The following is a 69,496-nucleotide window of genomic DNA, read 5'->3' as shown; positions in this document are numbered from 1 at the left end:
ACATTGTGTTTGTTTGCCCATGGCTTGGATTTACATGATTGTTTATGTTTAGAGGCACAGAAAAACTCACTGACCGGATGTGTCGGTTTTGATGTTCACAATGGAAGGTGATAGCTGATGGGCGATTCTACTACCAACAGTGAATTTCTATTCACAGATCCTGTGGACAGGTCCACAAAGGCTAAATTAAAAGAACAATGGATGCACATGTATCAAATGCCTACTGTGTCCCTGGATGTGCTCACGGCCTTTAGGATGCACAGCAATTCCTTAAATAAAATCTGATTCCCATTTAATATATGAGCAAACTGACCCTCTGAGATGGTTAATCAAATTTGTCCAGAGTTACCCACATTTTAAGTGATTATGGCAAGATTGAGAAACCCAGCATTCTTACTGGGAAGCCGATAAACATAAATAGAGGGAAAAAAATGTAAATCACAGCTGAATTGGATACTTGAAGTGCAAATCAGAACTAGGTACAGTCTTTAATTGTGTGGAAAATGCAAATTGCTACTAAAGATAGAACTTCCAAATTAAGGAAAGTGGAAATGGAGTCTGCCATGCATTCTTTTTTAAATGCTGTGTACAGCTTTTAACATGCACTGTTAAATGTCTCAGCAACATTCTCTCATGTTTGACAAATAATCTAAGAGGTTTTGTAGGTCTGCCAGGGTTTGCACCCACATAAGACAAAGTTTTCCATGCTGACCCCCGTCCACAGTTTGTTCTGAGCATATCCTTTTTTCTCAGATGGTTTGGCTGGGCTCTGTCAAAATACAATGAAAGCAACACAGTGTGCAAAACTGCATCCTACTTATGGAACAAATGATTTATGCAAAATCACTTAGTCACCATCACATGTGATCAAAAGATTGGACTGAAAATAGTCCGATACCTCAGGTCAAAATAGTCAAAATTACATAGCAGGACCAAGGACTTACAATAATGACAACCTACATTAGTATAATGGACTCTGAGGTTCAGGAAAGCTTATACTTATGTTAATCTCTCTTTTAAGTATGACCAAAGATCCATTAGGTAGGTGTTCTGTCCATCTGATTGTCAAGGAACAACCAGGTATGGTAACTAGTCTCCAAAGAGGGCCCCCTGAGGACCACACCCCCTATTCTTCAACTCCTTATGTAGTCCTTTCCCACACTGAATCTGGGCTGACTCTATTGAAACAATAGGATGTGACAATCGTTTAACATGGAACCCTTGCAACTTTGGCTATGGTCTTTTGCAACACTCACTCTCGGGACAGCCAAGTGCCATGTAAGAAGTCTCTTCAATGACCCTAAGTCTGCCATGCTGCAAGGAAGCCCAAGCTGGCCATGTGGAGAGAGAGAGAGACTGTGGTGCCTAGGCAGCCCCGGGGGCTGCAGTCATCCCAACGGAGACATCAAATGTGCAATGAAAGAAGCCTCTTGGACATACAAGCCTTCAGACAACGTCCATCCTAGCCACTGCCTGACTACAGCGGAGCACCCAAGCAAGACCTGCCCAGCTGTTCCCAGAGCACCCCCAGAACTAGGAGGAATAATAAATTGTTGCATCAAACTACTATATTTTGGGGCAGTTTGTTACACAGCCTTAGGTGACTGGAGCACCAGGTCCCTTTAGCTGTTGTTGCTTTTCCCACTGCACCAAACAAGTGACTAAATAAGGAATGTAGCTTCCCTAAACCACTATCAACTAGATATCTGCTTTATGCAAATGACCGTGTAAGGCACTATCTTCCACCTGGGGTGCAAACTGTCCGGTGGGGGGTTCGACAAATGATTGGACAGGCACCAGGAAGTTGTTCTGAGTGCTCATCTGTGTTTTGCTATTAACTATGTGAGTGTGACCAGTGACTACTTCTCCACATCTTCACAGTCTTCGTCCATAAAACAAGAAGATTGGCTTAAATGACTTCTAAGATCCCTTTGAACCGCATCAACAGATATCAACAGTTTGTTTTTTTTTCTCCAGTTTTTGGTTGAATTATCAAAAAGATGTAACTTGATTTTAATATACATGCACAGATACACACACACTCATGAGTTGGAAAAATCGAGCCATACACACCAAGATGTTGACAATGATTATCTCTGAATAGTCTTACTTGAAGGATCTGGTTGTCACACAATAGACATGCATTCCGTGGGTAACAACCCTGGGTTGGGTTTGTTTTCAAGAGAGATCATAAAAAAAAAACTGAGCTTAAGCCAAGATGAATGGCAAGAAAGTAGACTTGTCTTTGCATTAGTTATCTACACATAATAAATCGCTGCAAACTTAGCATTGTAAACCAACATACATGTAGCACCTCTCTTTCCATGGGGCAGGAGTTTGAATCAGCCCTAGCTAGCTTTGCTTCCATCTCACCAGGTAGCTCCTAATGTTTCAGCCAGGCTGCTTTGTCATCTGGAGCTTGGGGCCCTCCTCCAAGCTCACAGGCTGTTGGAATATGGAGTTTTTTGCAGAGGTGGGGCTGCAGGCTTTGTTTTCTTGCTGGACGTTGGCTGGTGGTGGGGGGAAGGGGGGGATGTGGGGTGGAGCACTCTCAGCATTACCGGCCCCTACAGTCCCTGGCTATACTGAACCCCCTCCTATGTCTCTCACAACATGGTAGGTGACTTCTTCAAAGCCAGTAGGAGACTCTCTCTCCAGTCCACTGTTAGTCTCATATATCATATATAGTCACACCCTGTTGCCTTTGCCATATAAAGTAACCTAATTAAGATGGTAGATATCCCATCTTATTTACAAGTCCTGTGAACTTACAAGGGGTGAGGACTAGACAGGGCGTGTTCAGCAAGGGCTGGGAGCACAGGGCAACTGTTCATGAATTCTGCCTACTATAGTGTTTTGCGGGTATTTGTCTTAAGTTCCTGATTTCCATTTTTGCTTTCTTTGTGCTCTAGCCCTTTCTATGGGCAGATATGTTGAAGAAGGTCTCTTTTGCATTGAAAGGGAAAGTAGCCTGGAGGTGAAGTATGCTAACCATGAAGACAGACTACCCAGGGAACAAATATGGCTCTACCATTTACTAGCCATATCCCATTTAATAGCTCTGTGCCTTGGACTTCCCATCCATAAAAGGTTAATAGTAGTACCTGTCTCTTAGGCTGATGTAAAGATTAAGTGAGATAATACCTGCCTAGCTTTTGGTAAACACTCAACTATTATCCCATTACTCTCTAGAAGGGATGACACCTATCATGAGAGCTGAGTTACTTTGCAATATTAAGAGTGTTTATAGAATAAGGATCTCTTTTATTTTCACATTGTCCACTAGCCATGTAACACTCATAGAATCTCTGCAAAGAAGGCATCATTTATCCTGTTTTACAGGTGAGTACCAGAAATGCAGAGAAGTTAAGGGAATTGTCCAACATCACATAGCTATGGAAAAAGCTGAGCCAAACCCCTAAGTTTAGGTCTTTCTAATCCAAGGCCAGTGTTCTTTCTTTCCAGTGTGTCAACATGAGAAAGTGGTATGAGACTTGTTCTTCATGATACCCTTTAGTAGAACTCATATCCATGGGAGAAAGCTAGGGAATAGAAGTTTAGGTACAGGAAGTGTGAATTTTAATAGCCAGTTTGGAAATGTGATGGGTTGCCTTGGAGGATACTAGGTTCTCCATTAGTGCAATATTCAGAGCATGTTGTGCAGTATGGCATAGTAGAAAGAGCCTGGGCACTTCTGTGAGTCATTTAGTTAGTAAATATTTGTACCTTCTATGTCAAGAATTGCCCTATTTGCTGGGGATATGGTGACCAGCAAAAACATAGAGCTTGGATTGATTCTTTGCTCAGAGATTTGTTAGGACCAAATGAGGCAGTGTATTGTGAAACGCTAGAGAAGGTGTTCCCAGGAGGCCAGCCAGGCCACGAAGCTGGGATATGGTGGAGGGAGTTTTCACATCAGATTGACTCCCGGGATGGAGTTACTATTTAATCCACAAACAAATATTTCCTATCTACCACGTGCCAAGCACTGTGTTAGGTGCCAGGATGTTGCAATCAAGAGGAAGGGACATTTATGCACAAGCTCCATATGAAATATTTGACGAACAGTAGAGACACAATGTCCTATATCATAAGTAAGATGAAGCAGTGTCTTCATATTTGTGAGAACAAGGAAGTTTTCAGGAAGGTGGAGTTTATGTTTGATATTGATGCATTAACATTATTTTGATAGTCCGGTAAGTCAAAAACAGAGACCTGTTACTTTGTAACGAATGCATCTACTATTATATTCAGCATTTTTATGTATCAGCCGATAAAATAGACTCATTCCCTCTCATCTCTCATTTAAGTGGAAGAATTATCATAATCCTGTGGGTTGGTCAGACTACCCACATGAAGTGCAGAGAGACTAAAACATTTCTGCAAGTTGACTATCTTAGATTGGATGCCCTAGAAACAAAGCCTAGGATGGGGATCCCCGTATTCTTGGGCAAGTCACCTACTGAGAATGGGATTACGAAAGAAATGGGTAAGGCAATGAAGGACACAGGACAAAGTAGGGAAAGAAGCTAAGCATAGTGTGGTGTCAGGAGAAGTCTGGTGTCGGAGTGATACTGCAAGGAGTTCTAGAGCATGAATTCTACCACAGGGGTCATTCTGCCCCAGGACCAGCAGGCTCCCTCAACCCTACTGCCTCCCCACATCTGTCAGTCATTAGTCACAGGCAACCCCCAAGAAAGCAAAGAAGCTGAGTGAGCTCAACTCCCCAGGCACATCCAGGTAAGGCAACTCCTTCAACTCAGGGAAATCCTCCAGAAAGCAGTAGAGGGTGAGCCCTGAGCAACCAACTCTTTTGGTAGCTGGAGGTGGGATACTTCCTAGTAATGGGATCTGGATGGGATGTTAACAGCAGTGGCTACAGTCCCGTAGCTGGAGGAGGATAGGGAGGCCAAGGCAGTCGGTGCCTACAGACTGGGTCAAAACCAGTTTCGGTTTGTTTCCTAAAATCCTAAATGCTTTTAACCACTATGCCATATCCCCACAGAGTTTGTAGTGTTTTACCTACTTTATCTCACTGAATTCCACCCCCCCAAAAAAATTAAGTAAATATCAACCCACTTATATTGAGAAGGATATTGAGTTTCTGAGAATTTGAACACAAGGCCACATGGCCAAGAACTAGCAAAGTTGGGATACACACGCAGGGCTCCTGGCTCTAAATGCTTTTTCTCTCAGGTGACCTAACAGAGGAATTTGGAGCAAAAGGAGTAAAGATATTGGTATGAGCATGAATTGAAGAACCAAAGCCATTTCCTACATCTACATATTTCAGCCAAGCAGCTCGAAGTTCTGCTGAAGTGTTTGTAGCTGTGGTCCTCACTCCTTGTTTGCCATTTGGAGAGTTCCGCCATGTTGCTCCGTGCGAACTCAAGTGCAGACTTCCTAAATGAAGGTCTGCCAGGAAGGAACCTGCTTTATCGTGTGTCTGATGTATCAAGTCCCCAGCCACTCTTTCACTTGAAGACCGTCTGGTATAACCCTATCCTCACATCCTGCGTGCCCATCATTTCACTACACACTCTGCTCTGCGTAATAGATGTTTATGCTTTACTTCTCCCTCCCCTCACTCAAGATTGCAGGGACCACAAAATAGCAGAGCAAGGGCACTGGGGACTAAGTTCCAGCTGTAACAGATCACTGTCTCTGGCAACCTGGGCAAGCCCTTTATGGTCTGAGTTTGAGTTTCCTCCTCTGTAAAATCAGCACCATGGCATTTCCTACTTCTCAGAATTGTCATGTGGATTAGAAGCAACATATTTAAAACACTAAGCATACAGCGGGTGTGCAATAAAGGATAGTTATTGTCTGTGACAGATACACCTGCGCAGGAGACAGAGACACACAGGGGCTTGCTAAGAAAGCTTCCACCACTTGGAAAGCAGATGCCAAGGCCACAAGTGTCTGTCGCATAGCGAGTTCTCAATGTGTTTTCAAGTCTGTTGCCCGCATCCCCTCCCTTCTTTCTCCTCCCCATCACCACTGTCTTGATTCCTCAAGCTGCCCTTGTCCAGAATGCCGATTTGCTTACATCCTTTGGCTTCCATTCCCCAGCATCATGGCAATTCCTCCAAGAAGCTTTTCTGTGGAAAGAACAGGGTCCTGTGGCCTGGGAGTTAAGTGATCATGCCCTTTGGGAAGATCCTTCTTCTCTTCCTACTCCTGAGTAGTGGCATTTTGAGAGACACCTCTGCCATCTCTCACCTTCTTTTGATGACTCTCAGTGCCACATTCCCCATCTTGGGGACAACTATCACCCTGGACCGAGTGATATCTCTCTATTTCTTCTCGAACAATGAGGGCAGGCCCATTTCTTCCATCTCCGTTTCCTTCTCTCCATAGCGGGGCTAGCAGACTCCTCCCAGGGACGTTCCCAAATGACACGACAAAGTATAGAACATACTGCACTGGCCAGTCCAAGCACAGCTAAGCGCCATCCCCTTGTCTTCATGGCCCCTCCATGCTTTTTATTTAAACCCAGAAGAGTTAGTGATTTTTAGTTCCTATTGTGTTTTCTTTTACACTCCTAAGGGCTTAACACCATACTAAGCACATAGTAGGGCTCAAAGGAAAAATACAATTATAGTGAACACCTGAACTCTCAGTGGTGATCTCGGATTCCACCTCTTTACGTAGCAGTCACCCTGCACATTGGACTCTTCTGCCCTGTGTCTCCCTTCAGCTAAGTAACAGTCTCCCAGGATTGAAAGAGCAATCCACCCTGTGCTCAGAGGTCCTCACATTTTTAGGCTGTGAGCTGATAACTAAATACTGTCAATGGGATTTCAGCACTACCTGATTCCTGGAGGAAGGGAGCAGGCAGGGGTTGTCCCAACTCAGAAACATCAAGTGCAGTGAATATTCCAAACACAATAGCTGAGGCTCTGTTCCCCGCCGCTCCCAGCTGCCTCTCTGGAACGTCCCACCTGGAGGCTCCCAGGCCACCCCTGCTCCTGGGCCAATCGGGACAGGAACGTCACTCCCTCTAGTTGGCATCTCTCTGTTAATAAAATTGAAATGGTGTTTGGAGAGAGATCAGGTGCCCATCTGGCTCCCAAGTCACTGCATCTGTGCCCCTAGGAAGGCAGGCCCAGGTCCCCTGTAGGGCCTTCTCCGAATTTGGGGGTGCACAGATGAGACTGAAATGCCTGGGATACTGCAGTACAAGTACGCCTTGTATTTTCCTAAGGACGGGCTGGACTTTTGCCATAAATGCAGTAACAGAGAACCACTAGGACCCCTGACCCATGTAGACCTCCATGAACACATCCTCCGTCAAGACCCCGCACCCCAAATCAGCAATTACTTAATTTATACCAACTGGTCGTTTTACCCTGGACCACCCATACCAGGAACTGTGCTAACGCCAGCCACTAGGTCATGTCCCCAGTGCTCGGTCCTTGCTTACTCCACTCCTGCCCACCACCTCTGACGCCAACACTGCATGCTTCAAGCATAGCATCCCCATTAGGGCACAGGCATCCATGGGTATTTTGCAAAAAAATTTTCTTTGGAAAGTCAGAAGACTCACATTGGAGTCTCCACACCAAATTCCTGGGCAATCCTGGAAACTCACTTTAACCTCTCTGGGCCTCTCCTCTCTTCAGCTCTTAATGACTGTGACGAAGCAAGGTCCAACGGTGTGCTGCGGAGGGAAGCACTCTCCAGATTGCAAAGTGCCATGTCAACGGGAAGCCTGCTATAAATATTTTGGCCACACCCTCTGGGGAGTTGGTTGTGTAATGACAACCTTAATGTGTTCAGAGGGGGGACGTGTTCTTCCTGCTGTGTTTGCAGGACCAGGGGTGGGGCCTGAGCCACGCCAAGGTCAGGCTAGGCTGCAGCTGCTGCCCCTAACCAAGGTGACTCACTTCCCTGATAGCATCGCTGAGAAAAGGGCAGGCTCTTTTCTTGCCCCTCTCCTTTTGCTCAGGCCCACCTCTTGAGGTGGAAGACATTTGGCACCAGGGAAGGAATCTGTCAGGTTAAGTCAGGAAAAACTGTGTCCAAGTCTGGGCCTTTCCTTTTGAGTTCAGAAAGAGTAGGGCAGGATCAAAACCAAACACCACAAATCTGTGCTTTGGCTCTAAGTGGACTCCCAGCCTTGGCTTGGAGTCCGTGTGACCTTGGCAAGTTCCTTATCTCCTCCATGCCGATTTCTTCCTCCTTGAACTCGCCATAATAATTACTACTTCCTGGGGTTGTTTGGGGGCATTTTCAATGAGTTCTTATATATAATGTCCATTTCACTTCGCTGCGTTAAATATAAACTCTGTCAGGAAACGGGTTTACTTTGCTTCTTTGTATTTCTTTTTTTGTTGTTGTTGTTTTACATAATGATTGTGTTTTGCTTTCATAATAAGAAAACATATCCAGTGTATTTAATTCTGTAAAAGGCTGACTGAATAAGAATGCCTGCGAAAACCAAGACTCGGGGGACTTGCGTGACCACCTCCAACAAGTCAGCTGCTCAGGAGTAGAAGTGAAATTGAAATCAGGCCTCTCTCCCCTAGGTGCAGGTACAAGGGCTGCCTTAGGCTCTACCTCCACTTTGTGCTTTTCTCTTTGCCATTTTGACCCCTGGGAGTTTAAATTTCCTTTCCATTTCAGGATTACACATTCAGAGTTGATTTTAAAACACACACATATTTATGTCTCAATGCATATGGAATTATGTGTCTATAAATGCATATCGATCTTTCAGGAAATAGATAAACAGACTCCCAACCTAAGCAAAAGTCTGTCTACACCATGAGTCGGCTTTCCACAAAATCTACAAGATGGGAACACATACAGTTTGCAATTTCTCTTTTCTAAGTGGGTTTCCAGAGACCCATTGCCACCTGGGGTGAAGTACACAGCCCTGAGACCATTCTGAAGGCCAATGGTTTCATCCCCTTTATTGTAGGTTTTGCCCATTGCTAAGATCAGAAATGTATGCAAGCACTCTTCGAGGCAAAGATGTGTGACAAGGGAGCTTCTTGTTAGTATTAACTACTTCTCCAGTCTTCATATTGCTTTGTCCACTCTGAGTTAACAGGGGGTTAAAATCCACGCTCAGGGACCTGCTGAAGTTGGGAGTCGGTGAACCTGCCACTTCCAGAGTAACAGGGGATCTCAGTGAAGACAAATCTCACAATGCAAGTAAAAAATAAATCTGATGACCACAGAGAGACATTAAAAATTAAAATGAACAATGAAGAAAGGAGAGGGCAAGAGAGAAGCATAATAGCCATGAAAAACATTTCTTTTTAAAGTAACAAAGGAATATAGATTCTGCAATAAGTACAACACAGACAGCTATTTTGAGTCTGGGGCAAGTTAATTATATTCAAAAAAGACAGGGTCTCCAGGACTTTTTTTTTTTTTTTTTGCAGTGAAATATTTTAGTTCCTTCATATAGAGACATATTACACAATGTTAACAACCATGAAAAACAATACAAAATGCCCTCAATTTACCAAGTAGAAAAATATAACTAGTATATATGGCAATTGTGAATCTAATACTGTACAGAAGTAATTTATGGATTTTACAAATAAATTATAGCTTAAATGCCCTTTTAAAATTCTTTTTTTTTTTTTCCTCCCCCGATATACACCAGAACTTACAATAGGAAAGGTTCCGAGCCTGGGTTATTGCAGATCAGTGCCAGTCAAATGTCCTGCCCACAAGCTCGAAGAATTTCTTATTTGGCTCGTGAAAATATTCGTGCAGTTTACTGAGGAGTCTGGGGTCAACTTGGGGGTGCGCCCGGCCTTTGGACTCGTGCAAGCAGCGGTCCCGTCCGCCGTCCCGCAGGCAGTAAAAGCCCTTGGTTTTGTTAAAGTAGAAGTTCGAGGCGTTGATCCGCGGCGACAGCTTCAGGAACCGCTCGACCTTCTGGATCTCCGGGAAAGGGTCCCTGATGAGGCGGTCGCCGTCGACTATGTGGATGCGGCGCAGCGGGAAGAAGCGCAGCCAGTTCTGCAAGTGCACGTGGTAGAGGCTGCGGTTGAGCGCCTTGTAGCCCACGTTGAGCCGGCCGTCGCGCACCAGGAACTCCTCGATGGACGGGTAGGGCTTGCGCTTCTGCACGTGGTTGTAGAACACTTGGGTGTAGTCGGACAGCACGCGCTCGGACGGGTCCCGCAGGATGAGCAGCAGCCGGATGCCCGGGTTCATGCTGTGGACGCGCTCAGGCACTTTGGGCGACGTGAAGTACGCGGGGGTCTTCTCCACCGTGAGCTGGTGCGGGGATGAGAAGGGCATCTGGCCCAGGTACCAGCCCAGGCCTTGGCTGTAGTGCTCCTCCCAGTCGAAGAAGTGGACCTCGTTCTCGGCGGCCGCCACGTCGGGGTGCAGGCTGAGCATCTCCAGCAGCGCGCGCGTGCCGCCCTTGCGCACGCCGATGATGATGGTCTGCGGCAGCTGCTGGGCCGAGCCGTTGGGGGCCGCGCCTTGTCGGCCCTCACCCTGGAGGCTGGCTGCTCTGCGCGCGAGCTCCGGCTGGCCCTGCGCGTCCCCGGGCGCTGCGGGGCGGGAAGGCACTAGCTGGAGCTGGGCCACCAGCAGCACCGCGCCCAGGAGCAGCGCGGCCGTGCTGGACACCATGGTGGCTTCACTGGGCCCGGCGTCGCTGGGTCATGAAGCGCTGCCGCGGGGAATGCCTCCTAATCAGTGACACATGGGTGTCGCAGGCCGCCAGTTACTAGGAAATAAAGGGGAAAGATATTAACCCCAAATACAGACAGGGCTTACTGGAGCTGACAACTCTGTAGTCTTGGGTACAGCAGTCACCTCTCTGGGGCTCTCTCCGTTTCTTTATCCTATCGTGCAGGGAGTGGCAAACACTTTTTCTACAGGGCCAGATAGGAAATGTTCTAGGTTTTGCAGGACACAGTCTCTATGGCAACTCCAAGTATGCTGTTTTGCTCAGGTGGCCTTGGACAGTACACAGAGGAATGGGTGTGGCTGTGTTCCAATAAAACTTTACTTATGGATATTGAAATCTGAATTTCATATAATGTTCATGCATCATTAAATATGATTTTCTTTTGATTTTTTTCAATAATTCATACGTTCAGCTCTCTGTGTTCACAAAATCATGGACAGATTTGGCCCGGCGGTCAGAGTTTGCCAATCTCTGCTGTAAAGGAAATGGTGGGAAAGGTCTTTTGGACCTCAGCAAACATCACTGAAATATCTACTACCTGCCAGTCCCAGGCAGAGGGGCTGGTGATAGAGAAGCAGACGTTGTTCCTGTCCCCAGCCACCCAGCGGGGGCTCCTGATCTAACAGGGCAGGCGAACCTGTTTGAAAGACTGAACAATTAGCTCCCATTCTTTACTCCTCCCTGCATCCAATCCTTACTATGGCCTCACTGTGGGGTGAGTGTGCTCCCCAGCGATTTCATTTGGGTTTGGCCAATGGCTTGTGAGTGGAAATGACAAGATGCCATTCCCCAGCCTCGGTCTCGAGAAGCTTTGTGTGTTTGCACTTGCCCTCTTGCGCTTCTGCCACGACCGTGAGCAGAACGTGCCCCGGCCAGCCACTGGGTTCCAGAGGAAGGTGAGAGACATGTACAGCAGAGTCACATGCAAGCCCACTGTGTGCAACACAGCCATCCTTGCTCGGGAGGGAGAATCCACCCTTGTGGCTAGAAGCCATTGCATTTTGGGGCGGTTGGTATTGCAGAATAAATGTGGCCAAGGTTAACTGATATCACCTGACTGCAGGCTTCAGTGCTATGCATGCTCTGATTATAGTTTAGGCAGGGTGGTATGAGGACACATGGGCACTCATTTTGCCTGGAACAACTTGGGATGGCCTCATGGTAGAGAAAGTGTTCGAAGGGAGCCTAGAGGGGTAAACACGGAGGGGGCTGGAAAGAGCAGAGCTCCTTCGCGTGTGCAAAGTTGTACCGCTCATGAAGTGGTTTTGCAGTCTCATCAGTTGACTGGCACCGTGACCCTACAGTGCAAGGTAGCAAGCAGGACAGGTATAGATAGGAATCTTGCCCAAGGACACGGGAATTTAGTCCACTTCAAAATTCAGAGCCCAAATTCAGAACTCTGAACGCAGGGCTCTTTCCACAAACAGCCCTCTTTATACTTTCTCCTCTTTATCAAGCTGAACTTTATAACATTTAGGCATTGAAGTCCCACAAGGACACAGCCACTGCTGGGCCAGATGGCAGCAGCTTCCCAAGGACAGAGGAGTCACGTCCGTGTTTCAGGGAACCGATAAACTACCATCATTAAGAGGTGTTTGACGGTCTCCCAGGAAGAGGGCATTGGAAGTTCTTGAAAGTAATCTGTCCTAACACAGTTAGGGAAGGGTGAGTGACAGGCCTGCCTTGGGGACTGTGGGCTTTAGAGAGCCAGTAAAAATGTTCTCCATCAAGAGAGCCCATCGTCTTCTTTATGCCAGGTTTAAAATTCACTTTATTAGTTTAAAACTTGTGTAGAATGTATAAACGAAGAATTTTTATGGTCTTCCATTTTTTATAATCAAACCAATTGCACTACCTCCCTCAGATATCAATTGTATTAGCTGCTTTGAAAAATGTGTATTAAAATGTCTTAACTTAAAAAAGCAATTAGAAACTGGACATTTTTAGAGAATCACAGAACTAGAGAAGGGACTTGCAAGATCAGCTGGCTTAATTATTTAGGGAAAAAAAGAAGGATGGGATGACTGATCAAGATGTGGTCCAAAGTTTTCTACGATTGAATGAGCTCAATTTAATGGAACTTTCCCTTACTCAGTTGAATGCTTTAGTACGTTTCAGTCAAATTTCATTTCCTTCTCAGTGTGGGTCTGACCCATATGGGTTGACCAAATGGATGCCACTGTGCTTGCCTTTTACATGTTTGGGGTGTGTATGTACACCTGTGCATAGGCATGCTTGTGTATGTCTGTGCATGTGTGTTTGCTCTTGTATGCGTATGCACATAGGCAGGGGGGAGGTGGGTGAAGTACAGGGGAGAGTAACCACTCCATACTAAATAGCTCTATTCTTTTTTTTTTTTTTTTAAGAGTGGGGAAGAGAGAGACCGAGGTGAGGGGGGCAGAGGGAAAGGGAGAGAGAGAATGTTAAGCTAGTGTGGAGCCTGACGTGGGGTTCGATCTAATGAACCTCAGATCATGACTTGAGCTGAATTAAGAGTCAGGTGCTTAACGGACTGAGCCCCTAGATCACACTACTGTCAGTGATGAGTATTGCTGACCCCATCTCCTAGCTCTGTATTCAGACTCAGAAAACAACCACAGATCCCAATCCTTCAACACCTAAGGGGACAGAATCGGAGGCCAGATCTGAAAGTCATCTTTTTTTACTCTATTATGAGGCATATTGATTAGTATAGTGCACATCTGAGTTTCTTTTTTTTCCTAAAAGGAAATTATCAACAGAGAAGAACCTAAATACATACATATGTATATATATGTATGTATACATATATACATATATATATGTACTTTTTACAAAAAACAAAACAAAACAAAAAAGGGCAGTTAGTAATTTCAAAGTTCCCCACTTCTGCTTTAATACTTTCTAAAAATGTATTAAATGTTTAAAGCCTTCTACATTCCAAAAATATTTGAGGTATATAGAAAAAAAACACTTAGCTAAAATCTCATGCACACACTATATATAGAGAGAGAGAAGTGTGTATATGTATGAGCTACACACACACACACATATGTACAGCGTGTATACGTACAGAACTCTAGTTAGGTTTTATATATATACACAGATAAGACATGCATATGTATATACACACACATATGTGGACATCTAAATACATATATAATACATATTACACACACGCAGTGGTCACTGAGAGCCAACTTCCTCCTGTGGTAGTTGGATAATTTGACCTCAGTGGCACGGCCAGAATTTCTGGGCCTTTTAGTAACACTCTCAGAAAAGAGAGGACCCTCAAGCTCAGGTGAACCTGTGAGCCAGGACCCCGGAGCCACACTGTTCCTGACGTCAGAGCACATGAGAGCCAGGAGGCCCAAGACGGCTTGTCTAAGGCCACATAGAAAACCCAGGCCTAGACCTCGTGGCTCCGGAATTCCAGTTCTATCTATCTGCCATTATTGCCTTCTCCCTAGCATGTGGCCTTCATAGACTAATAAGGGCAATATTTTGGGGGACCTAAAGAAGGAAGACCCTCAAAAACCTAGCGAGCCGTGACAAAGTCCCGGGCCACCGAGTCCACAATCCGCTGACACAAAGGATTGGGATAGAGCAGCATGGAGTCAGACTCACACATTTGTTCTATTCAGTAGGGGAGTCAACGGGAATTAGCCAGGCTCTGGGGTCAGGAACGTGGCTCTGGGTCTGACTTCAGTCAAAGCGGCTTAACCACTCTTAGCCTCAGTTTCCTCATCTGTAAAATGGTAATAAGTCCACCCACCTCAAATGGTTTCCTTGAGACTGAAATGAGGTGACATATATCTATAAGCACTCTTCAACAGAAATATTAACGTGAGCCACATATGCACTTTTTCACTTATCAGACAAATATCCAAATTTATTGAACTTAAGCTACCTATCCGACATTTTAACTAAGTTATAAGATTAACTTTCTGTTCTTACCAATACCTTCTCCCCTCCATAATGCCAAGCACAGCACCTTCCCCACGGTAGTTGTGCAGCAGATGAATTATATAAATAAAAGGATAACATACATTTTTACTATATTCCCAGGAAAATTCCATTATTCATAGGCAACCAAGAGATGCTCATGAAGGCAACAGTCCCCCCCCCCCAAAGGTGACAGTAACCACCATTTATTTCTATGTGTCTGACACTTAGTCACATCTCGCCCTATGACAAAGCATCTATTATTATGGCTTTTATTATAAATGTTCAAATGACCCAGGAGCCACATTAAAAAAAAAAAGAAATATTTTTATCTTAACCCAAAGATCCAAAACAATTATCACATAATCCCTATATAAACACATAATCCCTATATAAAATTAAGGGGATATTTTGCTTTTTTTTTTTTTTTTTTTTTTACCAAGTCTTCAGAATCCAGAATGTGAGTATCCGTTTACTCCTATAGCACATCTCAAGGCCCTGATGTGTGGCTGGTGGAAGCTGGAGGGGCAGCACAAAGGTACCCAGCACTGAGCAGAGTTGCAATTCTTAATTTAAGTGAAGAAAGGGCTCTCTGAATAATCAGATCCCCCACCCCACTCACAAATTAGGAGGAAGGCAAGTTTGAACTTAACAGGCAGCACAAAGGCAAACTGATCATCCTCCCTCCAGAAGTGAACCAGGTAATATTGACCAAATGGAACCTTCTGGAAGCTTGGAGCCCTGAGCTGGCATGGGCCGGGAGAGAATGCTCAACAGTACCTGGAACCCAGGCCACCTGCCTCACCAAAAGCAATGCTCCCATCTGCAGCACTTGTTACTGAGCAGACACTAGGCTGGCAACCTCGCACCAGGACCCCTGTGATGCTCACGGCAAGTCCTCAAGAGAACTGATTTCACTACAAGAAAGTGAGGCTCAGGGAAATTCAGAGATTTGTCCAGAAAGGTAGAGGCTGAACTAGGATCCAAACTCAGTCTGAGCAGACAAAGCCAGGGATGTCGCTGCCCCTTTTACTCCTTGGCGATGCCTGGAGTTAGGCTACAAGTAGTTCCTGTGCCTGACGGTGAGCTTCTCTGGTCCTGTTGAAATTCATGCCTGGTAATGGTCCTTTGATGAGGATTTCTTGGAAGGATGAGCAAAACAAACCCTCGCCTTCCCTTTGTGGATGGGTTAAAAGGTCCCAAAAAGAGATCTAGCTCCCTCTCCGTTCACTCCCCTTTATCAAAGATGCTATTTTCTTGGTCCTGCTGTGCTAAACCAAGCCCTGAGCTGCAAAAATTCAAAAGGCAAGAGTCTTCCCCGTCAGCAACACCAGGCTTCCTTGGGCCCCACCGTGAAGGTGTTGATCACATGCCAGGGACAACATTTGCTGCTCCCTCTTTCCAGGACGCTGGGTCCGAGGCTTTTTGGGGCTGGCTCTTTCCTGTCATTCCAGTTTTATTTCAAACACTGGCTTTCCCTACAACATGGGCCCACCACATTCTTTCCCATCATCCCGTTTTATATTCCTCATGTACTATCCAAAACTATATGTGCTTGTTTGCAGTCTGCCCCTCCGCCCGACAATGACAATGTCAGAGCCTCCCAACAGCGTCCTGACTCTCTCTCTGCTGCATCCCCCAGGGCCTGGCATGATTTCTGTGCACAGGAGGCGCTAGAGATCCTACTTGCTGAATGAACATGTCAAATGTAGAGGAAGTTCAAGCAAATGGCCCAAGGTACCGAGAAAGGCTTTTAATTCAATAGAAAGACATCCTGAACAGTTTGTCTACGAAAAACACTGCATCAAACGGTAGTGAGTTCTTCATCCTGAGAGAATCAGGCAGAAACCAGGTGTCAAGATTCCTATTGGTGACTGGACAAGATCACCTGAGAGTCTAGAAAATATTTTAATTAAAACAGGAGGGGAAACAGTGAAATAACCCTTCAAGATATTTTAATTTTCTCCTTAAGTCTTCTTATTGCATAATTCACATCATGACCTAGATTTCAAATGTAATTAACTACAATGTATTCCCTCAGTCCCACCACTGCAACATATTTGTGGAGAAAGTGAAATAACTAGAATATTCCACGAGTGGTAAATTCAATGCATCAGAAATGGCACTGCCTATGTAATCCCTCTGTCTGCAGGACACCCTTCCAGCCCCTCCACAAGAACTAGGCACAGAGCTGGCACAGACCAGAAGCTCCTCTAGGGTAACAGGGATGCTCGAAACACTCAACCACAAGTTGTTTAAGGGATTTAACGAAAGGGATGGAAAAGAGATTACTAACTGGGCGCCCGGTGTGTGCAGGGGGCGAGTCCGAGTGCATAAATGATCTCTTCTAATACTCGCAACAAAACCAAGAGGTAGGGCGCCTGGGTGGCTCAGATGGTTGGGCGTCTGCCTTCGGCTCAGGTCATGATCCCAGGGTCCTGGGATCGAGTCCCGCATCGGGCTCCCTGCTCCGCGGGAAGCCTGCTTCTCCCTCTGCCTCTCTCTCTCTCTCTCTCTGTCTCTCATGAATAAATAAATAAAAAATCTTTAAAAAAAAAAAAAAAAACCCAAGAGGTAGTTATTCCCATTTTATCTTCCTTTTTTGAAGCAACGAAAAGGTAACGTATAGTAGTGGAAAAGCAAAGGCACTTTTGCAATTGGGCAGAAGCGGGCTAGTGTTCTTCTAGCTCTCTGAACTCAGATAAGTGTCTTCCTTGTCTGGGGCTCAACATGCCATTCTGCAAAATGGGCAAAACCTACTTCCACGTGGATGCCATCAACATTAAGTAATATTACCCTTGCCAAACATATAGCACAGGGCTTGGCATCCAGCAGACTTTCAGCAAATGAGACTGCCCGGCCTTTCTCCCCATGACAGATATGCAAATATGCTATTAAGGTTCAATGACCTTCTCAAGGTCATAGACCTAAGAAGCGAGAGAAGGAACACTCTATGGGCCATCTCTAAAGCCCCCTGTGCTTCTTTTTCTTTGAATGGCGCTGCCCCCCTGTGGGCAGTGGGGCATGCATTCCAGGCAGAGGAGAGAGCTTCCCCAGGAAGATGAGAAGAGGAGAAAGGACTAGAGGTATTACACTGCCAGACAAAAACAAGCATCCAAGGGTGCTGAGTGATTTAATTTTCTGGAATGTACTGAAACCGCAGTAAGCACAACAGAACTGTCATTTCCATATCCAACCAAACTTCTGAGCAATCAACAGTGCTTTCGTTTTTGTTTTTGTTTTTTGGTGCATCTTTAGCAGTCAAAAACATCTTCACTTTCACCTTTAAACCACTACTTAAGGGCATGTTGCAGAAGTGTCAACTTTCCATCCTTGGCAGGTCATCTTGGAAACCGAGAAAGAGGAAACAGATTCAGCTTGTGCCTGTCAGTCTACGAAAGGACTGTGATATCTCAAGAATTCCATAAATATTTATTTTCTTGAAACTGCCTGCACATGAGACTCTTCAACAAATGTTGACACCCACCTTTGTCTGTGGATTTGCTTATGGTAATTGCTGTGAGGCCTACCTCACATGGGGTGGAAAGGGTGCAGGGCAGAAAAGACCCAAGGTCAGTCCACATCGTGTAAATAAGTTTCCCCGGGTCACACTTACTGTCTGGGGAAAGGAAGTGTAGTTGGCCCCATTTTCCCCTCAAGAAAGCAGAGGACTTTTTGAACACTGACTCCTCCATCCTTTCTATCCTGCCTAGCATCCACAGCAGTGCTGGGAGTTTCCATATTCACAAAAGGCTACCTGGATAATGAACAGAACTCCACAGGACTGAAGGAAGGAGGTACCTCGGCAAGCCAGCGAGGGCCGCATGCTGTGGCAGGGATTTGGGGCCAGAAAATTTCCATCGCACTGCTGTTTCTGAGCCTCTGAGAACTCCAGGATACCATGAGGATGATAAATGCAATCTGTCCCATAGGAGGTCTGAAGCCAATCCACATAACATTCTTCTCCAAATGAGAGGAGAGATTAGGGCTGAAGGACCTGGATGGGTAGTTGCAGGTGGGGGGTGAGTTCAGCTTCCTTTCCAGGAGCTCTGGATGCCGCACTGCCTAGCACAGTGCTTTCCAAACTCAGACATGCACATCAGTCCCTGGGAGATCTGGTTCAAAACGCAGTTTCTAATCCAAGAGGTCTGGAGAGAGGCCCTAGTGTCTGTGTTTCTAACAAGCTCCCCGGGGAACTGGGCTGCCCACCCTCAGCCCTTAGAATGGCAAGGACCCGGTGAGTTCCAAACGCCTGGGCCCATTCGGGTCCAAATTCTGATCGCCTTGGCCTGGGGCCGGGGGCGGCCAGTGTTCCTTTGGTTTTTGTTTCTTCCTATTGTTGGGGCAGTTTGTTTTTAATTCCAGGATCGGTAACCACTGTGGTAGACAAAATAGACAGGGATCGGCCTGGCCACAGAGGTGGAATTAGCTGCAGAGGGGGGTGGAGGGGACATACTGGAATGAACAGAGGATTTAGAGCCAAAAATGCCAGCTCAAATCTCAGCTCTATAATTTCACATCCACAAGATGGCATTGAAACTTGGAGCCTTAGATAGAACCCATTGGCTCTATATACTAATTGGGAGGATTAACTAAAACGGTCTATGTGGAAGCTGAGGATATTGCCATATTGCCTGGCCCATGGCAAGCCCTCAAATCAGGGTAGCTATTTTTGTCCCTTAAAAAAAAAAAAAAAAATTCAGGCTGTGCGGTATAAATGGGATCTGGGGATGATAATTAGTCAAACGCATTTGTTCATGATCCAAAGTACTGCAGTGACTCAACCAGACAGAGGCTCGAGGAAGAGAGGACAGTGACGTGGAGGAAGGATGCAGGCTCTCTGTCTGTGAAGGGCCACGCGGTGGGCCCCCCGTAAATGCCCCTCGCACCCAGGAGGAGCGGCCAGGTGTGCGGCCTCGGCGGGGCCCCGGGGAGGGAGGAGGAGGAGGAGCTCCTCAACATGTTTAATCTGCCTGGCTGTGCACAGAAGGCGGTGGTGACCTAAATAAATCCTTCATTAGAAGCAGAGACACACACAGGCAGCACAGCGGAGCTCTGGGACAGGAGGGCGGACGGGCCTCTCTTATTATTCGGTGCAGCTGATGGGAGAAGGGGCCCTGCTAGCACACGGAAGATCCGAGACCCGCCGCCTTAGGGTACCTGGGGACGTGCAGCTTCAGTCCCTGCTCCAGGTGCGACCCAGCCTCCCCACGGGGCGCCGCGTGACTGTGGGCGCTTCCACGGCTGGGCAGACAGTCATCATCACCCCGCAGGTGGCCGGCAGCCATGAATCCCTAGCATTTCCCCAGAAATAGCCAGCAAAAAGACCCACAGGCAATCAGAAGCCCAAGGGCCACGTGCCATCATCTTGTCCCATCCTTATCCCCCCGCAGGTAAGGTAGGAGGAGCGTGGGAACCCCAGGGTCAAGCACGCAGGGGCTAAACTGAATTGGAAATCCAGGTCACCTGATCCCCACCCCACTGGATGCGAGACACATGGAAATCTGTGCTTCTCTCATGGGAGGGCAGAGAACATTAGAATAATTTGCTGCTGAAAATAAATATGAGCAAACCAAAGGAAATTCTTCCCCTAGATGAGCAAAGTGGAGGGAGGATTTATCTCATTTCTTGAGCCTGCTTCTCTGGACTGAGTATCTGTGTTCCTTCAAAATTCGTATGTTAAAGCCTTAATCCACAATGGGATGGTATTTGGAGGTGCGGATTCTGGGAGATAATTAGATTTAGATGAGGTCATAAAGGAAGGACCCAGGACAGGATTAGTGATGGGGTAAGAAGAAGAGAGACCAGGGCTGTCTCTCTCTGCCATGTGAGGACACAGCCTGCAAGCCGGGAAGAGGGCTCTCGGCAGGAGCTGAACCTGGGGGCATCTTGATCTTGGACTTCCCAGACACCGCCACAACTGTGGGAAAGAATGTTTGTTGTTGATTTAGCCACGTGGTCTCTGGTATGTCGTTACGGCTGCCCGTGCCGACGAATACACAGCCCTTACCGGTAAAAGCAAAGACAAGGAGTTTTCCTGGGACTGCTGTGTATTTCCTGGAGTAACGGGTGACATCTAGGCACAAAGCTGGCTGGTCGGCGGGGACGGCAGCAGGCAGTCACGTATGGATCTGTCTTAAGGACAGAGCTGCTCTCAACCCCCCCCAACTCGTCTCGTTGGAGACAAAGGACCAGCGTGACCCGATTTTTGAAGCTTTCAAGATTCAACTGTGGATATTTATGTGAAAACTCCTGATTTTTATGAAGGTCCCAGACAGGTATTAGCTGCCAAGTAAGGTGAAGGTGGGGGGTGAGAAAGACTGATGGGTAAGCCTGCAGACACTGGTGATGCCTGAGGTCCAGACTCTACCCAGAGGTGATTGCTTTTGCAAGGCACCCACAATGTTCCTAAAATTGTTCTGAGTTACGGGGGATATCAAAAGAATCCAGCCGCTGTCCTCAAAGCACCCCGTAAAGTAGAAGACACACTTTTAAGGACAGTGATCACCATGTTCAGTGTCCGGCTGCAGATCTGGCCGCAGCTATGGGACAGACCAGCAGTGACGCTGAGCTGGAGGAAGAGCAGGGGAGCCCCTGTACGACCCCCCAGAAAAGGCAGCCGGTGTCCGGGCAGCCATCTGGGAGGAGACTTAGGGTCTGCTCCTGCGCTGGGGCTGGTTTGGAGGTGCCGTCAATGGGACACGGGGGCAGATGTAAGGCTGCTCCAGCCAGCAGGTGCGGTGTCTGGAGAGGCTTCGGGCTCAGGGATTTAGAAAGACAGGGAGGGAAAAGAGCCGTGGAGATGGAAGGAAGCGTCAGGTCCTGAGCCTGAATCCCAGTAACATCACTTACACGCTCCAAGTTGGGGTGACTTAATGGAAAATCTTGGAAACTACTGCTCATGTGTGGCCCAAGAGTTTGTCTTTCCTTTTGAATATGCCTGTTCTTGGTTTAACGGGATCACGTAAAAACAGACATTTAAGTGAGCACTTGGCGTTGACAGGGACCAGGAAACGCATCCGCAGATCAATGAGGAAGCCGGCCTTGCCTGGGAGAAGCTGAGGGGGAAACGGGCAGGGGGACAATTAAAGCAGGCTGCCGTAGCTAGTTTTGATTTTATATTGCCCATGTTTCATCCTGTCCTGAATTAAATCATTGCTGTCCACGTGATGGCACGGGATAAAGCGAGAGCACCTTTTTTTTTTTTTTTTCCTCTACTGCACACACATACACACACGCAACTATGATTTCTTTCTATCCCTCACTTGACAAACTTTAAAAACACCAATTAAGCTGAATATTCCTTTATTCTGAAGCTCTGGGTTCTATAAAATGAGCCAGTATCCCCTCTGCCTCTGGAGCTTTACCTTCTCTATAAGGAGTTTACTTAAACGGGGAGTACCGGTCTATCTCACTCTTGAAGGGCCATGTAATCTACCCAGAAGAACACCAAGACCTTGCACTTGACACAACCTTTTCTGTGATCTCTTGTTATCTTGTTCCAGTATCTTCAGATTCAATACCATACTACATGTTAAGTTAAATCATCACCAGCCTGATCATTTATTCTTTCTGAATGGTGATGCAAAATGATTTATATTTTATGCTTTTAAAATATTATTCATTTCTTATGACTTAAAGTACATAAAACAACCTGGCATTAGGGGAAGACGTTCAGGAATCGTCATGATGAATTATTAGAGCTCAGATGGGGGAGGCTGGTGGTTAAGAGGGTGGGTTTGAATTCTGGCTCATCCCTTACTGCCCCTGGGTGACCAAGAGCAAGTTATGTGACCCTGTGGGCCTCGTTTCATCACCTGAAATGTAGGGTTGGTAACAGCACCAACTTTGTAGATTGTCATGGGGATTAAAGGAAACAACACATGAAGTGCTAAGAAGAAAACCCTTACCAAATGTTATTATTGTCACTGATCTCCAGCTTCCATTGTTCTAGCTGAGAAAGGTCCTACTCAGGTAGTCTATATCGCTTTGCTAACACAGATCATTCCGGGAACATAAGATGCACCTCCACAAAGTCTTCTTTGCTTGAAAGGGCCGATGATACACACGAGTGAACAGGATGCTGAGCTGGGGCTTCAGGAGCTGAGATCTAGCCCCAAGTTCTGCCCTGACTTCTGTGTAACCTTGGTGAGGACGCAGAAATACTCGACGCCTTGTTTACAACAGGAAACAATCTGGTCATAAATCCGAAGATCCCCTGCCCTCTTATATCTACCTAAAATAAACTGCGAAGGCTTTAGAGAAATCAAGAAATACAAATGTTCGTCATTTGTATACTATCATACACAATTCCAAAGAAAAGGATTACTATGAAAAGTAAACCATATAGTTTTGTCACTTGTGCTAGCAATCAGTCTAACATTTCAGAGGTTAAAGGGAGTAACATGTATTAAATTTCTACACTGCTGAGGTCTTTTGGATAATGGGAAACAAGAGAGCTTCTAGCAGGAAAAGACTGTTCCCGTGGGTCAGATCCTCCTAACAGCACCTGCTGCCTTGCTTCTATTCAGATCATATTCAGCGTTCCTTCAATGAATATTAATCGAACCTAAGACCCGATTAAAAGGTGGATCAGCTAGATTTGGGGACAATCTATAAAGAATGCTGAGCCATTACTGGAAAAAAACAAGATGAAGAAATGAACATTATATGAAAAGTTTCTCAGTGACAATAAAATATACAATTAGAAGAAGCCCTTCAGCCTGGGGTGGGGGCAGAGGGCTTGCATGTAGATAGCTATGATTTCCTTTAACCCAACCCCAAAGGGTCAGCTTAATGACCTTAATGACCTTAATACCTTCCAGGCTGGATGGAGGCAGTTTACTCTAGGGTTTTGCTTGCTTAGGTGAGATATGGAAGTTTAGGAGTGAACAGAATTGCTTAGGACAACAGAGGAGAATGAGAGCTGCCACAGGGGTCTGGCTACTTGGTTCTTAACACATATAACACTCAGCCTCTCTCTAAATAAATGAAGAAGTAACCTTCGAAGAATGTTATGATGTGAGAAAACCAAAGCATCAGTCTGCCCAGAATACCCACAATTCAGAGTCAAGACCTAAATAGACTTGCTGTGTACCCGGCACTGGAAGTGGAGACAAAGTTGACATCCTGTCTCTTCCCTCAAATACCTCAGGTTCATGCCAGAGTCCAGGCATGAGGTGGAAATTGAGGGAAAGGAGGCACAAAGAGTGTGGCAAATGCACTGGGGATAGGTCTGGAAGGGAGCTATTGTTAGAAGGCTGCTTGTTAGAAGGGCAGAAAGACGCACAGCCAACAGAATAATGCACATACACGCATCATACATAAAATCATTTGGCCACATTCATGTGTCATATGAACCATAACAGACCTACAATTAGAAATAGTTTATGTTTGTGTTTCAAGATCAATGAAAAACGATGTGGGAATGCATGACCATGTCCCATTGACTGTACTTTTCTCCAACTCTCGGTGAACCAGAAAGAAAAAGCAGAGTCATCGGTGGGGGAGGGAGTGAAGGAGAAACAGGACTCTGCCTAGAGCTGTCAGTTGGATTTGCAGGGACCCGAGTAGGGTTCACTCATGGGGTACCCCAGGCAACTCCTCCCAAAAGGAATCCATTGCCCAAAATCTGTATGAGTGTGCATGAGTGTTTGCAAGTGCTTGTGTGTTCACGCTTGCACGCGTGTGTGATAACTCCAACGATGAACTGAGTTTTCAAGGCTCCCTGCTACTCGAACACCCCTTCAAGGCCATTAACGCATTAATGAAGCCAACACAGTCCTCGAGGCCCTGCAATCTGCCAGCCCATGGGATGCTTCTAAGACGATGAGTTTCCAGAGGTGTCGAAAGAACAAAACTGACTGAAGCCACGTTATTTTTCAACTCTGACAATCACCTTCACCTCCTGCACCCACTTGTCTGAACACACAGGCAGGTCTTTGTACTCCACGCTGGCACCAAACCCAAACCAGCAGGCTTATTAGTGTCCAACATGCCACGGAAAAGGAGTAGGTTTGACAAGGAACAATGGTTTAAGTTAAATAAGGCTTTGAAGATCATGCTGAGATTTCTGGTTTTGGCTTTCCATAATTTGTCTTCAGATGCTTAGTCGTTGAATAATGTGAGTCACCAAACTGGATTGAATAATATGAGTCACCAAACTGGATTCCAAGAGGATTTCCTTTTACTGTTGCTATCCTCCTTATTCCCTCAGACGCTACCCAGGAGTCTAGGTCATCCACTCAGGACACAGATACCAGGCCTCCTGCGTGCTCGCCCTCTCCCTGGCATTGTCCAGGGACACAGGAAGAAGACGGGTCCCCTCTAACCCCCCAGGGGACCCACTATGTAGGGGGAAACATACGGAGACAAATACTTCCAACCCACTGAGACACAGGCAGCTATGGGATAGACACTATTTTAGAACTTAAAAATCAGCCAAGAAGAGAGTAGTTTGGGACATGCTTCTTGGAAGAGACCCCTGAGAAACATTCTGAGGTCTGGTGAGGACAAAAACCAAGTTCAATGCTTTTAACCGAAGTCCAGTTTAAAGCATATGAACAGGGACATAGAGAAATGAATGAACGGTGAGGGAAGATCAAAGCAAGTGAGTTCAGATCTACTGGGATTTAGCCCCTGCCTTAGTTATTTGCCCGTGGAAAAGTTACTTTCCTCTCTGGGCCTCAGTTTCCCCAACCAAAGAAAGGGAATGCTTTCCCTACCATCTTGAGTGGCTATAAGAATTAAATATTACAGGAAAAAAAAAAAGAAAAAAGAAAACCTAGCCCACTGACACAGGGTAGGTTGACCCTTAATGCATAGGAGCTCAATAATATTTGCTCAACCAGCAGTAGTTTGATGACATTAGCTTGAAGAGAAGAACAGAAGGACACTAAGAGCAACGACTTAGGTTTTAGAACAACGAGGCTGCTTAAATAATTGTCATGAGAAAGAACTGCATCATTCCCCCAACTGGCAAATCAGAAAAAAAGAATTCCTCGGTGAAAGCAGAAAAGTCTGCCGTGAGGATAGCTATGCAGAGAGATGCAGATGATAAGAAAACGCCAGGATTCAAAGCATAAAGTGGCTCTTAGTGTAATGTTTTTAAAGGACAACTATTATGAGATAATTAGCCTTTGTGCCATCTTTAGGAGAGGACCATAAAGCACGATTCAAGCGAGAAAAGGCAGCAGGTGAAGGTACTTGTGAACACATGAGCTAGTTGAAATCAGCAGGGCCTGTGGCCTGTGTAACCAGGATCCTAACAGGAGGCCCAATGCCAACCCACAGCCCTTCTGCTAATTCAGCGGGAATCGGGAGGCGAAGGAAGGGTAGCTGGGGATCACAAGCCAGCAAGGCAGGCTCCACCTTCAAGACTGAAGGTGTAAAGATGTCCCTGGAACAGCGTGGGGCGAGGCTGGGGAGGCTAAGGTGCCCACAGCCCCGTTGAGCGTTCTACAAAGGACAGAGGACATTTCCTCGGAACACCTTAACTCCCCTGTGGGGGACAAAGCGTAGCTGCCCATCTGAGCTCAAGAAATCTGAACTAAAACATCAGCCTCCTCTCAGAAACTGCTATTTCTATTTACAATACTGGCACTTTTACTTCCCCGCTCCGGCAGTGGAGACCCTGCCACCCCTTCTCAGCAAGCGGGTCCCGTGTCCTTCAGCAATCCTGCACGCGCACACCCTGGACCAGGCACGAGGGGTGCACAGCTCCAGAAGCAGTGGAGCGTCCTGCTCTCCGGGGAAGCTGTTTCCTGAGGGCTGCAGCTGAGCCAGCACGTCATCACACCCGTGTCACCTGCGTGGGCAGGTGCGCTCCAGGACAACCGAAAAGGCAGGGCCTCACTCGGGCCCTGCTAGGCTAAGTGAGATAAACAGCCCTCCCCAAGCAGCGCCTCCTCCCTTAGCTGCTTGTCCCGCGTGGGTTGGTGGCAGGCCTCTGCTCACTGAAGTCTCTCAGAGACCTAGAAAGACAGAACACCTGCTGTCTCAAATAATGCCCGTCACCAAGCCAGAGGGGAAGAGAAGACGCACAAAGCGCGAGGTGGCTCTCAAAGCCCTGGAGCCAGATGCGACACACATCACTTCCCCTCACTTCCCGTGTGCACAGCAAGTCACACGGCCACGCTGACCTCCAAACAGGAGAAGTGCAACCCTCGTGTCTGTCCATGGGGCGACCACAAGCATAGCTATTCATCAAACAGCGGGGGCAGTGGGTCGGGAGAGCATCCAGGACAAGCCCGAGGGAATGAGAGTCTGAACCTGGGGAGGAAGGCAGAGGGAATAATGCCCACCGTTCGGGGAGGAATGTCCACATTCCTGGCTTATCTGGGGGAACAAGGGCTGGTTGGTGGTGCTGTGCTCTGAATGTGAGGTGTTGCAGCAAACAGAGAACAGCAGGGGTGAGGTTTGAAAGATAGGAACCCGAATGCCATGCTGCGAGACGTGAATTTTCATTACTTTTATTATAAAAGAAACTAAATGGCAAAAGGAAAGCTCGCCTTTGGTCACCCACGATGCACATTAAACATTCCGTACGAATCACCACATTTCATCCCCAGGACTCTGAAACAGAGGGTATTGGGGGCCTTAATTATTTCCTGGGTGCGAACTGTCTGCCAGGCGTTGATTCGGTGTTGATCCAGGTTTGGGGGCTCTAGACAACACCTCTAGCCTCCTACAATGTAATCTATTGAAACAGATTAAGCATTAAATAGATAAGTGTATAAAATCCATAATTAAAAGTCATGAAGAATACGTGAGGTTTAGAGAGGTTATTACCTTGCCCAAGGTGATCCTGCCATGAAGCACTGTGTCTGGCCCCACATCTCTCCCTGTGTTTAAGGGTCCTGAACTGAAATGCTAATACGGTAAGTAATGGGGACCCATGGGACGTTCTGCATCAGGGGGCAGGACAGGGACCTGATTAGGTTTTACAAAATTTGCTTGGGTCACAGGGAGGGATTAATAGAGAAATACTGCAGATTGCAGAGGATGGTAAAAGTTACGGAGCTGGGAAGGAAAATAAAAGTGAAAGCAGATGAATACAAGATCTGTATTTCAGCTGAAGACAGCAGTAAAAGAGACATTATGAAACGGAGCAGGATCAATCGCGACTGCAACGTACAAACATGAGTGTAAGAGTTGCTCAAAGGCAAGGGAGTCCAATCTGGGGTTACTGTATTCGATTAATTGCTGTCTTCACTGTATCAAATATCTGTGTTCGTCTTGTTTCCTCTTCTGTAATTCTGACCTGTGGGCATGTGACCCAAGTTTTTGGCTAATGGGACCTACAGGGGAATCTTTTTTTTTTTTTAAAGATTTTATTTATTTACTTGAGAGAGAGTGAGCAATCAGGGGGAGGCGGTGAGGGAGAGGGAGAATCACACTCCCCTCTAAGCGGGGAGTCCAACTCAGGGCTCGATCCCAGGTCCCCGAGATCATGACCTGAGCTGAAGGCAGACGCTTTACCGACTGAGCCAGCCGGTCTTCCCCCTACAAGGGAATCTTGCACAGGCTTTTGAGAAAGATTTCCTTCCCTGATTAAAAGAAGAGAGTCTCCCCCCTCCGCCCCCCGCCACCTTGCTCTCTACCTAAATTAGAGCAGGATGATGAGAGAGGCCACCCGGGGACACCATGGCCCTCTCACTGCCTGGAGGGGATTAGCCAGAAGGAAGAGGCAGACTAGAAGGTAATACAGGGCGGGATCCTTAAGGCCATTCCTGCTTTTCAAATACAATCAGCCTGACCAGCACAAAAAGCTACCGGGTGCTACAAAGTACTGCATTATGGACGCGTAGTCCATACCAGCCTCCCAAACAGGTGTTTTACAGGCATTATATAATGTGATTCTCACCACAAAGGTCCGTGAGGACATATAAATCCAGCGAACACGTAAGGCAAATAAGTTTAGAAAAACAAAATCATCTCCCCGAAGTCAAATAATATACTCCCTTCTGGAGCAGGGGGTGTCCTCTTGTGCCCAGAGTCACCATGAACTCCACAGGATGCTCTCCCCTGGACAAAGACTGAAGAGGATGGGCCCATCCCCACGGAAAGGGTTGGTTCCTATGCTGTGTGTAGACGGGGCTTAAAGACCAGAAGTGCATAGCCACTTCACAGGGAGCAACAGGACAGAAGAGATGCCCCCTGAAACCCTCTTTAGAAGAACTGATGCTTAATGAATGGAAATTTAAAACCAAACTAAGAGCAACAAAGCCCATTGCAGTCAGAGGACCACGAGAGGCACCATGGCCAGTCCCTCCACAAGATGGCACTGGGTCCCCTTGTCTTCCGTCTTTATCTGTGATTTTTGCTGTCACAGAATGGAGAGAGGCTGGAGCTTCACTTTTTATATCCCGTTCCCTGTTCTTCCCAGTGTCCCCATGACGGCTTTGCGTCCTTCCCTCAAGGCTGAGGACATTCAGTTGGGGTCCTGAGATGCTCTGGGGAAAGGAGAGGGGGTGGCATTTACTTAAATGACAGCATGGGGATTTAGGCAGAGGCTCCTGAAGACTGAGCCTTTACAACACGTCGCGGTCTTCCATGGTCTTCGAACTCCTGTCTGTTTTTAATAGTTTCTCTGCTGGGGCTTCTCCTCCAATTCCGTTTTTCCCTTCCCTCTTGTTGGGGATCCCCCTTGTCTCTCTACAGGGTGCCTGTCCTAACAGCTCCTTCCATATCTTCTCTACATTGCAGTTTCTCATCTCTTGGCCCAGAAAATGGAATAAGTTTTGCTTAAATTATATAAATTAAGGCAAGAGAAACAAAGAGCAAAAGACTCAGACGCTCTCCCATGAATATGACATGTGGGATCAGTCCTGGTCTCTACACATGATACTGGGTGTGCAATCTAGAGCTTATGGCTTTCTTCCATCATCTTAATAACAGCATTCTTTTTTTTTTTTTTGTAATGTTAACTATGATTCAGGCACTGTGGTAATGCTTGCCATACTCATTTGGTTTGATGTGCACTAAATGATCCTCTGTGATAATTTAAATTATGCCCATTTTGCGGATGTGGAGATGGAGGCTTAGTGAGGAGAAGTAGCTCGGCCCCTGCTGCGTGGCTGAGAAGCAGCACAGTGGATTCTAACCAGATCTCTGGCTGGGTAAGTCTGTGAGTAAGCTGCTGTCCTACCTACTTTCCGGTCCAGGCTGCACACAAACACACGGCTAGTGAGCAGCTCAGGTTAGATGAAGAGTTAGTAACGTGCTCTGCAACAGAAACTAATGATCTGGGCCTGAGCGATAGCTCAGTACTGAAGAAAGCATAAAACTGCTTTGGAACATCCACAGAAGCCTTGTTAATTTAGTTCCCCACCAGGTTATTACCTAAAATGGAAACACAACATTTTCACTGCCATCCTCAGAACAACCTACTCCAGCAGGCTTAGGGGAGCTCTCTGACTCCATTTATCACCTGAGGTCACCTACTTGGAGGAACGAGTCTGGAAGGCCCCATAACAGTTTTATTAGCTTTGAATTCAGCAGATAAGGGAGCATTGCAGGTGCGGGTTTTCAAAGCACAAAGTTTCCTTCAGTGGCCTCAGTGGAGACCTCATGTGGGTCTCGTCTTTGCAATCCCAGCCCCACAGGAACCTGCTCCAAGCAGTATTTGTGAAGAATAAGGCACTGTGTTGGTGGACTCGCCGCTTCGCAGGTGGCCTCACAGGGTAGAAACACCTTCTTGCAGAGCGTGTTGGGAATAATCCGGTGCACGCCATCACCACTTGGGAGAGAATCTGTCTCACTTATTAAATGCACTGAGAGATCTGGTTTGACCCGCACTTCTTTTGTGTCTTTGAGCAAACAAATAAGCTTGCTTTGATTTGATCAGATGCTTAGCTCACCAGAGAAAACAACCCCTCCGTCCTTTTCTCCTTGGACCACACCCCAGTCCAAGGTCAAGATTACATCACCATCAAGATTACTGTGCTCTCCCCTCTCTAACTTCCTAGAGTTACGGGACTTTCACCAAAGTAATCGCTCAGAACCGTCACCACAAGAATAGGAATGTTTAATAAAATACAGGACTTCCAGTTAAATTTAAATTTCATAAAACAATGAATAATTTCTTCACATTCAGTATCTGGGATACACCTGTCCTAAAACATTACATGTCGTTTCTCTGAAATTCAAATTTTACTGGATGTCCTGTACTTTTACTTGTAAGATCTGGCAACACTACCCAAGAATATACGTTTTCTTGAGCATTATGCTAAGCATTTTATATTGGCAATCTCCTGTACTTCTCATTAGAATGTTGACAAGACTGAAGCCCAGAAAATTGTCTATTTCTCAGGATGACACAGTCAGGAAGAGGGAGATCAGAAATGCAAACAGATGTGAATTCAAAAGCCATGCTCTCTCTGCCACAAGAATAACTCCAAAATCTAATCCCAGAAATCTGTCACTGTCATCTTCTCCCTCCTTCCTATCCAGGACGCTGGGAAAAACCTGGTGTAAGACATAATTTAAATAAAGTGCTAGCGCGTCTCCTTTTCCCGGAGGAGGCACCCAGCCTGCGCTCACTCCTCGCCACTGGAGTATTTATTTTTCTGAGCACAGCGAGGCAGGCATGCTTTTCATTTCAGCTGCATCTGCAATCACCTTTCTCCCGCTGTATTTAACTGCTGATACAGGACTCTGATTTACTCTCCTCAACTAAGGAGTGGAGACATTTACATAAAACAGCTTACTGCAGGGTGTACCTAATCTGCAGGAATTCTAGGGGAAATTCAACAAGACACAAAATGCACCTCGGAAAGTGCTGAAATGGAAGTTCTTGACGAATGAAAGGAGATGCGAATGTTTTAAATCTAAATATATTTCTTCGTTTATAGAAAATACAGGCTCCTCGGTCCTCCAGGGACTTAAAGAGTCTCCACCTTGAGCCATCTGCTCAGGGCAGGTGGAGAATCTGTGGATCTGGGGTCTGCCGCCCTCCTTCTGAGGATCTAAGAAAAGTTGCCCAGACCTCAGTTTCTTTAAATATGGAAATGAAGATGCTAAGAGCGCCCCATCTCCCTTGAAGGGCTGGGTATGAAAAGGAGAACATGGATATTATCACGGTAAACAGAAATAAGGAATTATCAGTTTCATTCTTTTCTTTTTTTTCAACTTTTTAAAAATTCTTTTGAAATCTTTTTCATTCTTTGCATGCCAGAGTGCTTTTGCATAGCCAAGATCTGCTAGGTGAAGGGGGACCCGTGTAAACGTGCTAGTTACTCACCTGCGCTGACCACATGGGGAATCCCTAACTGGGACAAATGAAGCCTCAGCGAGGGCTTGGTGGGGGCTCTACACATGTTGACTATGTCTTATCATCCTTCTTTGGCTCTTCTCTTCATGCCTCTCTCTTTCCTTAAATATTTCTTCCCCCACGAAGCCTTCCCTAGTTCCCCCAGACAGAAACGTTGCCTCTTGTTTCTATTCTGAGCAACCACTTGGAAGGAGGCACATTGTTCTAGGAGCTGGTGGGAGAAACACTGGTGTGGGTCCAGATGTCTGCTCGGCTAGGGCACCAGTTCTGACGGGGAGTCAGACAGGGTAAGTAACAAGAAGACTCCGGAGAATCATTATGACCACAAATCCTGCTATGAGAGAAAGAACTGCAATGAGAGGAAGAAACACAGTGATTCAGGGAGGTATTCTCCAGGAAAGGCTGCCACTGACCCAGGCAGAGGCCCAAGCACTGTGCCTTCACCACCTCGTATGCAAAAACGTACTAATTCATCTGACTGCCAGACTAACGAGAAGTTCCTTAAGAACAAGACCCATTTTGTTTTTTCTTCTGCACAACCGCCCTCGGTGACACGAGTCAACATCAAAGCCTGGGACAATTTGGGGGAGGGTGTATCAGAGTTTCAAAGGGCACGAGTACGTTTCACACATAGAATCAATTTTTAAAATACTTCATTTTTGTGATGCAAAATGAACTTTCATAATAATACAAAATGTCTTTGCCAGGTAAAGAAATTAAAGCTTCAAAATATCTTCACTGGTGATGGGGTCCCCGTTTCAACTAAGTAGAGCAGCACAGATGGAAACTCTTCGTACCACATATCAGATGCTCGATTAAAAAGGTGCTGCATGTCAGAGTAGTTCTGTGTGCCCAAATTCAATAGTGAAGACAGCCTCACCCCCACCCCCACCCCAGGATGCTTGCTCACCTTAGTTACCTACTCTGTTGGGATCATTTATTAATGTCTTCCATGTTGGTCTACAATTTCCTTGAGGACTGGTCCTTGATGGGTTTTGTACAGTAATGGATTCCAGCACTTAATCCAGTGTCTGGCACGTGGCAGACACTCAATAAAGGGGCTCAGTAGTCGATTTCATTAAAATTAAGAGAGCAGTCTATTATCAGAGGTTTACCTAAATAGCAACTCCGAGAATATAATCAAGGGTCCAAACACCCACACGCAGAAATCTTTTATGTCAGACGGTGACTTTTCACGTTGAATATGTTGAGTCAGAGACTGAACTCTTGAGATCCCTGGCTACCTGCCTCAGGTTTTACCCCAGAACCCCGGATTTTCAGATGGCCTTCCCCTGATTTAGCCTTAGCACATCGCTATCTAACATAGGACAGATCGTACTTATTTATTTTGCTTTCGTCTGTCCTGTCCGCTAGAAGCTAAGTACGATGGCAAGGATTTCCATCTGTGTTATCCGCTACGGTGTCACCAGCGAGTGCCCTGATCCTCGGTCCGCGGTCGGCACTCAGCACACGTGTTAAAGGATCTAAATGTGATCATTGCAGCTGCCTCCTAAAACAGGGACAAGAACAGTACAAGCAAACGCTCCACAAACATGAAGGTCAACTCACTGGATTGCTGTCTACACAGCACACCTAATACACCCTTGCCCCAACATTCCCGGGAACTGATTTCACTGAGTCTCATATTCTCACCCATTTCTTTCCTATCCCCAGAAACCAGAGCCCATATACTGGAGGCCTGCAGGACGCATACAGGTCCTACCTACACAATGTTCTGCTTGGCCCACATGGTATTATTTCAAAATATTGACTTAGCTGCCGGCACTTAAAATTCAGTACATTCTACATAAAACTGTCAACTTACAGCCCATCTTGGAAAGAGAAGGAAGGAAGGAAGGAAGGAAAGAAAGAAAGAAAAAAAGAAAGAAAGAAAGAAAGTCAGATGTGGCAGAACTGGGCCAGAGGTCCCACTGGCAACCAGATGTTGGGTCCCAGCTCTGGTGCGACCCCCTCTCCTTGTCCAGGCACAGGCCCTAAGGCCTGTTTCACTCAGGCAGTGACTTGCCTGGCCACTGAAGGCATTTCGGTGTGCGACCCCTGCTGGAAAGCTACCAAAAAGCAGGCAGCATGGAGGGAAAAAAAAAAAAAAAGTAAAGATGCCAACTGGGATCTATTTCTGTTATGTTCAAGCTATTCCTCGGAAGAATAATGTATTCATTTTTTCTAGAACTCTGGAGGTACCACATAACAATTGACAAACTATGGCCCAGTAAATATTATTCTAATGGCCTGAAAAAGCTATGAGCTTAATTCCCTGTGGGTAGAGGAAGCTGAGAAAGCTTCATGCCAGAGGCAGGCCGGAGGATGGATCAGGAGAGGCTGTAGATCAGCTGGTTACAATTCTGGCTAACTCAAAGAGAAAAAGGAATTTACTTGAAGACTAAGGGTTACCTCTAGGAATTGAGGAGAAGCTGAAAATCCAGGTTTGTTAAAAGGGAAGGGATGAAGGGAACCTTAGTGTCAGGGAGCATGGCAACATCATGCCATGGGAATAGAACCCAGGGGAAATCCTGACATATTCATGCTGTTGCTGACGCCACTTGATTCATGACTCAGGGTGGTAAATGAACACTTAGCTGTCCTTGCGTCCTTTAGCTAGTCCCTCAAGATGCCAGGTCCCAGGTGGTATCATCCTGAGCTTCAGGTCAGGGCCCAGAGAGATGAACAAGCAGAGAGAAAGCTCCACCTCCCACTGAGAAGTCCCTCCATGGGCACCTTCCAAAATGCAAAAGTCTACTATGGATAAGGAGGATTTCAGGTGGTGATGGGAGGAATAGGGCAAGGCAAATAGTGCAGCGGAGCAGAATGAGAACAGACAGACCAGAACTCCAATCTGGAATCCTCTGTACCTTCAGAAAATCAGTTAACTTTTCTTCTGATCTGCAGATTCCAAATCTTTAAAATAGAAATCATGCCATCTGCCCGTGCACAACACAGGGTGGCTGTGAAGATTCTGTTCAATCATTCATTCACTTATTTCAAAAATACGGAACCTTTATTAAGTGACCAGGCACTTAGCTAGGTCCTGGGGGCAAATTTGGAATGGTGAAAATGCAACAGAGAGCCAGTGCTTTATGCTGATGACAGATTTAGACAAGGGAGACCAAGGGCATCTCCTACAGCTGAGCATGTATCACTTTTCCCCAACTGATACACTCCTCTGCAACTTTCTTCCTTTTCTGATTAATCGGTATCAGGGCCCTTCCTCCAAATAGATATAAATAGATGCATAGATAAGATAGATATAGATAGATATAATTTAGGACATATAAAATCCATGAAGTTAAAAAGAAAAAAAAAAAAACCTCTAAAAAATTAACTCTGATCCTGAAAACAAAAAAAACCTAATCGTTCTAAGAAGCATTGAGGCCTGGTACTGATGGATTTTAGGTGATCACAAGGAGATACTGGCCCATTGTATGAAATCCTCTCCCCCATTTAATGTTTAGCATATGCAATTCACACAGACATACACAAATTCTAATTAAAATTAACATTAAAATAGACCAAATGAACTCTGCAGAGAAAGCATGTTCAGTAGCCCTGAACTTTTTCCACCAGGGTTTTAGAATTGCCAAAATGCTCTTCACATACATTTTACTGTCTCATAATAACCTCTTAGTCTCTATTTTTCAGAGGAAGAAGCTGAGAGATTCTTTCCCTTTTGCTTCAGGCCTGGGGCAAGAAGCTGGCTCCAAATCCAGCTAGCAGGCTCCCCAGCCTCCACACTTAGAAAGGGCAGCTTCACAGGAAGCACTAGGTCATTGCTGGAGTTGAAGGAAGATAAACCAAAGTGATGGGAAACAGCCGCCTTTTTTCCCAATGCCACTGAAAAGTTACTATTTCCTACATAGCCACTAGAACATTACTACTCTCCAGCTTCGCCTTCACCCCCTCCAAGACTGCAAGGACTCTGGCCTGGAGAAAAGCCCTGCAACCTGCAGCCTGAGCCTTGACCCTGGGTACTGGTTCATCGCCATCAGGGCATCAATCCATTTTAGTGTTGCTCTCCCCAAACTCTAGCCTCAACAGAGAGAACAGGACTCAGTACTCACGGTGGGCATGTGCCACCCTGGGTAGAGGCCGTGGTGTAGGGGAAAGACAGTCCATATTTCCAGCCCTTCCAGGCACCATCAAATGGTGATTCAAGGTAAGAAAATCCTCCACATTGCTCTCCCTTCAAAGAGCTCTTTCAGGGCTTTTCCAGTAAGGCAGTTCCCTCTTTTGACAACAAAAGCGCAAGTCTCAACTGTATTGTGGAGTCCAAGTAAAGCGTTCCTGAACATCTACACTGTGCAAAGCAGGACTTGAAGCTGGAGGACTCCTGGCTTCATAGTAGGTGTACCAATTACAGAGCTGAGAGCTCTGGGCTTTTCCTGATCCCATTTACAAGTTCAAGGTACCACTTTCTCACCAGTTTCCTAAGGGGAAAAAAAAAAAAAATTCCCATCTTAAAGCTACAGTGCATCCTACACCAGGCAGCTTCACCAATCCTCACTAAATGCTACTGTCCTAATTAACTGCTAGGACTTAGGAATGCTTAGTCACGAAGTTGTTGATGCCCCCCCCCCCCCGCCCCGCCGAACTCAGCTGAGACTTAGAGGGACCCACGGAAGCCCCGAAAGTCTCCTTGAGAAGCTGATCTTTTTCTTCCTAGCGCTGGAGAAAACCTTATGTAACACAATGGTCCATTTCAACATGTTACTTCTGCAATCCTATGGGAGTAAAAGAATGTAAGCCCTGGAAATACAAAGAGTAAAGCGGGGATTTGCAGCTGAAGCGTCCATCTCCTGGAATTTCAGGAGGTCAGGCTTATTCTAATTGCGCCCAATCTTTACTGAAAACGCTGAAAGCAAGAATAATGCCAAATGCCAAAGGATGGGCTTTAGAAATACAGGCAGGCAGAAGTTAGGTTATGTCCCCCTTCCCCCTTTTAAGACGGAATTCCTGGAATTAACCCTTGAGTGGAAGTTGGTAATTGCATTTCAGTAAAATAAAGTGAGATGTGGCTGCAAAGCGCGAACGCAAGAGTTAGGACCCAAAGGATCATGCGTGCGCTCCTGCTGCAGCCACAAAAGCCGGCCAAGGAAGGCGCCCCGGACGCTAGGGACTCCTCCGGGGACCCGCTCCCCGGGCGAGCAGCGGGCTGCGCAGCCGAGCCCGTGGTGCCGGGGTTTCGAGAGCTCTCACTGCGGGAGGAGGAGCAGGTACACTCCATCCCCAATCCCTTGGCCATTCCTTGCGGCTGCTCTCTCTTAGCAGGGTACCGCTTTGGGGAGTGCAGTGTGAAGAGTGGATTTGGAGTCGCCTCCCCAGAATCCCCCCAAAAGCATCTTCCTGCAAGTAGTGGATAAAAATAGCTGGCGGATAATGCTGGGGGAGGAGCGAGATGCGCTCAAGGCAAGGCAAGGCAAGGCACGTCTGGTCCTGCACAGTGGAGACCGGAGGAGCGATGCAACCCCACTCCCAAAAGAGGGGCCTGGGTGTGCGAGGAAGCGCGGACGCCCGCCCGCGGAGGAGATGAAATGAAAGGCGCATAGCACCCGCACACAACAGCGGAGCGAAGCACACCCCACACCCGCGTCCTGAATCCCCGCTCCTGCTCTCCATCCTATTCCCGGTTCTGGAAGCCGGCCCTCCGGCTCCCGGGACAGGCTGGGGCCAGAAGGGCGAGCAGCGCGCGGTCAGCCGTCTAGCTCGGAGAGCGCACCTGAAGACGTCAGGCTTGCCGAGTCTGCTCCCGGATCGGAGAGGGGGTCTACTAGCTACCTCCGCGGGTGGGCGCCCCGCCTCCCCTCACCCTCATCTGCCGCCACCATCCAAGATGCTCGAAATAGAAAGAGAGGCAGAAAAAAAAAAAAAATAGGTAAAAAGTAAAATGAAAAAGCAGGACGGTGTAGAATTGGCATTCGGAAAAGAGGCTACCTACAGTTCATTGCCTTAATCTCTCTCCTCCCGAGCATCCCCACCCCTCGGGAGATGTCCCAAGTCTTCTCCACTCCGACAAAATGCAAAGGCAATCTAGACCTAGGTTTCCTCACCCGGGATGCTCTCTCGACCCACTGACTTCTGCTGACTGTATCCCTTACCCAGTTCCCAGCCAGAGTGGTACCCGGGCTTTGCTGCGCGCGGCGCTCCGGCTGCCCCGCACCGTCCTAGGCAGATGCGGCGGGCAGGAGCGAGCCCGATTCTGCTGGGGGAGGATCCAATCCACAAAGTCAGAAACCCGAATACCTGTCCATTAAACACACACACACACACACACACACACACACACACACACACACACACACACACACAAAATCCCTCGGGATTTGCAGAGCTGAGAGGGCAAAGCAGGAGGTGAGAAGGATGGAAAACCCCGGGTCTCTCCTTCCTTGTTCCCCCTACATCCACTCCACTTGCTCCAGCCTCGGCTCACCTTGGGCTCTGCGCTCTCCCTAAATCCTGGACGCCAGGTGAGGGCACCCCGACGGTTCCCCGTCTTGCCACTCCCCAGGCTGGGCGGCCTCCGCCCCAAGCGCGCGGCACTCACCTGAGCAGCGCCGCGGTCGAGCCCGTCCGGCGCCCGAAGTCGGCTCTCGGGCTGAGCCATGGGCAGCGCCTCGGAGCACCGGCGGCCCGCGGAGCGAGCTTCGGGGCGCCTCGGAGCAGGCGGGCGAGGCAGGGGATGCGGGCACCCACGGAGACCCGGCGGTGGCGGCGGCTGGTGGCTGCCCGCGCGCAGGGGACTTTGCAGGCGGGAGGCTCGGCGATCAGTCCCGCGGAGGGGAGGAGCAGGAGGAGGAGCAGGAGCAGGAGGAGGGGACGGAGGAGGCCGGGCCCTAAGGGAGAGCGCGCGGGGCAGAGGAGGATCGCGAGCGCCCACTGCTGCCCGGCCCGCTCCGGTGCTGCCCTGAGTCGGGCCGGCTCGGTGTGGTCGCGCCGGGTTCTCGCCTCCCGCGGACAGGTCTCGGACGAGTTGATCTGGCCCAACGGCTCCGCGGCTCCTCGGGTTTCAGTCCTGGGGGAGGGGACCAGCGCGGCCGAGAGGGTGGGGCCGGTTGTGGGTTGGGTGATGCTGCCTCCTCCGCGAACCTGGGACGTCCTGTCTCCTCCCTCACCCCTGCAGGGGGAAGACTCGGTGCGAACTCGAGCCCACCTCTTCCCACACTCTGCTGCCCAGCAGGGTCCCCGGGGCTGCGCCCCTCCCACGTGCGTCCGCACGGCCAGTTTCCTTCCCGGCAGGTGACCCACCTTGGGTGCTGGTGCTCCCCGCGCCGCCCTGGAGGCCAAAGGAGCCATCTCCTGGAGCTCACACCGCTGCCCGCCCCGGACGCCCGCAGCCAGGCAGCTGGAGCCGGAATCCGCACGGGGAGCCGGCTCCGGAGTGTCCCGGGTCGCCATTGAACACACCCTCCCACTTCGGTTTCGCGCCCGGGAGTGGATGCAGATTTACCGGGAGAGCGCGGAGAATTCAGCTCTGCTTTTGTTAGCACCCCAGGGTGGTAAACGCCAGCTCTGAAATGAAGCAGGTTTTCTCTGTCCCCTCCCCCTATCCTGTAGTTGGAGGTTTTGGGGGAGAACTCAACCAGCATCCAAGTAGTTCAACTTCAGATTTAAGATTTCCAGGGGCGTGGGGTTGGAATCTCCTTGCAGAGGCTGGATGGCCTGCTTACCTGCTTACCTGAGCCAAAGGAAGCGGCCCTCAAAGCAGGTCAGCAAACATGTTAGAAAGAATGAAGGAGTGAGGAAAGAAGCAAGGAAAGAGAAAAGAAAACTGCCAAATGAACATCAAAGTAATTTATTTTAGGTGAGGTTTCAGTAGAGCTTCCATATCTTAAATATTGGAAGAGAAATATTTGGAAGAATTTGACTTCATCATTTAATCTGTAATTAATTAAACAAAATCTGTCCATTAATTTTGCTTAGTTTAAAAATACTTTCCCATTTATGGAATGGTTGCCATAGGAAATTGACCCCTTTACTCATGTGTTGTTACCTACTGCCCTTTAAGAAAGCAAAGCAATGACCAGCATTTCTGGCTATCTGATAAATCCAATAGCATCTGGGAGGCCAAGACCAAGACTTTTTTGGAAAATAAGCTTTTAGGGGTTTTTGTGACCCTGGCTACTTCTCTGAGCCAGCCTAATGTTGATATGTGTATTTTAGGTATATATATATATATATAATTTTTAAGTCACTTTAAAGCCCCACTTTGAAAAGCCTCAGCATTTAAATTTATATTAGCTTTAAAAGGAGTGCCCCCCCCAAATCCTATGAAGCTGTGTAAAATCATGTAGGAGGTTGTGCAGGTCAAATGGTAGTCTGAGATAAACCCTTGCCAATTACTGGTATCCTTAAGCTCCTACCAGCAGCTAAGCCCTGTGCAGATCATGGGTTCTTCAAAATAGGGAGCAGCTTTGATGTTCTAAGTTGGTATGATTACTTTTCCTTGAGAGTTCAAAGTGCTTCTGTTGCATAGTCTGAATCTCACTACTCATTTGCCAGATGCAAAGGGAGGCTGGTAGTGATTCCATTAGCATGCTGGGAGCCAAGGGCAGGTTAACTGATCTGCTTGGTTCCCTACTACAAGTCCTGAAAAGGAATGAGAACCTTAGGCCCCTAGCCCTGAGTCTCTGCTAGAAACTTCACTTGCAGGAAGCAACTCCAAGTAGATCTGGCAAGTGATTAAGAATTTGAGGACTGGATTTTTAGTTTCACTCATTTTTTAAAAATTTCAGCCAGTGTTCATTGATCACTGATTAGCGTTCTTGTGTTTATAGATAAGTAAGAGAGTATTATTTGGCTCTTTTGTTCTTAGTTAGCTTTATGTCTCTGCCAAGACATTTGTCATTTCTCTTAAACAGCCTCCTCTGACCTCTTCTGGGCATGAGTTAAGTTTCCTAACCAGGCATTTATATACTACCATAACTCGGTTCTGCTGTAACAACACAAATATTGTATTGAAAATATCAGCTTAGAGATTTTGCTTACCCACAGATTAGAAATGCTTTGAGTAAGGGGACCATGCTGGGGACCACAGAGAACTCTGTGTTGTCTCCCCAGGACCTTGCATGGTGTCTGAAACATAGTATATTCCCTCAAGGACTGCTGGATTAGGTCAGATGTGTTTCCCTATCAGAGCTGTCAGCGTCAGAATGGAGGCTCACAAGAGACACAGTCGTGTCCACTTGAAGATGGGCTGCCATTCGTATATGTGTGGCCTAAGACCCTCTTACTCAGCGTCATCAGCTAGAAAATGAAAGGGTTTTAATAGATGATCTGTAAGCTGCTAATATCATAAGATACCAGAATCTTTGTTGAGCACCTAGTATGTGTTCAACACTATGCCAGATACTGAGCAAGAAGTGGACAGTGAAGACACCACCATGGCCCTCTGGGAGCAGAAAATCTTATCTCAAGGAGAAACCAGACTGACCCCCACCACCCAGCTTTACCAAAACTCATTGTCATCAGTTAAGCTGCAAACTATGTTCTGCAGAAGACAGAGGCTGAGGGAATAAAATGGAAACAAAAGCAAATGAGCTATGACTTCAACCAATAATTAGTAATAATACTGGCTGGGATTCATCCAAGGCTTTTGGGCCAGGTACTTGGGCAAGATGAATTACAGGGTGTGTACATTTTGTCCTTGTACCAGACCTCTTAGAAATTATGATTTCCTCATTTTTTTAAAGATTTTCTTTATTTATTTGAGAGAGAGAGAGCCCAAGCAGGGAAAGAGGGAGAAGGAAAAGCAGACTCCTCACTGAGCAGGGAGCCCGATGCAGAGCTTGATCCCAGGACCCTGGGATCGTGACCTGAGCCGAAGGCAGACGCTTAACTTACTGAGCCACCCAGGCGCCCCTATGATTTCCTCATTTTACAAAAACAAAGGCACAGAAGTTTAAAGTCATGATAGGAGTGAGTGGGAGTAATTAGGGCACCAGGGGTGGAGGTGATTTATCCAAGGCAGCTACCCTTCCAGTAAAAACTAGACTCCTAGTCTAGTGCTCTCTGTAATTAAATGGTTTGCTTATGTTTGCTTTTGTTATTTCTGTTTGCTTTCTTTTCCCCAAATATGCCATGGACTAAGGAGTTTAGAAGAAGGGGAGAGAGAAAAAGAGAGAGTTTGCTTCTCCTGAAGATGTAGGATCCACAGTCCTTCTACCTGCCTGGGCTCAGTGTGATTTTATCTGTAACTCCTGCCTGTGGAGCTACCTATCCTGTAGAGTCTTTCCTCCCATAATGACAGTTTGAAACTTTCAGGTTAATAGCATGAATGTTAAGGAGTCCAGGGGGATTCTTTGTAAGGAGAGGAAATTGGGATCAGGTTAAAAATCCAATTTTAATAAACTTTCCAAGTCCTGATTTAGATGGTACTGTAATGGCTCTTACTGCTGAATCACCTGAAAAGTCAGGTATATTTTTAAAAGGTTCTTGTTGTAGGGGGAACTTGATGGGTATTGTCTAATTGTACATTGTGCATTCCTGTCTTTATAGAAAAGATCGTGTGTAAAACTGATGAGAAGAGATATGCAATGCCACCATCCAGGGAGCTGGCTGGGCAGAGGTGGGGGGCGGGCATAAGGTTTGAAAGATGATTTTCACTCCTTTGACCAAAACAAAGAGAGCATGATTACACTGTGTGGAAATGGTATCCTCAGATAACTCCAGCTAATTTGATTGCGCTCAGGTCTAGAATTGTTTCCATTTCTTTGGATTTGCTAATTAGCTAGAGCGGCAGGCTTGGGAGAGAGAGAATGAGGGTCATATCCAGAAAACATGTAGGATCAAGGTTCCTTCTGACTCACCTCACCCAACACGTGCCTACCCCACCAGCCTAACTCCAAACTTTACCAAGGTCCTCAAAAACAATCCACCCATCTATGATTAAGGGATCATTTGATGTTTTTCTGAAAACAGGATGTTTATCCCCTTTATGACACCAGATTTAGTCTCTGCCTGTGTGGTTGCAGGGTTGAGTTATAACTTTGACCTTTGCGGGACCTAGCCTCCAAAATTAATTAATTAATTAAAAATTAAAAATTAAGTTCCATGACTGCACTGGCATAAAGATGAATATATTATTGCTATGTATTTCCATATTTGTTGAGGCCTGGAAGCTCTCAAAGAAATTAAAATAGGGCGCCTGGGTGGCTCAGTTGGTTAAGCGACTGCCTTCGGCTCAGGTCATGATCCTGGAGTCCCGGGATCGAGTCCCGCATCGGGCTCCCTGCTCAGCAGGGAGTCTGCTTCTCCCTCTGACCCTCCCCCCTCTCATGTGCTCGCTCTCTCTCATTCTCTCTCTCTCAAATAAATAAATAAAATCTTTTTTAAAAAAAGAAATTAAAACATTTTTGAGAGGCCCTGAAAGTACCCTGGGCTCCTGTGACTTCGAAGGAAGAAATGGGCTCTGTACAGAATGAAAGCCCAATTGATTCAGGGAAAGTATACATGATGAACGCAGTTTCCCACACATATCTTACAGCCCATTTGTTGTGTCGGATAAACAACCCTAGACGACATAGTGCTTTTATTTCTGATCCCGTGTCAAATTTTGCCCCAAATCACACACATCAGTGCTTCAAAAATTGCAGTATTGCAGGCCTGAAGTGGTCCCCTTGTTCAAATTATTAGGACCTGCTGAGTGCTGGAATGCCTTCAGGGCCCTGGGAAATTGTGGCACTCCCTTTGATTTTAGGTTTGTGGGGACCAAAGCTGACCAATGCTTTGATGGCAGGTCTTGCTGATTTTCTCTTTTTTTTTAAAGATTTTATTTATTTATTTGACAGAGAGAGACACAGCGAGAGAGGGAACACAAGCAGGGGGAGTGGGAGAGGGAGGAGCAGGCTCCCCGCTGAGCGGAGAGCCCGATGCGGGACTCCATCCCAGGACTCTGGGATCATGACCTGAGCCGAAGGCAGATGCTTAACGACTGAGCCACCCAGGCGCCCGCTGATTTTCTCTTTTAGGCCTTATTCAAGGATGCTGGAAAGTTCAACTCTCAAAATAATAATAATAATAATAATCTTTTCCTTTCTCTCCAGCTCGCCAGCCCCATCAGCTGAGTTGAAACCTCTACTGTGTGCTGGCTATGTCCATCCAGTATCGTGGCCCTGTAGTGGGTATATTTATGGAGAGGAATAAAATTTAATCCCTTACCTGAAGGTGCTTACAGACATGCATGAACAGAAGAATTACAATTCAGTTGGATAATTCTCATGAGCTCCTGGTTCTCTGAACACTAGGAAGATCCAAGGAACATTTGGACTGTGACTATCCAACTCTCACATCCTCCCTGCGCTCAGCTTCAAGCAGCACACCTTTCTAACAGCTCTCTCTTCTGGGAGTACCCCCTGAAGTTCTCCAGGGTGACCCTATTGTCCCTGAAAACTGACAGTGTTGCCTTCTCTTTTCTAAGCTTTGTTTTGACTCCAGATTTAAAACAGAGGCAAAGCAAGCATCTCTTGAAAGATGCTAGAGTTCTCTTTCCCCAGATTTTTGGAATACTGTTCCTATAAAAAGGTTTAAATGACATTCATAAGAGCTAGCTATATATATATATATATATTCTTTTTTTCTCCTTTATGGTAGTAGTATTTTGTAGCATGCTTTGGAGCTCAGGCAACTTAACTCTTAAATTAAAAAAAAAAAACAAAACAGCATTTCATATTTTAAATGATCAAGTTAGCATATCTCAATCTATTTGTAGGAATATTTGTTGTAAACTACTGTACAATTGGATAACTTGTAAAAAGTTAGGAAAATCCATCAAACAGTATGGGAAACAAGGAAAAGTGTGTAGAGGTAAATAAAAATCATGACATTTATTGATTAGCTTTATGCTAGGCGATTTGAATGCAGTCTCTTTTTATCCCTGTTTTCCATATGAGTACAGAGAAGTTAAATAAAACCCTTCCTGAGGGTCACACAGTTAGCAATGCTGGATTTAGAACCAGGTCAGAATCAAGTCCTTCTATGCTTTCTTTCTGTCTCATGATATAATTTTCTCTTTCCTCTTTCCTTCCTGCATGTGTTCACTTTATACAACTAGAAAGAGGTCTCCAGTGTATTTTATATTTTATCTCTCAATGAAGGAGCAGAGGTCTGGGTTCCTCTTCATGCCTTCAAAAGGTACTTACATTCTAGAAATGTAACTATCCATAGGGTATTTAAGTCCAATATTCATGATATTGTTATAATTGCATTTAGTAAACTAATCGACAAAATGAAATGCCAAGCTCACAAAGCTCAGTTCTCGGTATAATTGTTTTTTCTCTCCCCACATACGATCAGCCCTTAAAAATAAAAGCTGCTATGGAGATGCAACCTCCCAGCAAACTTTATCTCACCTTGGGGCCCTCGATTGCACGTGGTGCCTCAAATCTCAGCACTGCTGTTGCTGCTCATTCATTCCAGCGTCACCAAGTTCTTTAGCTCCTATTCGCTGCCAGCACCGGAGATCAGAAGTGAGCTGGACACAGTCCTCATGCAGTTGGAAATCAGAAAGGTGTCGGGGTATCCTGCGGCGGCTGTAATGCCCTTCCTAGCTCTTGTTCCTTATGTACCCTCAGCCTACCTTTATAGATTTACCTCTTTCTGGAAGCTGCCATGTTTGGCAGGAAAACTGTGCCTACCTAGGGAGACAGATGGACTAACTTATTGGCAAACTTGGGGAGAAAAACTGTAGATGCTTCATCAGCTCTGCCCTTCTTCCTCTTGGGAGCAAGCTCCTTGCAGGGAGCATCCAACTTGCGAGGCTTCACTGCTCCTCCGGGGTCCTCGCTGTGGGAGAGAGGTCAACTCTGGTCTGGGGGTGTCTCTTCCTCCCTGGGGAAGTGCGCCCTGTTCGTTCTGGAGTTGAACCAGTTGGGCCTCCTGGCTCTCACAGGATTACATTCTCCAACCTAGCTTCTATCTGTGAGACCAGACTTCCTCAGCTCTCACCTGTTTTAGTCTTTGTTGCATGGGCAGGGAAGAGGGGGACCATTTTTGAGGCCAATTTAAAACCCCAAAACTGATTAACTCCCTTGATCCCTTTCTTTCCTGGTTGCTAATTCATTGACCCCTTGCCAACAATCAGAGCTCATTATGTCCTGTCCTACTCTCTAATTGTTACCATGGCCGTGGTCTTTTCCTGGGGTGGTTGTAAATCTATTGTGTTCATAGTCTGTCTTTTCGCCCTATTCAGGCTTAGAAAAAGAACATGAAGTGAACTCCCCCAGAACTGAGTAGATATCACAAATCCCAAGAGGGCAGGTTCCAGAATCAGATTGCTGGGGTGGTGCAGTGTTAGCTCTGTGATTTCACCCTAGCTCCTTAGCTTCCATTTCTTCCTGTATAAAGGGGGGAAATAATGACACCCTTCTCTTGTAAAGCACCTGGCGCATACTGCACACTGAAGACATGTGCACTGTTATTATAAAAGGGAATTAAATCAGGGGCACCTGGGTGGCTCAATCAGTTAAACATTTGCCTTCGGCTCAGGTCATGATCCGAGGGTCCTGGGATTGAGCCCTTGCATTAGGCTCCCTGCTCAGTGAGGAGCCTGCTTCTCCTCCTCCCTCTGCCTGCAGCTCTGCCTCTCTCTCTCTCTCTCCGTCAAATAAATAAATAAAATCTTTTAAAACAAGGGAATTAAATCAGATGGTCCTTGCTTTCTTAGCAAGAAACAGTGCAACAAAACCCATCTACTTTCCTAATAAGCACCTGAATGACCTCTGGAGTACAGACCCTTTAAGGGAACAGTTCTTCTTGTGAACAGACAACATCTGCCTAGAAGTCATTGTTGCTTGAAAAATCACAGAGGAGAAAAGAAGGCAAGTTCTGAAGAGTTGGGCTCAGACAAAGCTGAGTGTGAATCTCTGCCATTCCAGTCCATTTGCATATCCGCTCCGAGCTCATTTTTCCTTTAGAAAACAAACAGATGTGGGGTGCCTGGGTGGCTCAGTCAGTTAAGTGTCTGACTCTTGGTTTCAACTCAGGTCATGATCTCAGGGTTCTGGGATCCAGCCAAGCCGGGGCTCTGCACTCAGTGGGAAGTCAGCTTGAGGATTCTCTCTCTCCCTCTCCCCCTCCACCCCATCCCCCCTTGTGTTCTCTCACACACTCTTTCTCTCTCTCGCTCTCAAATAAATAAATAAATCTTTAAAAAAATAAAATAAAACAAACGAATGCAATGGTACTTATGCAGAATGCGGTACTTTGAGATTGAGGTAAGATGACACAGCTACTATGTGTCACATAGCAGGTCAATATATATCGAGTGGCTGAATACGGAAAATACTCATTCTGTGCCTGATTTTAAATAGTGCCATTGACCAGAGTGTTGATGTTGCCTGAGCTGACTTACACTCACCTGAAAAGCAAGTGACGCTGAAGGAGCACAATGGAGCAAGAGGAAGAGGGCCCCACGGAAAATCAAGCACCTAGCTTCTCTCCTTTGGAATAATTGAGAATCCGAGCTGTTTCTTGTGGAGAGCACATCACTCTACCTTTGATTTGGCCAGTGCTAGTTTCCCTCACAGGTGGGATATGCCATTCATGCTGGGGCATGCAGGAAATTTTCCATGCTTTTTCATCCATCATGCATCCAAATGGAGGCAGAATAATGACCTCCAAAGATGTCTGTATCCTAATACCTAGAAGGTGAATATGTTACCTTGCGTTGTGTTATGAGTTGACGGGTGTCCATGCCAAAATTCAAGTGGTAAAGTCCTAAGTCCCAGGACTTCAGAATGTGACTGCATTTCAAATTGGAGACTTTACAGAGGTAATTAAGTGAAAATGAGGTCACTAGTATGGGCCTAATCCAAGGACTGGTGTCTTTATAAGAAGAGGAGATTAGAGTGCAGACATGCACAGGGAAATAGCCATATGAAGTCACACGGAGAAGGAGGTCATCTACAAGCTAAGGAGAGAAGCCCTCAGGGGAAATCCACCCTACCCTCTGACTTTGATCGCAGACTTCTAAGTTCCAGAATAATGAGGACATACGTTTCTGTCTTTTAGGCTACCCAGTCTGTAGGACCATGTTAGGGTAGCCCTAGACAAATAATGTAGTCTCATAAAGTACTTGGTTGTTGCTCTGTAAGAGAATGTAGAACTCTGGGTCACTCCTACAAATAAGGACGTTGTCTCCCTAAAGTCATATTACCCTAATGCTCTGTTTCTGTTTCTTTTGCATATATGTTACTCTTTATTCCAAGTGCTAATTCTTAGTACGTTTTTTTCAAGACATTTAAAAACAATCATATTTACCACGTGTACATCAAATAATACTAATATCTCAATGGAAGTGACAGCGAGTGGGTGTATTAATTATACACTGATGCATAACTAATTGCCCCCAAAGTTCATGCCTTAACACAACACACATTTATTATCTCATGGTGCCTGTGGGTCAAGAATCCAGTCACGGCTGACCTGGGTCCTCTGGCTCAGAGTAGCTCAGGTTCTAGGCAAGGTGTGTGTGTGTGTCAGTGCTGTTTTTACGTGGAGGCTCAGTGAGGGAGGATCACTCACTTATTCAACTGTTGGCAGGATCTGGTTCCTTGCAGGCTGTTAGACTGAGGGCCAGTCCTCCCTGGCCATTCCAGGGACCTCCTTCAGTTCCTTGGCTACATGGCGTCTCCGTAGGGATGCTCATAACATAGCAGTCGGCTTCCTCCTACTGAACAACTGAGACAACATAAGAAGGCACTCGAAATGGAAGGCATTATCTTTCTATAACCTAATCTCAGAAGCGACATCCTGCCACATTTGTCATATTCTATTTGCTGGAAGAAAGTCAGTAAGTCCAGCCCACACTGAAGGGGTTGAATTCACCGGAAAAATAAACTTCAGGAGGCAGAGATCATGGAGGCCAGTCCATCCATGAGCAGGCAATCAGGGTCATGACAGAAGCATGGCCAACAATAACAGTCAGATGCCATCCATCGTGAGATAATCCAATTCCATAAATATAAAATGTAAAAAGAAAAAGAAAATCTTAAAGTCAATGAAATACAATGTGTTATTTCTTAAGATCCTGGGAACATCACCTTTAAGTCATGTTTGATAACACTTTTTTTCCTATAACTTCCACATGACCTTTCTAATTACATGTTATAATAGAGAATAAAGAAAGTAAAAAACACGGAATCAAATTTTGAGGCATCTATTGATTGGTAAGTCATCCCATCAGTCAAGAGATGGATACTGCTATGTCCTAGGAATGTGTACCAACCTTCAAAATGTTTGATGTGTTCAGAGAGAGAAGATCATTTTAACTTGACCATTAGGGACTTTCAGCTTCCAGCTGGCTGGTCAGGGAAGGAAAACCTCACAAAGAGGTGGGACCTGGGCAGGAGTCCCAGAATCAGGGGCTTGGTTTCAGCAGAGGAGTTTGAAATGGCAAAATTCTCTACTAAGTTTATTGCAAAAGTGAGGAGAAAAAGAAGCATTTGCAGACAGAGAGTGAGTCACTAGAGAGGACCGTGTTACATTTATACATCCACCTCTCTCTACTCAGGAGTTAAGCTACATTTTAAAGTACACTTTTCACTTGTTTTATCAAAAGTAATATTTATTCATTATAGCTAATTTGGAAAATCACAGAAAACGAGAAAGGAGGAAAAAACAAACAAGACAATAATTCCACTAGCCACCCAAAGGCAATTCCTGGATTAAGACTGGGTAAATGATAAGGGAAATAAAAAATGAAATTGAAACTGCCAGTTTGTTGTACTTAGAGTTCTAAGTTTAACTTTATTAAACATAACATTTCTTGTACATGTAGATGCCCAGTTTCTTAGAAACAGGTGCAAGTAGGGGCAAGGTGTCTGATTTTAAAAATCCAATTACTGTATAATACTTCAGTATTTTCTTAGTGAAGGAAAAAAAAATCTTGTCTGATTGTGCATGGAATTCTGAAGAAGGTCAAGTAGACCTGTAACCCAATTATTATTTGTTTTTTTTGGCGGGGGAGGAGGAGGGACAGAGGAAGAGGGAGAAAGAGACTCTTAAGCAGGTTCCATGCCTAGTGCAGAGCCTGAGGCAGGGCTCAATCTCACAACCCTGAGATCATGACCTGAGCTGAAATCAGGAGTCAGATGCTTAACTGACTGAGCCACCCAGGTACCCCTAACCTAATTCTTGAACCAGAAATAAAGAAGTGGTTCAAGGCACATGGAGAGGTTTTCTTTTACCACTCAGGTCAAGGCAAAGAACACTGAGGTCATTCCTCAAGACGCCAGTGCCTGTCCTCATCATTACTCTTTCTGTCCTCCCCAAGGTCACGACTCTCCTGACTTTTAAAACTGGGGACTAATTTTGCAAACTTTGGAACTTTATTTAAGTGCAATCATACAGTATTCTTCTGTGTTTCAATCTTTTATTCAATGATGTTTATGAGATTCATCCATGCTGTTTCATGGAGCTGAAATTCATTGTTACTGTTAAAAAGTATTATATTGTATGCGAATACTGAATGTTCTTAGTCATCCTACGGTTGATGGTATTTGGGTTGTTTCCAATTAAGGATTTTTCAGATCATGCTTCTATTAACACTCCTAGTGCATGATTTTTTTGGTGCACATTGCTCTACACTTGGGAGTGGAATTGCTGTATCACAGGACTTGCAAATGTAGGACTTGAGTGGTCAATATCAAACTGTTTTCCAGAGAGGCTGGGCCAACTCCTTCCCCACAGGAGTGTGTGAGTTTCCATTGCTCTGCTTCTTCTCAAGCACTTTGTGCCATCAGTCTACTTAATTGTAGGCACTCAGTCGAGTATGCAGTGGTGTGTCATTCTGGTTTTAATTTGGATTTTTGTGATGACCAGTGAGGTCAATCACATTTTCCTGCATTTAAGGACTATTTGGATATCCCCTTTTATGAAGTGCCAATTCATATCTTTTGCTCATTTTTTTCCCCTATTGGGTTATCTTTTTGTTATCAACTTATAGAAGATCTTTACATATTTGGGACAAGTTATTGGGCCTCAGCTTTCTCATCTAGAAAATGGGAAAGAAAAGAATATCTATCTCACATGATATTGTCACCAGGATTATATGAGTGAATCCATGTAAAAGTTTAGAACCATATGTGGCTCTCAGCGTGTGTAATAAATGCTTTATTCTTATTAGCCGAGACCACTGCTAGCAGGTTGTGGACACAGAACTCCAAAGAGGCCTTCCTCTTTCTGTGAGAGTTGAAATAAAATAGAGTTACTTATGTCAAGGTGTTTACGATGGAGCCAGGAAATCATTAAGGAAGTGGGCCTTATGCATGTTCTCACTGGATGGAACCATGAACTTTTGAACTGGGCCAAATGGCAAGTAATCCAAGGACTCTGCACCAAAACTTGCAAGTTGCCACAGTGATAGCCTTTTCCTTAGTGAATGAAAGCCTTAGCAACCAATTACAGGTAGCCAAGATTAGTTTTCTGCCATCAACATCAATCCAAATTCTTTGTAAACAATCTATACAAGCATTCCTTTTTGTCTTTAACAACCCTTGACTTTTGTTCCCTAGTGGACACGACTTGGGTTTCTACCCAAATCTCTGCTCCCCAAATTGCGATTCTGAGAAATCCAAATAAATGCTTTTGTCTTACTTCAGATCTGCCTCTTTTCTTGGTGGTCGCTTCTATTTATGTGACTTCGTCTCGCATGGCCAGAAGGACTGGCACTCACCACCTTCACCCCTCACGGGGCCCACCCAGGACCCCAAAGGTAGCTTTAGAGGGAAACACTGCTATCATTTTATTACCATCACCACACTATTTTTAAAATATTAAAATTGTGCTTTTCCTTTGAGGAGAACAGGTTTTCAAGTTTTCAAATTGAAAATCACTGGAGAAGTATCTCACAGCCCTTACACATTGCAGTTGGTGTTTGGCATGTTAATTCCAGAGGTTTTAACAGAATGATTTTGCACCAGGAGGTTAAAAAAACAAAACCTTGCCGAACACAGAAATAAAATATATTAAAAATTAAAGGACGTGCAATGTGAGCAATGAAGTATTTTGGGCAACGTGCCCATTCCTGCCTCATCCAACTTCCCTTGGTTCACCAGCCACACTTAGGAAAAAAGGGACCATTTTTCTGTTCTCCCGTACTGGGAATTGTTTTGCTCCTGGTGGCCAAGGCAATAAGAATTCCTTATAAGCAAACAAATAAACACACTGTAATCAGCCTGCTTTGCTCCCTCCATCTGTGAAATTTTCACAGACAGATTAAATAAATAATTTTTTCAGGAGTGGAGCATGAGGAGGACCATAATTTAGGCCTTTACAACCCCAAATGACATGCAATCTTTCATTTATTATTCCTCATGGAGAATGGCTACTAATATCTTCTTTCTAGGTCCCTTAATTAAATTCAGCTTCTTATATGTTTCTCTTGATTCACTCCCTTTCGTCCCTGGATTAACCTACTTCTTCACAGTTGTAATTTCTCAACTGTTAAATTTCATTTACCTCATTTAAATTTCTGTAGATTTCGCTCCCCGAGTGGAAATTTTGTTTACTTTTTCACTCCTCTTCCCAGGCAAGGAAACCATCCCGCTCAGACCAGAGCTAACTAATTTATGAACACTTACACTGATATGGATTAGACTGCATAAAAGTGTGAGCATAGAGAGATTTTAGAAAGAGAGAGGGATTGGCCCAACACAGTCAAGAGTAATTCCCCTCTTCCTTGAAGCCCCTTCTAAATAGTTGCGTCTTCCACAACATCTTGTCCTCTCAACACCCTCAGAATGACTCCTAGGGCGCTGTAGGAAACTGTGCTACTTTTGCTGATCATTTGCTTCCTTTTCCCTGTAGAGCATACATGCCTGTTGCAGTGTGGCTCACAGTGCCCCCTGTGGCAAGACTTGGCATTGACACGCTGTGGCCCGTGCCAATGTGAGCAGCAGATTAGCCTACCTGGAGCGGAAGCTTTCAAAGGCATCACAAGTTTCCACTAGCACTTTTGTTCTTCTGTCCCAAGTCCCAGAATGAGAAGGTACGCAGAACCACAGGAAGCAAGCTGTGGCCTCCTGCATATGACATGACCAAGAAATACATGTCTGACGGCTGGGGGTTGTTGGTTACTTTCAGTCTTTCTTTGAAATGGTTTGTTTTCTTGTCTTCAAGGTACAGTTCTTGAAAACAGGGGATGCATTTTCTTTGTTGGGCATCTGCATAATTTGGTCCCTGGCAGTCAGTTGGAACTAAGAAGTGTTTGTTGAATGACTGAAAGACACAATGAAGACCTCCAGTGAGAAGCATCTGTCCTCTGCTATGGCAGCTGTGCCCACTGGGAAATGTTTCTCACTCTGAGCAGACATCTGATCCTCCAAGACTTCCACTATGGACATTGGTTCTATCCCTTGGGCTCATATAAGACCCTCCCCCCCATTTTCTTGTCCATAAGACAGCCCTCTAGTGTTTTAAAACAACAATCTTATCCAGTTCAGGAGCTTGCCTTTGCAGATTAAATATTCCCAGTCCTCATTCTTTTTGTTATCTTCCATGGTTTCAACCTCTTTAACCTTTAACCAAAGGACTCTCCTTTGCAGGTACACTAGTTCGACCATGTCCCTCCCAGAATGTGGGATCTGGAATTAGCATCAGCCTTCATGTGTGGGCCACAGAAGCACAAAGTGAGAAAGGGTCATCTCCTCTGGACGAATCCTCCATCTGGACTAATTACACTGAGTCTAACACAGCCTTCGCTATTCTTGGCAGCCACATCACACTGCTGACTCATACTGAGTCAACCAAATCCCTTAAGCTTTATTCACAAGCCTTTATTACCAAAATTTGCCTCAACTCGTGCAGTAGGTTTAGGGGACCCCAATATAGCTCCTAGTACTTGTATTTGTTAAGTTCTCTGCCTCATTTCATCTGGTCCATGGTTCCTGTCTATTTGGGAAAAGGAAGGATTCATTCCCGGGGATGGAAATTCGTCTACGAGCCAACAGGAAGGAGAAACAACCTTGTCCCATCAACTCTGCCCACCCAGTGAGATCTGCTGTCTGGTTCAGGAGCCTGTGCTTAACTGTATCACATATTATGGTGTCTTTGTTTAATTTCTCAAGGAGAACAGTAGAGTAGCATTGAGATCCAGTCCCAACTAGCAGATCTATTTATGTATGACAGAGGCTAAGATGGTTCCCATAATCTCCACCTCCTAGTATTCAAGCCTTTGCATAATTCCTTCTGCTGGAGTGTGATGTGTCCTCTAATTTGTTTCAAAACACTAGAATATGGCAAAGGTGATCGAATAGAGGTGATTGCATGCACACAATTATGTTACATGAGATTATAATTGTCTTGCTAGGAGACTGTCTTGCTGGCTACAAAGAAGCCACACGTGTTGTGAGCTGCCCTTCAGGGAAAGTCACATGGCAAGGAAATGAGAGTAACCTCAAACTGATAGTCAGCAAGATACTCAGGTTCTCTCTCTTCTGGCCTGTAGGAAACAGAATGCTTCCAACAATCACGTGGGGCCAGAAGAGGACTTTCTCCCCAGTTAAACCTTGAAGTGAGGCTGAAGCCCTGGCCAACACCTTGATTGTAGCTTTTAGGTGAGACTCTGAAGCAGAGAACCAAGAGAAGCTGGGACTGAACTCTTGATCCCCAGAAACTGATAAAATAGATGTGTGTTGTTTTTAGCTGTTAAGTTTGTTGTAAATTGTTACTCAGTGACATGTAGCTAATATACCTTGCAATTAGGTGGTAGAAACCAAAATCAGGGGCACCTGGGCGGCTCAGTTGGTTAAGCATCTGCCTTCAGCTCAGGTCAGGATCCCAGTGTCCTGGGATCGAGCCCCACATTGGGCTCCTTGCTCAGTGGGGAGCCTGCTTCTCCCTCTCCCACTGCCCCTCTCCAGCTTGTGCTCTCTCTTTCTCTCTCTCAAATAAATAAATAAAAATGATTAAAAAAAAGAAAGAAAACCAAATTCAGTTAGAAGCCAATGCACCATGAAACCCAGAAAACACAAGCCCATTGTCTCTTTTTGATGAGCTGGATTGACTTACAGAGACTTTCATGATTCCCATGTACTATTCCACCAGGATGTAAAAAGCCACCTTAATATCCAATCTCAGAAATAGAGTTTTTTTGTTTTTGTTTAGTTTTTTTTTTTAGTATTTGCCCAGAATAACCTTCTGCTCATCTATCTCATTCAATGGTCCCGGCTCTCCTCTTCTTCTACCTTCTGGATCCTTTGGTTCTACACCCAGGTCTCAATATTTGTTTCCTGCTGTCCTGGTCTCCTAACTTTGATTCTGGTTTTGATCCCGCCTTTACTCTCATTGAGAGACATTTCCACCTTGGTTCTGTTATCTTCCAGGTCTGGCTCTCCCAGAGCCCTTGCCAAAGAGGAAGTATGCATTATTCTAGGCCCCTGACTGGTGAAATACCTCCAGCCAATAGTGTGGCCTTCAACACATAGTAGATATGATGACGGTGAGGTCAATAAGGTCACCTCAGGCCACTTTGTATTTCCACTGGGGCTTTATCCTCTTTGAGCTTGAGCCTTATCATCATCATCATCATCCTCATATTAAAATTCTGTCACTTCCATACATGTGCTAATGGCCCTGTGGTGAATGACCAGGGCAATGGTTTGTAGATCATAGGAAAGCACTAGCTTGAATCCTGCTTGTCATTTCTGATGGCTCACAGACTGAACACTGGGGCCTGAGGGAAAAGCTGATGACTCAGCCTTTGTATTTGTACTGTCCACACTATTTTTACATGTGGCTGAGCTTGCCAGAGATGGAAAGGGCCCCTGGATTCCCTTAGTCTTAATGCATCTTCAATACTATGTTTGTAAATACAGAGAATCCAGGAGCCCGGGTCCCACTCACCCAGTCTAGTTCTTTAAAAGCAATGGATCTTTGAGCTTAGGCACATGGGTCCTCCTCATAGACTTGACCTTTCAGGTTCAGGCAATTTTCCTTAATGTATTACTCCTGAGGCAAAATATATGCAATGAGCAACTTGAGTCATGCCACAAATGGGCCTAGAATTATAGAAAGGTCAGAAATGGGACTGAGTTAACTACTAATTCACACCCCTAAGTTCACCAACAGAAAAATAGAAACTCAGGAAGATGAAGTACCTGGATCAAACTCAGGCAGTTAATTAACAAGTGTCTAGACTTGATTTCAGACAAGGTAGCCATGGTGTTCTTTGAAAGGCCATAAAGGAAAGTCTGGAGGAGAAAGTCCATTACTTCCAATTGCTTGGAGCAGAGGTGAGTTAGAACATGGGAGGCTGGACCTGAGAGGGCAGGCACCAGATCCAAGGAAGACAATTCTCCATCTCTTTGTCTAGACGTTGAGGAGTCCAGATAACAAACAGGGAAGAGAATAGCATTTGTGAACTCAAGGATTCCAGGGTCTAAGAAGAGCGGGTATCATTGCAGGCATCATGTCCTTCCCCCAGGGGTTTCTGTGTGGACAGAGCAGTCCTCTTAGACAGAGTTTTGATATTATAAGACAGTTTATTTTCTTGTTTCTGTGCCTGAGCATTTAGTGAAGGGCTTATTGATTTTCATTATTGTTAATTCCAGCCTGGTCTCAGCTGTACAGTGGGGAGTTAATAGAAAGGTTTTTTTGTCTGGGCCAGAGTATTTGAAAAAGATTACTACCCTCTGAAGCCAGCAGGATGGTGATAGCGGGAACCAGAGAAGGGTGCAAAGGAAAGGAGAATCTGAAAAATGAGGTCAGAGCCTCAGAATCAGCTGGCTCTTCCTCCCAGATATCCTCTTTCAAGCGTCAACACTGGAGGGACTGGTTTTTATTTTTTTTTTCCTTACAATCCACTTAGGGCCTAGAATAAAGGATACCAGAGTCTCCATGACTTACCATCCACCCCCACGGTTCTCTCTCTGTATCCCGGTATCCCCGTAGCTTTTGACAGAACATAGAAGCCTACACTTGCAATCTGCCTTATTTCAGAGTTCGCTGTAAGTGGGTCCGTCCATCCTACCAGATTTCACTCTTTTCAAGGCAAGGGAAGTATCTATTTTATTTCCCCCTCCTCTAGCCCCCACCCACAGTAGCTAAAATAATGACTTGAAGGTAGCAGATGATCAAGAAATATGTGTTCTGTTAAGAAGCAACAGCAGTATGTTGAGTTAGGCCTATAGTCTCTGAAGTCAAACAACCTGGATTTGAGTGCACTGAGTGCTCACCTTGTGACTTCCACCAGGATACGTGGCTTCTCTGTGACCCTATTTCTTAATCTGTAAAAGGCAATGTTTGTTGTATCTACTTGTTGGGTTAGTGTGAGTATTAAGAGAGTTATTTCATGAGAAGTGCTTAGAACATTGCATTGTCTGGCATTTACCCAAAGCCCTCCCGAAGTTAGATCCTTCAGATCCTGTGGTCCTAACTCTGTGCATGATGCTCTGTGTCCCACCAGAGCGTGGCATATGGCGGGGGAGAGTGGGGAGCTCTAGCCTGACTCTGTCAACACTCCCCAGCCCCCACCCTGGTACCACATTCAGCATAACCTTCCCTATATCTCAGCTACCCTCTCCCTAACATGCACGGATGTGTCTCAAGGCCATGGTAGTTTTGCCTCAGTTTCCTTGTTTTAACTCTGCCATGGGTCTCCCAAAGCTGTACTGTAGAAACATCACCTCTCTACAGATATCCATCTCCCTTTGATCTCCTACTTTGCTTTCATTTATTCCATAAAGGGTTAGGATTGGGACTGCATCTCTGAGTCTCCTTGCTGACCACACTGAGAATTTTAGGTTTCGTTTTCTGATGTATCGTGGGGAAGGAGATCTAGGTCTCTGGGGCCTCGGGGTTTATAACTCTGTAGAGAGGATCCCCTGTCCTGTTCTGAGGGGTTGTTGATTGGGAGGGGGTTTCCTCTGGAGGAATCGGTAAGTAATAATTTTGTGTTGAGCACCTGGGCACATTGTATTCTTTCTACGTCAGTAGTTCTCAAAATGCGGTCCAGGACCAGAAACCTCAGCTGCACCTGAGTGTTTTTTAGACCTACCAATCCTCAGATATCAACCAAGACCTTCTGAATCAGAAACTCTGGGGGTGTGACCAGCAATGTGCATTGTTACAAGTCTCCAAGAGATGCTGGTACATGAAAAATCAAGAACACTTACTCTGGACTTCAAATCACCACTTTGTGGGATGAAACTACGGATGACCAGGGAAATCCCTGTGAGGTGTCTATTCCATACCTTCATCAGGTAAGAGACTTCACAGGATATTTCTCAAACTTCCATGATGACAAGTATCACGTGACAGAACTCGTTAAAAATCATTCTCAGTTTCCACCCTTGTCCCCCTGAATCAGAACTTCTGAAAGAAGAGCCTGGGAAGTTAATTTTTTGATTAGAATTGCAGATGAATCTTATCAGTGAAACTTAGGAAACTCTTCTTGAAGGTGGGAGAGGTGGCTGGTGTGGCCTATTTCTATCCACCATGTCAGAAATGAGTATTGAGGGGTTGAAAGCTGTCAGAAGAACAGATTATTATGAAATTATTCATTATGTTTGGCCCAATGAAGTAGATGAAACACAGCTCCATGAGTCTACATAGGAGATGCATAAAAAGCCTTTCCAGGTGTCCTCATTTGTCCTTGTAACTGCTTCCAGACACATGTTGTCCCCTGACATTGCTTCCCTGGTCTCCAGAGCCTCTGAATGATGCAGAAGTGAGAGTGCCCTTGCTCCTGGTAAGTAGCCTACTTTCTGCTCCTTGCAGTCCGGAAGACTTCACCTGTGTTTGCCTTTTGTTCCTGCTGACACTCTTTCTACCTAATGCTCATTCATTCCTTAGGTCTCCATCCTCCTCCCCTAGCAACAGATAATTTGTCCTGTGCTGTTAGAATTCTTACCCATTAGTGGTTATCTATTGCTCTAAAGACAAAGTCCAAAATCTTACATGTGGCCTGACCCTGCTTATTGGGCCTAAGCAGAGACTTCCTTACAAACAATGAAGACTGACTAATGTTAACATAGGCGAGGGATTATTGAAGGATTCTCAGCGTTCATAGAACAACAAGGAGAACCAGATGTGGAGATGGGTAATCACCAGGAAGATCTAACCATCAAGGACTGCAGCAGAGATCAAACAGAGGCATGGGCTGGTCTGCTCAGACCACCATGGCAATGATGATTGACCTCTGTTCCCATATGATTGCATTGCTCTCTCAAGAGCAAAACCCCAGCATTGATTGTCCACTTGCTGGGCCCAATCCATGTGCTAACCCCCTGGTGACTCAACCAGGACTAGAAGAACTGTGGTTGCTTTTCCTTTTCTAGGGAGGGGCACGTGCTTCTCCCTAAGACTCTATCAATAGGGGTTTCCCAAGTGGGTGACTGCAGAGAGCAGGCAGGGGAGGTCAGTTGTCAGAGAAGCTACAATGGTAAGTGTCTACTCTGCCAGTGCTCCACCTTTTGACAATGCAAATATTTGGAGAAAAAGAGAAGTTTATATAAGACTCAAAGACTTTCTTAAAATTAATGGCAGCAAACAGCCTTCTCTTCTTTCTTCTTGTCTTGGACCTTCCCTTCTCATTTATCTTGGAAGTGATGCTCTCTTTCTCAGTACTAGGGAAATTTTAGACCTTTGGAGGAAGAGATGGAAAAGTAATATTCCAAATCACGAGAAAAAGGAAATTAGAAGTTGTATTCATGGAAGTTGCTGAATTAAAACTGCCAAGGGTTATCTTGTTTTGGGGTCAATTTGAGATCCTTCTCTTCATCCATAGCACACAAATATTCATTTAAAGTAGGTCCTTCCTGGGGCACCTGGGTGGCTCAGTCCTTAAGCGTCTGCCTTCGGCTCAGGTCATGATCCCGGGGTCCTGGGATCGAGCCCCACATTGGGCTCCCCGCTCAGCAAGAAGCCTGCTTTTCCCTCTCCCACTCCCCCTGCTTGTGCTCCCTCTCTCGCTGTGTCTCTCTCTGTCAAATAAATAAAATCTTTAAAAAAAAAGAAAAAAAAAATAAAGTAGGTCCTTCCTTAGAGTTTGAAGGTCTTCATAACATAGGACTTAAAAATTACCTGATGGATTTTCCTCTGTGAGAAAATAATCTAAAATAATTGGGGGGAAGGTTTGTACAAAAAGATGTTCATTCAGCTTTATTTATAATAGCCTTCAAATTGGAAACAATCTAAATGGGATGAATATCTATATGGTATGTTCACTTTATGGTATGCTATGCTTACAAAGCATTTAAAATGTGTTTGTTAAAAAGTGAAGTGAAAAATCAGTGCATAAAATATACTCGCAATTATATGGAAGAGATTTTAAAAAACAAAAAACGTACCAAGTAAGAAGACACAGGAGTTAGACACACAACGTTATGACAGAAATTGCCTTCAGATGATAGGGCTATTGGTAATCAATTTAAAGCACATTTCTGTTTGTCACCTTTTTCAATTCTTTAATTCCCCCAAATTTTACTTGGAGCATGCATGTATTTATTTACACACAAATAAAACAAACTTTGTTTACAACAACAGTAAATGTGCTTCCATTTTGCATGTGGGATCTTTCGAGATAGCCCCCCTCTTGCTGAAGTCACCAGTAGCATTGGTCCCAGTAACCAAATCTAATAGGCATGTCTGCCTTCGTTTTACTAAGGCTTCCAACAATAATTCACAGGGTTAATCAGTCTTTCTTGACACTCTGTCTACTATTTTCTTTTAATTTTTTGAAGCTTTTATTTATTTTAGAGAGAGAGAGAGCACTCAAATGGGGAAAAGGGTAGAGGGAAAGAATCCCAAGCCGACTCTGTGCTGAGTGCAGAGCCTGGTGGTGGTCGTGGCAGGGGGGCTCAATCCCATGACCCCGAGATATGACCTGAGAAGAAATCAAGAATTGGATGCTTAGCTTAACTGACTGAGCCATCCAGGCACCCCATCTGTCTAATATTTTCTGAAATACCATTCTCCCGGGAGCCTACTTGCTTCCCCGTGCCATTCTTGACTTCTTTGCCTCTTCTTCAGTTTTTCTTGATTGTTCTTACTCTTCTTCTGAAACTCTAAGTGTTAGAACTCCCTCCCATGAATGCCTTCTTTTGTTACTGAAGCAATCCTACCTGCTCTCTCTCCATTATGGCTCCTTGTTGGTTTATGGGTCCAGCCCTCCTTCTCTTGTGACTGCCAGTCTGTTTACTCAACGTCTCCATTAAAATATCTCTCAGATACTTAAAACTTATGTCCAAAATTGAATTCTTTGTCTTCTACTTTATGGCATAGAGACAGAATGAAGACCCATGTGTCCATTGATATACTCAACAACTGTGAAATGTCATTTTCCTATTTTTTTAATTTAACAGTGAATGAAAATAGAAGTTTTAATATTTTCTTCGTGAATCTCAATGGCTCATCTTGGTTACCCACTAAAGTGTATATAACCCCTTTCACAACAAGTGTTTGGATTTCCCAAAATCATAAATACTTTTTTTCTTTGGCTAGTAGGATTCCAATTCTTTTAAAATTAACAATGAGACAGAAATTCCAGGCCTCAAAGAGACTTGGACAATAAAATAAGGTCCTGGTTGAACACAGCCCACCTGCTTCCACATAATGGGGAGAAACATTAAAAAAAAAGTTTTTACTTCAACCAGTGACTACAATAAAGTATTCTGAGGGTAAAAAAATAATTGATTCTAATAAGGGACATAGATAATTATTTCTTTATTGGAGTAACTTCAATGAGGAAATCCCTCTATTCTTTATTGGCAAAATCAGTCAACGTGACAGCATGATTTTGGACAGATATTTGGCACAGGAACTCTGTGACATACCTATTCAAGTTCTAGCAGTACATCTAGAGATCTTTATTAATTTCATATTCCTTTTTCTTCCAAAAGTAAAGGAAGATTTAATTACATGATCAGTGTTGGCCAGTTTTGGGGTTATAAAAGGGGATTTGAACCAAGATCTTTTAGACACTTGTTAGCTAAAATGTGATGTAGGCATCATTGATATCAGTGTCACCTGCGAGCTTATTAGAAATACAAATTCTCAGGCTCAAGCCCTGACTCACTGAGTCAGAATCTACATTTTTTTTTTAATTCTATTTATTTATTTGAGAGAGAGAATGAGACAGAGAGAGAGAGCATGAGATGGGGGAGGATCAGAGGGAGAAGCAGACTCCCTGCTGAGCAGGGAGCCTGATGCGGGACTCGATCCCGGGACTCCAGGATCATGACCTGAGCCGAAGGCAGTCGCTTAACCAACTGAGCCACCCAGGCGCCCCAGAATCTACATTTTTAACAAGATCCCTAAGTGATTCATTTGCACACTAAACTTTCTGAAGCATTGTTCTAGAACTATAAATATTTGGGTTTCTTAAAATCTAGCTTTCTGTTGCTATCAGTGATTTAAATTATGTTTATAATAATTGTGACTATTCAGCTTTTACTTAATAAAATTTAGTTAATAAAAATGTAAGCTTAGAAATATTTATTGAATTTGGGAATAAGAAAACAACTCATTTAAAATCGGACAAAAGGTTTGAATGTACATTTCACTAAAGAAAAGAGATGGTGGCAAGTAAGATGATGATCACAAGTAAGCAAGATGCTCAACATCATCAGTCATAAGGAGAATGAGGATTAAATCCAGACAGAAATGCCACTCCACACTCTCTAGAATTGCTATAACTACAACAACGATAATAATACCTGACAATACTAAGTTTGGTGAGGTGGTAGATCAGTACTGTGATACATTGCAGGTGGGGATGCAAAATGGTACCATCACTTTAGAAAATAGCTTCGCGGGCGCCTGGGTGGCTCAGTTGGTTAAGCGACTGCCTTCGGCTCAGGTCATGATCCCAGGGTCCTGGGATCGAGTCCCACATCGGGCTCCCGGCTCAGCGGGAAGCCTGCTTCTCCCTCTCCCACTCCCCCTGCTTGTGTTCCTGCTCTCGCTGTCTCTGTCTCTGTCAAGTAAATAAATAAAATCTTTAAAAAAAAAAAAAAAATAGCTTCGCGATGTCTTATAAAGTTAGACACGTACTCATCCCATGATTCAGCAATTCTGCTTCTTTGTATTTACCCAAGGACCAAAACTTAGGTCACATAGAAACATGTATGTAAATATTTATAGCAGTTTCATTGATAATCACCAAAACCTGGGAACAACCCAAATGTCCTTTAACTGATGAATGGATGAACAAGCACTAGTCTACCCATACAATAGAATGCCCCAGGGCCACAAACAAGAGCAAATTACTGATACACACAACAACAGGGATGAAGCTCAAATACATTACACATAATGCAAATGAACAAAGCCAGATTTCCATTTATATGACAACTGTGTAAAAGGCAAATCTATAGGGATGAAGAACTGAGGGTGGTCGCCAGGGTTACAGGGTAGGTGGAGTATTTGAATACAAAGGGTTTGAATAGAAAGCAGTTGCTGTGTGTTAATGGAGCTGTCTGGTATCCTGATCGTGGTGGTGGTTACACTGGCCTATGTCCGGTCTCATAAAACTGTACATAAAAAAGAATACTGTAATGTATGCTTATTAAAAATAAATTTACAAAAGTCACATATTGTTTGCAAGGCACGCTTTTCACTTTTCAGCCATGCCAAAGAGACACCCCACAAGCTCAACGTGAGACTGCTGTCACGGGACGGCACCCTGTGGCAGCGAGTCTGTAGCCCTTCACCCTTCACCACCCTTCCGCCACACTGCTGTGGAGGCATGCAGACTGCTCGCTTTATTTGTTTCCAGCCTCCGCTTTCCTGAGCTGTGTTCTCCTCTTGTAAAGAAGGCAGGACCTGGAACACACAGGAGGGAAATGGGAGCATAGTGATTTGCATACTCTAATTAAACTGCTGTATCACGAGCTTTCTTTCTTTGGTTCTACTGGAATGGAAACAAAGGTGTGCCTCTCATTCCGAGTTTGGAGTGTCATCCTTGGGAACCGGCATGAATAAAATAGACCAGGAAGGCTTGCGTGCCTTACAAACTTAAAGCAGCTGTCTGCTGCACAACTTAAGGGCAGAGCACCTGGCATCACAGTCCTTCGTGGACTGGCCTTTATCTCCGGTAAGTGGGGCCTGTCCGGTTGGATCTCTTCCTGACAGGTGTGCAGGCAAAGATGAGAGCCTGGCCCATGGGTGAATGATTGCTTCTCATCCATGGAATTCACTTTCATATTTGAAATGCCAATAATCTGGGGGTGGATAGAGCACTGAATTGGAAATCCAGGATACGCAGACTTCGTGGGGACCTCGCTGCCCATATTCAGGTGAGCAACTTAACACTTTAATGCCTGAAATAACTCACGAGGGGCAATTCGTCATAAAAATGCAGACAATTTACACATGGTTCAAGTTTATAAAGTGCTTTCACACAGTTTAATCCTTTTAATCTTTAGGTTCAGATGGGGAAAGAATGGCTGAGTGCCATTCAGCGTTTGGTTTTATAGGACGGGAGATGTCTCAGCTCTATATTCACTCTCTTAAGATCTTTTAGTTAATGAAGCAGATTTGATCCCAGACTTAGCTCATTCCCAAATCACAGAATTTGAGATCTGCCTTTTTCTTTTTCTTTTCTTTTCTCTTCTCTCTTTCTTGTTTGTTTGTTTGTTAGAAAAAAAAAATACATTATAGGGGCTCAGTCATTAAGCGTCTGCCTTCGGCTCAGGTCATGATCCCAGGGTCCTGGGATCGAGCCCCGCTCCCTCTCCCACTCCCCCTCTTGTGTTCCCTCTCTCACTGTCTCTTTCTCTGTTAAATAAATAAATAAAATCTTAAAAAAAATACATTATAGATGAGTTAAGCAAGGTTCAGAGATGAGAGTGGGTAAAGGTCATTCAACCTGTAAATTGCATCCTTAGAAAATTAGGCCACAGGCTTGGGAAATATAACGCTAGGGGACCCAGCACTATGTGGATGGTGTTCATAACATCTGTGTAAGACGCTGAATTACATTGTATCTATACTAACAGTTGAGAAAGAATAAATAGAGGCAATTTATGAGGCGCTTTGAATTCTTTAGGGCCAATAATGTCATTACAAATGGTGGTTAATGGAACATAAAGAGAAAATAAAAATAAAAGAAGACACAATTTCAGTTGGGGTGGTGGGTTAAAATTCAAGTTAGGCATACTGAAGTGGAAATAAATTGAAATAACTTATTAATCCTAAAGTTAAATTAGAGATGTAATTGTATAGTCAATTCATAACCTTGACTATAAATAGGTTTTTTCCCTTCTGTCCCTAGAGTGGTCTAGCAGTGGTGTCTTCCCATGCCCCAGCACTCACGTGGAAAGCATGGTAAGGACACTGAACAGCCACATCTCATTCTACAATCCTAGGTAGTTCTTGAACTAAAGAGAATCAAGACTCTTTGGAGACCATTAGGGAGAGGAAAATTTACCCCTACCCCTTTTGGTTCTTTTGGCTGGTCTAATAATTAAATTAGCATAAGACAGATTAACAGGAGAAAATCAAATTTAATTCATACTTATGGGAGGTCATAGAAATATGAGACCCAAAGAAGTGACCAAAGCAGGCAGTTTTTATACTTTTTAGACAAAGATACAATAAATCTGTAGAACTAACAAGACAAGACACTTAGGCTTGGGTACTAATTAGTACTAATTAGTGAAGAAACTAAGCCGAGTTTATTTATGCAGTGTCTGGGCCCTGAATTCCCTGTTTCTGGTGATAAGGATGTCTCTCTACCTCCTGGTGCAGGGAGGGGACCCTTAACATGAGAGATTTATTCCTGCTTTCCCGGGGACAGAGAGGAGAGTCAGAATGTCCTTCCTGCACTGGTTGTTTCTCAAGTAACTTGAGTGAAAGTAATCAATATGCCACTTTGGCATATTTTGGGGAAGCTTGCCCTGAGCCCCATCAAGATCAATTTCCTGCTCTTATAAGAACACCAGTCATGGGGCAGCTGGGTGGCTCAGTCGTTAAGCATCTGCCTTCAGCTCAGGTCATGATCCCAGGGTCCTGGGATCGAGCCCCGCATCGGGCTCCCTGCTCAGCGGGAGGCCTGCTTCTCCCTCTCCCACTGCCACTCCCCCTGCTTGTGTTCCCTCTCTTGCTGTCTCCCTGTCAAACAAATAAATAAAATCTTAAAAAAAAGTTAAAAAAAAAAGAACACCAGTCATTTGGATAAGGGTCCACCTTAATGACCTCACTTAAATTTAGTTACACCTTTGAAGATCCTATCTCCAAATACAGTTGTATTATAAGGTCCTGGGGGGTTGGGACTTCCAATTATGAATTCAGAGAAGGATACAATTCAGCCTATAACATATTCTATATCACAGATGTAATGAAGGAAAAGTGCAAAGACATCAGGTTGCAGGAAAAGACATGTCTGGGGACATTCTTCTTGACATAATAAGTCACTCATGATTCTAAGAGGAACCCAGGTAAGAAATAGCTGCTAGGGTTTGAGTCACCTAGAAGTCCCAACTGTGTCCTTTGTTCAGGTCAATAATCAACTCACAGATAACTCTACAAGTTCCGTAGGTCTACTGTAATCATTTTGTTTGGTAGGGGACTGTAACTTGGAAAGATGCATTAAAATATATTAAGGTACATAAATAAATAAGAAATTAGCTAAATCTATAGAATTACTAATTTTCTCATAGGTTGAGTGTAAATATAAATGTTTTATAATTATTGTGATAATTTGTGAATATCATGCTTATTTTAAGGTGTCTGAAGCACTTAGGGGAATGTGGCACATTAAAGCTTATGCTTTTATTGAGACAGGAATTTGACTAAGGTTTGTAATTAACTTTTAACTGTGTAAGAGGATTAGTAAAGTTTACATTTTGATTTATTAGTTGTGTAAGCTTAAATGTTTAGAGAAATTTCACTTAATATACTTATAGGTATAATTACATTGAACACTAAAGAAAATGCAGGTAATGTATTTGATTTTCTACATACACAGAAACCGCTTCAGAGGTAATTCTCCTAGCAGGAGTCCAGAGGTGGTTTGGAGCTGGAAATAGGCGTGATGTCAACAGTCCTTGGCACAGAGGGATGTGTGGTGTGAACTCGTGGCCCTCACGCTCAGCCTTCCCCTTCCCACCTCCCAGGACTCCTGGCTGTTAATTCCAGTGTAAAAAGAAGAGGTTGAGTTTCACTCAAATATATATTTCACTAACTTTACTCCTTTGATTCTGCCTCATTAGGAAATACTGTGGCTATCCCTATACTTCTTAAAGGGGTGGGGATTGGGGAAGATAATTTGCCACCAAAGTGGTTTGAATCAAAATTGTTCCTACAATCACTCACTGACCTTCAATAGCCGCATTTGTGCTCCAGGTTTTCCCACACCCTTAACTTTGTTCATGTCACTACCTCCTCTTCTAGTACTTTCTCCATCCATCTTTACTCAGAGGTGACCCAAAGCTTGGGTTCACCCTACAAGAAGACATTAATAGTATACCCAGGAAATTTCTCTGGCCCAGAGTCTGCTGTTGATGAGAAAATTGATTCAATAAATTTAATTCATTAAAAGTGTCCATGATTCAAAATATTACTAGAGTACCCCGTTACTATTTGCATTTCAAAATAGGGCTATAAAGAAAGCACATGCTTAATCTGAAAGAGTTATCTGAATACTGGACATGAGTTCAAATCAGCTTTTTAAAATATATCCATGTGCCCATGATTATGCTATGTACCATGTTCCTAGTTTTAGTCATGGCATCACTATTTATGGGAAACTTAACCACATAGAAATTAATGCCAGTAGCTATCATGTTTTGAGTACCTCCATAAGTGCTATTTGGTACTTTGTGTACATCAATACATGAAATACTCCCTCTACCCAGTGTTCCATGTCTTATTTTCCTGACTATGACAAATAGAGAGTTAAAAATGTCAAGATAGTTCTCATAGTAATATCTGGGTAGAGTTGAAATTCAAATTTTGGTCTTATAAGCTATAAATCTATCCATTATAAATCTAGTTCACTTTTTACAATGATTCACTGTTGTTTTACCCCTTGAATCTAGGTTTCCCTTTGGTGAAATAATCATAATGATACCTACCAGGAGATCCTTGCGCATCCAGTTACATTGATATGAAGAAAAGGCATTCCTCTTTCCATGGTGAATTTCAGGGTGGCTGGGCATTTTCAAACTTCCAGGCTACTATGTTCCCAAAACCTGGTTTTACATATATTTGTGTTAATAATTATATTTACATTGGTATTTATACATCTATAAATACTAGAGGTAAGGTTGGCCTGTCTCTCAATTTGGGGCAGCGTGTGGATGGACAGTGAGGTGGGCACCCATTTACCCTTCCACTTGGCTCAGTATCAGGGTCTAGGTTTGCCATTGCTTAGAGTAGGGTTGACAGATTAACAAATACAAATATAGAGTTTCCATTACATTTAAAACAGGTAAACAATATTTTTTAAGTAAAATTATGTCTCATGTAATATTTGTAGGGAACATTGGGGCATACTTATAAAAAAATGTTATTTATTTGAAATTCAAATGTAAGTGGGCATCTTCTATTCTATCTAGCAACTCTGGTCATAAGCCCTGGGTTAGAATTGGCAGATCTCACCACAGATAGGCTCTTCCTAACAGGGAACTGACACATCAGCTATGAACAGGCCAGTAGACAGAGAGCCAGGCTGACCCTCAGTGCCTGCCCCAAAGACAAAGAAAAGGAAAAGACAGGTACCAGTTACAAAGGACAAGATTAAACATCTCCAGTGTTCATAAAGGAGTTGGCCCTCTAACAAAAAGGATAGTTTCTTTTCCTATCTGATATTGACCTGATTTTCTTCTTTTATTTAGAAAAACAGACAATTTTGCTTTTCTGCTCAACTCAAATTTGGGAAACTTCTAGGTTGCTATCAGCTCAACTCCTTATTATTATTTTTTTTCTTGTTGTGGGGTCACATGCATTCATAGTACACTAAAATATGCAAAAACAAAAAAAAAATACCTTTCTATTTCTATTTCTTATTTAGTCTTTCTACTCCAGTGGGTCCTGGAAGAGAATCTAAATTTAGTCCAATCTGGAAAGCTAAGTCCTATCTAATAATTGAAGTGATCTTTTTGGAATAACACATTTCTTTAGTGTTAAATGTTTTCAGCATTAAATAGTCTTTCAGATTATTTTCCCCATACCCTTATTTTTCACCAAGATGTGGAAGAGGGGCTCATAGATCCATGAGTCTGCACTGGTAAGAGCCAATGACCAGTCTGGGGCACTCCCTGAACGGAAGACTGCCCAGGGGTCAGCATGTGAACCTCATGCCTGGAGTTCCGGATCTTGGCTTTCCTACTGAGAGACAAGCATCCTCTCACGCTGCAACCTCTTTCAGGGAATAACTCTCAGCATCTGCTGGACCATCTGTGCTCTCAGTAATGTTCCATTCCCTCCTCGGGTCGGTGGGGAACTTCTGGATACTGTCACTAGCTCCTTGGAGTCAGCTGTCTAGCCTTCTCCCTCCACTTCTGTTCAGCCTCACCCACCTCTGCTCATGCAGTGTGCCATGGAGAGTGTTTCTCCTGGAGGATGGCCGCTTTCTGAAGCTTTTCCTGGAGAACCATGTCACCGGTTCCTCATTATATTCTGAGTTCCCCCAAACCTTCCTGAATGTGTTTCAAGCCCTCACTCTTGCTGGGGCCAAA

At 45.0% G+C, this 69,496-nt stretch overlaps 1 protein-coding gene and 1 long non-coding RNA gene across 2 annotated transcripts in view; both read right to left on the bottom strand.

The window, feature by feature from the left end:
* Positions 1–8,809: 8,809 nt before the first annotated feature.
* Positions 8,810–38,977, bottom strand: HS3ST1 (heparan sulfate-glucosamine 3-sulfotransferase 1). Its single transcript, XM_081812608.1, has 2 exons — positions 38,425–38,977; positions 8,810–10,708 (listed from the first exon to the last, which is right to left on the bottom strand). Exon 2 carries the CDS (start codon positions 10,609–10,611, stop codon positions 9,664–9,666), a length of 948 nt encoding a protein of 315 aa, XP_081668734.1. The 5' UTR covers positions 10,612–10,708; positions 38,425–38,977; the 3' UTR covers positions 8,810–9,663.
* Positions 38,978–49,263: 10,286 nt separating this feature from the next.
* Positions 49,264–69,496, bottom strand: part of LOC145720368 (uncharacterized) — a 23,234-nt gene continuing 3,001 nt past the window's right edge. The window contains exons 2-3 of the long non-coding RNA XR_014143285.1: positions 67,892–68,008; positions 49,264–53,093 (exon numbers count right to left, since the gene is read on the bottom strand). This is a non-coding gene — a long non-coding RNA (uncharacterized LOC145720368). The remainder of the gene's footprint in view (positions 53,094–67,891; positions 68,009–69,496) is intronic.

The sequence above is a fragment of the Leptonychotes weddellii genome, chromosome 2 (genome assembly GCF_054177405.1).
Source record: "Leptonychotes weddellii isolate Sample4059 chromosome 2, ASM5417740v2, whole genome shotgun sequence".
In the NCBI taxonomy this organism is placed as follows: Eukaryota; Metazoa; Chordata; class Mammalia; order Carnivora; family Phocidae; genus Leptonychotes; species Leptonychotes weddellii.
Note: the sequence above shows the minus strand (reverse complement) of the source record. Positions and strands in the feature narration are given on the sequence as shown.

Coding starts and splice junctions, on each gene's coding strand:
- HS3ST1 (XM_081812608.1), bottom strand. CDS start 10,611: ATGGTGTCCAGCACGGCCGCGCTGCTCCTGGGCGCGGTGCTGCTGGTG.